The 60,948-nt window shown below is 32.3% G+C and overlaps 2 protein-coding genes and 1 long non-coding RNA gene across 13 annotated transcripts; all 3 read left to right on the forward strand.

Annotated features, from left to right (window-relative positions):
• The first annotated feature begins 12,620 nt into the window (after positions 1-12,620).
• On the forward strand, positions 12,621-18,823 carry LOC107953180 (signal peptide peptidase). The gene is made up of 12 exons (XM_016888417.2): positions 12,621-12,909; positions 13,008-13,118; positions 13,922-14,037; positions 14,125-14,276; positions 14,381-14,466; positions 15,289-15,416; positions 15,793-15,843; positions 16,279-16,365; positions 16,496-16,565; positions 18,068-18,204; positions 18,318-18,395; positions 18,580-18,823. The coding sequence occupies exons 2-12, from the start codon at positions 13,079-13,081 to the stop codon at positions 18,652-18,654; spliced, it is 1,020 nt and encodes a 339-aa protein (XP_016743906.2). The 5' UTR covers positions 12,621-12,909; positions 13,008-13,078; the 3' UTR covers positions 18,655-18,823.
• A 17,951-nt stretch (positions 18,824-36,774) lies between these two features.
• Positions 36,775-45,028, forward strand: LOC107953181 (uncharacterized). Of its 3 annotated transcripts, none has more exons than XM_041117811.1 (8): positions 36,775-37,138; positions 39,175-39,254; positions 39,335-40,004; positions 42,069-42,148; positions 42,846-43,301; positions 43,413-43,493; positions 43,577-43,671; positions 44,578-45,028. In XM_041117811.1, exons 1-8 carry the CDS (start codon positions 37,120-37,122, stop codon positions 44,663-44,665), a joined length of 1,569 nt encoding a protein of 522 aa, XP_040973745.1. In that variant the 5' UTR covers positions 36,775-37,119; the 3' UTR covers positions 44,666-45,028. The 3 variants fall into 3 exon arrangements, with proteins under 3 accessions (XP_040973745.1, XP_016743907.2, XP_016743908.2); XM_016888418.2 differs by having other exon boundaries at positions 36,781-37,138; positions 39,175-39,282; positions 39,354-40,004; XM_016888419.2 differs by having other exon boundaries at positions 36,785-37,138; positions 39,175-39,282; positions 39,354-40,004; positions 42,882-43,301.
• Positions 45,029-45,704: 676 nt separating this feature from the next.
• Positions 45,705-53,514, forward strand: LOC107953182 (uncharacterized). 9 transcript variants are annotated; one of them, XR_005930531.1, is made up of 6 exons: positions 45,875-46,102; positions 46,364-46,487; positions 46,635-46,705; positions 46,793-47,149; positions 47,250-47,374; positions 51,216-53,492. It is a non-coding gene; the product is annotated as an uncharacterized lncRNA (long non-coding RNA). The 9 variants fall into 9 exon arrangements; XR_001699115.2 differs by having other exon boundaries at positions 47,250-47,364; positions 51,216-53,490; XR_005930529.1 differs by having other exon boundaries at positions 45,705-46,487; positions 46,788-47,149; positions 51,216-53,514.
• The last annotated feature ends 7,434 nt before the right edge of the window (positions 53,515-60,948 follow it).

The following is a 60,948-nucleotide window of genomic DNA, read 5'->3' on the forward strand; positions in this document are numbered from 1 at the left end:
TTCTTCTAGATGCCTCATGTGGTCTAACCAACGCTATCTAGTCCTGATCAAACATTTTTCCTATTTGTAAATTCTTGATACATTCTATTAATCTGACCATCCGAGCGATCATTATCCCCGGGTGAACCTCGGTGGACTTACTTGTATCTGGCTACCCTTTTTCACCCACAAATCTTTAGATTTAGGTTTCGCTTGGGCATCTCATTATCACATCAATTATGGTTTATTAGCCAAAAATCTACGAACTTATCTAGTAGACATTTCATAACTCTATGTAGCTTTTCCCTCTTAGTTCCTTATCAATGTTAAAGATAGCATAATCCTATTTTTGTTTCTTAACAATTTGGCGGGTTCTTAACAATGCCGCTCACCCGTGATCCTAGATGCGCCATATTCATCCAATCATACTACTCTCTATGTGAGTCATACAACATTCTTCCTTTCTTTGTCCTGTCAGCTTCCTGGTTCACTGTCATGTGGACATTTATCTATTACCATAGTGAAGCCATGGTCTTACCCACGTAACCCCCATGTTTACTGTCCTAGCGGACTCCACCTGCTACCATAGTCGAGTTATTATCTTACATATATAAACCACATGTTTAATGTCTTAGTTAACTACCCATTTTTGCTGTCCCAGCAGACTCTTTTGGTTGCCTTAGCCGAGCTAAGATCTTACACCTCGTAACCCTATGTTTAACGTCCTAATAGAATTTATTGGTTGCTATAGTCGAGCTATAGTCTTACACTTGTAAACCTTTTCTAAGGTGCCACCCCAAATGACCTTATAACCATTACCATGGTGTCGCCCCGGAGGACTTTATTGTCATCGTGGGGTCACTCCATAGAGTTGAGGGACAATTACAGTGTCACTCTAGCGAGCCGGTCAATAATTTTCATTGCGATGTTGCTTCATAAAGTCAATAGACTGTTGTCACGGTGTCCCTCTAGCGAGCCAGTCGATAACATTCCACATTTGCTACCCAAGCTCCCTTGGATTCCCATTTCGATCCGTTTATTCTTCTAATGCACCAATTAATCCTATATTCATCTACCTCATCAAGGTAAATACCTCCGCACCTTGCATACATTAAAACATGTATTCCATGCAATTCATTATGGTAGCTAATTCAACATACAATTTGCCATCCTTCTATTCATCCAGACATAACTAAGCAATATTTAATAAACAAATTTGCAAGAGTGTTTGCACTTACAGTATCATGCATACAAAGCTTACTTATCTTCCATGCTCATACACTATCGTGATTTTAGGCACAACTCAGAGCAGGCACGGACGTAATTGAAGTAAACAACATTACATCATCAGTCACCCAAAAACAAAGTACATAAACTCACCTTAAATCCTTCCTCTTTGTCAACTTAGCTTGTCCCAACGTCAGAGCCTCCTTCGTCCTGGCAGCTAAGCATGACAACCATTTATGTTGGTTAAATTGAGATCATTTAAACCTTAAAACCCAAAACCCAGTTTACAAAAACCTATTAGGAGTTATAGCCCTGTTTCTTTTCTCAAAATCTCAAGCACAGAAAGGTCAAAAAGCTTATCAGTTCCTCGATTTCTCTATATCCAGACTTCACTTCTCACAACATCAGCTCCATGCAGAGCTCTCTTGATCCTTCTCTTCTTCGGAGCAATTGAAGAAGCCATTGTTGGTGATAAGGAGATTACCGGCTAAATTTTGGAGAATTCTGTAATACCCCTACCCGTATTCATTGCCGGAATAGGGTACGAGGCATTACCGGAGTTTACGAATTAAATTTTTTTTATTCAATATAGCCCTTTTATAAATATCTAACCTTCCCTATAATATTAAATCGAGACCAATCCACATCAACCAAATCAATTCAACATATTTTCATGATAGATTCATGCATTTATATAAGATAACGTCATCACATATCTATAACCAGGTTTGTTAACCATACTAATGGATAACTTTACATTCATTTCACGTTAACATTTACTTTGTTAGCTTATACATGCCATTGATTTCCAAAATAAAGTTTCTTTATATACCGAAATCCTGAGGTTGACAGTGTGATGTGTCTCCGACCAAATCCGACCTCCGAGCTCTTAACACTACAAAACAGGGAAAAAGGAAACGGGGTAAGCACTTCGTGCTTAGTAAGCTCATGTAACAAGAATTATACTTACCTAATATTTTCAATACAATACAATAAACATCCATATATCCATTCAATGCATTATTACCCTAATATGCACAAACTCAACATTCAAGTTAGTACAATAATTTCTATGTACCAATAATATATACCATGATTGATGTACTCATCAATACCATGATTTTCATTCCCTTATTATTTTCCATATTTATCCCGTTGAATTTATCGGAATTTCGATGAATTTTCAGAGGTACACTTTTAGTGTACAATTCCGGGTCCGTCAATTCATATTCATGTGCGCACATTTCCATTTCAGATATCACACTCCCGCGAACCTCAACCTTGCAGCGGGATTACCAGTCCAGGCTAAATCCCCTGCAATATAAACTTATAGAGTATTGTCGGGATTACCAGTCCAGGCTAAATCCCCTGCAACGACAATTACTCTAATGAGCTTGGATCTGAATTACTAGTCCAGGCTAAATTCAGACCCTAATTCGGATTACCCATCCGGGCTAAATCCATTTTACACATACTCTTCGGGAGGGCTATATCAAGATAGGATCACCCATCCGGGCTAGATCCTTTTTACCGTCAATTCCTTTTCAGAGATCCATCGACTTTTCCTTTCATTCAACCGGGATTTCTTCCCATTTTATCAAATATATTAATGTTTCATTAATTTTCATACAATGAACACTCAAATCATATTCACATCAATAACATACAATCTCAAGCATTTAAGAATATAATTCAAGTTACACGAACTTACTTTGATACTTGTTTGTAAACAATAAAAATCTACTAATCCCGAACTTTTTCCTTTCCTCGATCTAGCTTCGTATTTGAATCTTCCGGATCTAAATAAATAAATTTAATTATCAATTTAATACATTTCATGTTCATATGCAACATTCTCTATAATTCAACTATTATTTATAGTTCATTCAAAGCTGTCTACTTAAGTCATAGTCACTAAATTATTTATAACTTGAGCTACGGAACTCAAAATTAAGATCCATTAATTTTACCTGAAACTAGACTCATATATATTTTTACCATAAAATTTTCAGAATTTTTGATTTATCCAATAAGTATAGTTTATTCTTTAAAGTCACCCCTGTTCTGCTGTCGACAGTTCTGACCCTTCTTCACTAAAAATTAATTATCTCTTCATACAGAATTCAAATAATGTTCTCGTTTGTTTCTCTTAAAAATATACTCATTAAGGATTCTAGACATATAAATTTAAGTCCATAATTGTTTTTATTCAATTTTTTATGATTTTTCAAAGTCAGAACAGGGGAACCCGAATTCATTCTGACCTTGTCTCACAAAATTCATTATATCTCAAAATTTACAAATCCATTGCTTACACTATTTCTTCTATGAGAAACTAGACTCAATAAGCTTTAATTCCATATTTTGTTCATCTTCTAATTCGATTCCTACAATTTTGGTGATTTTTCAAAGTTAGTCAACTGCTGCTGTCCAAACTGTTTTAGTGCAAGTTGTTTATTACCATTTTTCTCCTAAGCTTTTAATAAATGATAATTTCGTCCCTACTCAATTAGCCTCTCAATTGAGCTGATTTTTCTCAATAAACATTTTATTCTATCACCTTAAACTAGTTTACAACCTTTAGGAATCAGAATTTCAGCAATAGACTTTAATTCCAAGCATTTTCACAATTAGGTCCTAAAAATCAATTTCCATTGAAATTGCCTAATAAAATCATCTCATAAACAAATTAAAGCTTTAATTTCATTCTATTTCATCATAAACTTACAACACTCAACGATGGTGACTTTCAATTTCATCCATGAAATCAAAAACTAATGAATTTTATAGTAGGACCTAGTTGTAAAAGTCTTAGAAACACAAAAATTACAAGAAAAAGGCAATGATTAACTCTCTTGGTGCAAAAATTATGAAATACCAGCTTAGAGAACCCTCCTATGGCGTTTTTAGCTACTGGAATTGAAGAGAAATGAAGAGAAATCTAGATATTTCCTATTTAGTCCTAGTTTTATTTAGTTAATTTTGCAATATTCCAATTTTACCCTTAATTTATCAATTTTTCTGCTGATTTCATACCCTTGCCGTCCAGCCCAAATAACTTTTGGGTATAATTACCTTTTAAATCCTTTCTCATTAAACTCTTAAGCTATTTAATCACTCTAGCAACTTTTACACCTATTACAATTTAGTCATTTTCATTTAATTAACTACCCAAACATTAAAATTTCCTAACGAACTTTTAATACCACATTAATAACATTTCATAAATATTTATAAAATTATTTTTGACTCGATTTTACGAGATAGAGGTCTCGATACCTTGTTTTTACCCAATTTCTTCAATAATTTCTTTTTCTATCTAATCACTAAATCAGTAAAATTTTTCTATCAATATTTTCATACGATTTTCCTATCATATCAATTTTCATGCAAAAATATTGAAATAAATTTCTCTTTAAATTGGATTTGTGGTTACGAAACCACTGTTCCGATAATTTTGAATTTAGGCCATTACAAATTCTCTCATTTCTACCCACATAGATATATATATCTCCAAGGTTACATGGTCTCCTAGTCCATTTTTGCCTATTACTGCTAATCATTTTATCTCCCACTATGGAACTAGTCGGTTCCATCCTAACCAAACTAGAATTGAGACCTAATTAATCACAACTTAGCCACTAAAATATTTGGATTTCCTTATGGAGCCTAACACTTCGTCAATTAATTCAATTTAATCCTAATTTTCCTTAAATTCATGTCAATAATGATAATCGGATGTTACAGAAGAATTAGGTTCTCTTACATTTTTGTTCATAGTAATTTAAACAGAACAAAAATAAATTCACAATTATTTACAATCTCATTTAATTAAAATATTGTTTAATTACATTTATTATAATTAATTTAAAATTCAAATAATCTTTCTTTTAAAGTTTCAAACCAAAACCTAAACTAAACCCAAAAATTTCCAAATTCCACTATCAGTGGCCACTGACAGCCACCATACTTGACTATCGGTCATTGCTCACTAGTAGTCATTTGAGTCCAAATTTCATCACTCTCTTATTTTTTATCCTCTCCTTTCATTTCTCACATTTATTTTTTTTAAACAACACTAGATTTTTGTAGATCTACAAATAAATCTTAAAACTTAAACACCAAAACTAGGTGTTTTTCACTATTGGATTGTCTTCAAATTTCAGTATATTCTTTCTGTAACACCTCGTTACTCGACCCAATCACCGGGTCCAAGCTACAAGGTGTCACATTCATTTTCGAAGCAACTACTATCAATTTACATTCGATTAAAAATAATTAAACATTCAATATAAGTAAAACATGTTTATAAAACGATAAATAATCATTTTGGGGTCTTATACGAGCTTACGAAAGCTCTTTTTCAAACCCAAGGTAGAAATAGGACCAAATTGTAAAGATTTCAAAGTTCTGGTTTGACACCGCGACTTTAAGGGTTCCTTGTTGTGACTCAACTCTCTGGCATAGGCTTGTCGTGATCTCGACTATACATCATTGCGATGTGACTCACTGTTTTCAAAAAGACCAATTTGAAGCAAGTTGGAAAGATTTGAAATAGCACTTAACATCTCAATTACAACTAAATCAATAATATACCAATTGTATTCAAGCCAAAATATGCTAAATGGTACTTCAAAATAACATTAAACAACGAAGTTCTAAATTTAACCATTTATGATACAAAATCGACTTAAACCCTAAGTATATGCCATAAACAATCAAAAGATTACTTTACAAACTTTGTTGAGTTGGTGAATCCCTTCTTGGATACTGGAACTACTTCTCGATTTCTCAAAGATCACCTACACCTATGTACGGAGAAAATAAAGCGTACGCTGAGCAATAGGGCTTAATGATACTTTTATGATCCAAATAGTATAACATTAACATAGGTAATATATTTCAAGATTACATATGTGAATATGCACTCAATATCTAACCAATTATGTCTCAAAATGTCAACCATTCTCATCAACTTACAATGCATGAAAATATACTTATAATCACACTTAAATAACTTATTCAACATCACTATGAGCGTAACCAATTTCATGTGTTTGTCAATTATCAATCTTTAACCATATACTCATTTAACATCATTCGTGAATAAAATGCAAACATTTGTTTACCTTTATTAGCATGTTATCTAATGCCATTAACATCATTTACCTATTTGACTATATTTCAATCTCTTTCCTAGAGTCATTTGACTCATTCTCAATTGTTTTGGCCCTCAGGGCTTGTTTCCAACTGATTTGCAAATAAGGTCACTTATTTTTTCTATCACAAATCACTTATGCACACAATTCATCTCATATCATTGTAACATCTTATTTACATGTCATTTACCAAGTTTACCAATTATATATCCCCATTAACGTGACTCGGACTAAGACGAATACACTAATCATCCAACTAACACACCAAACTGGAATCGAAGTGCATCGTTGGATAGATCGAAGTAGAGTAACCTGGTACGTAAAGTGCGTACTAGCGTTCAAAGCGCATCACTGGCGCACAAAGCGAATGCTAGCACACGAAGCGCATGCTGGCACACAAGGTGCATCTTGGTGCATAAGTGCATAATTCTGTCCACAATCAAATCCTATGGCATGCCAACTATATCCGACTTGGCCCAACTAGTTAATAGGGTACCAGTGTTCAATTATATTATACAACATGATACATATACCATTTCTCATTCATATGCATAATCATAAGTCAATTTCATCATCAAGCACAAATACTTCATATCATATGACATACATTATTTCAATTCTCATTTTACATATCATAATTCAAGTATTTCATGTCATTTTCCAAAATAAATAAAAACCAATCACAACATCATCATGTACTTACCTTGACGTATATTTATCTAATTAACACATATAGGCTAATTAACACATATAGGCAAGCACTTAATCTATCTCGAATCATAAAAGTATAAATTATGGTCTCACGTCACTCGTCAATAACTTTTGCTTTTCCTTTCCCTCTCGAAGGTTTCGCGCCGATGTTCGCTATGATTCATCATAAAAAATAACATACTATCAATTTACAGAAAATTCATAAACAAATATCAATTTACACATATTTTACAATTTATTCAATTCAGTCCCTAAAACCGAGACAAACATAACTTTCAATCTAGAGCTTTAGATTAAAATCCAATTTCACATATATACATTAGGGACCCTATACTTCCTACTCATATAGGAATTTCATGACACTTTTTTATTTTATTCAATTTGGCCCCTAATGTGCAAAACTAACAATTAAACTTTACAATTTAGTCCTTATCTCAATTTAAACTTAATTTCTAACAATTTCACACCTAAATTATTCAATTCTCAACAATGGAAACTTACCAAAATTTCACCAATTAATCTATGGGTTAGCTTAATCAAGCTCCATGATGAAAAATATATAAAACAATCAAAGAAAAATGGTTAGGGACTTACTTGGAATCAATGCCAAAAGCTCAAGGACTCAAAAATGGCATCCTCTCTTAGGTTTTCTTACTTTGGCCGGTTGGAGAAGATGAATTATCATCTCTCCTTCCACTAATTTCCTTTTATACCAAGATTAAGTATTAGTTAATTTTAATTAATCATTTTCCTATGTTTTTAATTATAATTAATTAGTTAAATTACAAACCATCATTACATTCCACTATCAGCTCTCTAAAATGGTTTATTTGCTATATTAATCCTTTGGATGATTGTTATCTAATCCTTAGGCCTTTTTCTAATTAAAAATCTATAGCGATTAAACTTTTACAATTTAGTCATTGAAACTTAATTAACCACATTTTCGACTAAATTGCTTAACCAAAATTTAATTCATCAATATAATAACTTCATAAATATCTCTATTTAATATTTACAGACTTGATTTACGGAAACAAGGTCTTGAAACTGCATTTTTTGATACCACTAGAAACTGGTTCGTTACACTTGCCCTCTTTATAAGCTTCTCTTTTACCGTTTAGATCAACCAAATAATAATAATAATCCATTCTTGCTTTGGTCGAAATTTTAGTTGATGATTTTTTAGACCTTTCTTTTCTTCTTTTTATTCTTTTTTTTTTAAAAAATTATTTTTGGTGTATAGTGATGATAATTATGATATGAATATGCATTTTTAGTAATGGATAGGAAAATTTTAGCCATAATTGTTTATATTGGGAAGAAAGATGAAGTGAATAATAAGATAAAATAGTGGGGAAGAAAATGAAGGAGGAGAGAGAGAATGTGAGAAACAATTGAATTAAAAAATATATTTTATAAATTAAATTAAAATTTAATAAATATATATTTTCAAGTAAAAAAATAATTTAAGTAATAATTTTTTTATGAAAATATAAAGACCACTATATGGAATTCTCTAATTGGTTGAATATTTTTTAACTCCAGTTAACTTTTTGAATTAAAAACCATAAAAGAGGGATATTGTACAACCCCGAACCCGTATCTGTTGCCAGACTAGGTTTAAAAGGCATTACCGGACATATCGGAACATTTCGCATTCATATCACAAACATCATAGCATCATAGTCAAATATCAACATAAAGTCCATTTCTTAGGTCAACAAGACCTTAAACATGCTTTAGAAAGTGGTCAGGACTAAACCGAGCATATACAAAATTTTTTAAAACTTAAACATTTTTCTAAGTTATAAAGGTCACACGCCCGTGTGAATAGGCCGTGTGCCTCACATGGCATTAGACACGCTCGTGTGTCTCCGTGGAAAAACATGGCATACATACTAACTTGTCCACACGACCACAAGACACGCCCATGTGCCAGGCCGTGTGAAAATTAGGGAGGCTACTAACTTGGGTCACACGGCCAGTCATACGCCCGTACTCGAAACTGATTTGGCTACACGGCCTAGCACACGCCTGTATATGTACAACTGTATGGTTTGCTTAGGCTCATTTCGAAATTTCCCTCAAGCAACATGGCTGAGTCACATGCCCGTGTCCTTGCCCGTGTGGGCAAAAATAGGCCATTTACAATGCCAACATGCCACCCATTAAGGGTCCTCCCTACAAGCAAGAAATAGGTAACAATTGCATCACAAATTCAACCAATTTCAATCACATAACATACATTCTTCATGTCATATAATCACCAATCAATTTCACGTTTATAACCATACCAAATCATACCAATTCATAAGCCAAAAACTATACTAAAACATATGTTTCATAACTACAATTCATTTCATTCATTCTCATACCAAAACCTTACCAAAATAGGCACATACCAAAAACTTACCAAATTGACCAATTCTCTTGGCCATCCATGAACATATCATAACATACCATTTCTTAACACAACTTAATCTAGCCATATCACATATCATGATATATACATCACAAAACATATCAAAATAGTCCTAGCTTATACATGCCATACTTTGATATATACATTTTTAAAAGGGTACCAAAATAGTTCGATAGTGTGGTGATTATCGTCGACGATCCCCAAGCTCCCGATAGCTTTGATATCTAAAAACAATTAAATACACACACAAAGTAAGCTTTCAAAAGCTTAGTAAGCCATATACAAATAAACTTATCACATAACATAATTTAAATTCAATTCAATCATATAGATCATGGCAAAGCATAATCACATATCTATAAATCTCATATAGTTCATACATATTTCATATGTCCACATATGTTCAAATACTTACCTTTTATTCCTAATCATGATATACATTTCAAACGTACCTGAGTTGATACACAACTCCATATTTACTCGTTTCTCGGAATGCCCGTTGAACCGTACGGAATCAAATAGGATACGCGGATAGCTCGAAAAACTCGTACAATGCCAACGTCCCAGACGTGGTCTTACATGTAATCAAATATCGATGCCACTGTCCCAGACAGGATCTTACATAAAATCAAATACGATGCCGATGTCCTAGATATGGTCTTACACGTAAATATCAAATCGATGCCAACGTCCCAGACGTGGTCTTACATGAAATCACATATTGGAAATCCTATGTCATGACATATGTATCCTAACTATTCCTATGGTTCATACGGGACTTTTCAGACATCGTCGCATTATCAGAACTTTCTCAGATTTCACATATTTCACTCTCAAATCCATTCATCACAATTCAAATATCATATAAGCAATTAATAAATCAATTCAATACATTTATTTGTATATTGACTTACCTCGTACGGATTCGAACGAACGGAATCGACTACTCAACGACTTTCGACTTTCCTCGATTTAAATTCGTTTTCTTTGGTTCTTGATCTAAATAAATTCAAATTTAACTTATTCAATCTCACATTCATTCAAATCAATTCATATACACATATTTAGGGAATTTTATAAATTAGCCCTCATATTTTCACATTTTAACACTTTAGTCCCTAATTCATAAAATCACAAAATATGCATAATTTCTTTATAGACATACTTAGCCGAATTATCATGTAGTTCAAATAAGTCCATATATTCCATTTATTTCACATTTTAGTCACTTAATTTCTCATTTTCACAATTTAACCCAAAATACTCAAATTCATTAAAAATCCCAATACAAAACATAGTAACCTAACACATATCTTTCATATTTCATCAGCTAACATTACAAAACTCACAAAATCAACAATGACATAACTCAAAATCATCATCAAAATCAGAAATTTAGGCATGGGCTTGATAGAACACAAAGAAACAATCACAAAAACGTAGAAATTATGAAAAACGAAACAAAAACGAACCTTTAATTGAATTTAAGCATGGCCGAACCCAAGAAATCTTTTCTTTTCCTTTTTCTTCTTCAATTTTCGGCAATATGAACATAAAATGCGTAATTTCATGCCTTTGTTTTATTTTATTTCATAATATTTCATCATTTACTAAATTGCCCTTTATAATTAAACACATAATTCATGTTAATTAAGGCCATTGATGTCCACTCAAACTTAAAATGGTCTATTCACAACATAATGACCTCTCCTTTAATAAGACATAACAAATAAGAACACTTAACATATAGCATGCAACTTTTTCATTTTACGTTGTTAGGTCTTTTTTAACAATTCGACACACAAACGATAAATTTTCATACGAAACTTTCACAGATATCAATTCACATATCATAAGCACAAAAAATAATATTAAAATATTTTTCTAACTCGGATTTGTGGTCCCGAAACTACTATTCCGACTAGGGTCTAAACCGGGCAGTTGCAGATACTTTAGATACCCAAATTAGGACAATAAAGTTAGGTACCGAAGTGTGAAAAATGATATATTTCAAGAGTCAAATCGTGAATTAAGCCTTTAGTTTATTGTTTTGGAAAAAGGAAAATAATTACTCTGTAGTCTTTTCTCCTAGGATAAAAACCAGGGTAAACTACATAGTTGGTCACCTAATTTCGGTAAGTTTTCATTTTAGGGCATAAAAAATAAACAATTTTCTTCAAGGATAACAAACATTTTCATTTTAGTCACTCAACTTTAATAATTTTTCATTTTGGTCACACCCATTAATTCAATATTATTGTACTCATTTTAGTCACCCAACTTTAATAAATTTTTATTTTGATCATTCATTTATTTTTTCCCTAAAAATCAGAGTTTTTTTTATAAAAATTGAATTATTCAGCTGTGAAAATGAAACCTGAATTTTTCTCTATAACTCAATTATTTGTAAAACCCCAAAATTTTTCTATAAAAACTCAGGGTTTTTCTTGAGGAAACCTAGGATTTTCCTTTTTACTAGAAAAAAATTAAAATTAATTCTAAAAAAAAGAAAATAATAAAGTATTAAATAAATAAAATAGGTTTTACACAAGTAATTTTCTGTAAAATCCCAAAATTTTCCATTTATTATAAAAAAACTAAAATTAAATCTAAAAAATAAAAACATAAAGAAATTTAAATTAGTTTTTCCTATAAAAATTCAGATAATTTCTAGTAAAATCTCATGTTTTTTCTTTTTACTGGAAAAACTAAAATTAATTAAAATTAAAAAATAAAGAAAATAAAAAAGATAAAATAATTTTTCTTATAAAAATTGAGGTAATTTCTATAAAATCTTAATTTTTTTTCCTTTTATAAGAAAACAACTGAAATTAATTATAAAAAATTAATTTTTAGAAAGATAAAATGAGTAACTAAAATAAAAATTTATTAAAGTTATAATTAAAATGAAAATAATCGTCACTGATAATGCCTATCTTGAAATTTTTTTTATTTTGAGTGCTAAAAATCAAAACTTACAAAAGGACAGATATTTTTGTACGATGACGTGGCAGAATCTTATTGGAATTGGCACCTCATCGGACTGTATAATCCTCATACCAATTACAAAACCTCACCCAGTAACAGTCGCATACAAACCACACCAAGAAAGCCCAATAATATAACGCCACGCGTCAAAATTAGTTCCCTTCGCAAAAATTTCCAACCAAAATATCCCTTTTCTATTGGCAGTTACAATATTCAAAATGACAGCACCTTCAATTATGGCAACAAAATTGACTCCAGATTTTGTTTCCTTTAAAGAAAAAAAAATCTAAGATTTTCGTTTCAATCTGCGAGAAAGATTTTTACATTTTTTTCTCACTCTTTCTCTTTTGTTTTTCTTTCATTTTTGGCATCTCCGATCTGTAAAGCTACACCCACTGTTAAGAGAGACAAAAATTAAAGGTTTTAATCCCTAACTTTACTTGGAAGTTCATTACATTCTTGGTTTTGTTTTTTCTTTTTCCTTTATTAATAAGTTAATTTGTTTCCATCTATTGTAGTTTCTTTTTTGCTTTAGGTGACAGGAGGTTTCGAGTTTTATTCGCTGTTTTATTAGAAATAAACGACGACAATGAAGAACGCTGAAAGACTCGCCAATTTGGCTTTAGCAGGTTTACCTCTTTTTGATCTATTCTTCAGCGTTTTCTTAGTTTATTATATACATTTTTAGTTTGTTTTTGAAATGGTTGATTTTTTTTGGGATAAATTTTTTTTAAATATTATTATTCAGTTGTTGAATTTAGTTTAGTAGAAGCAGAGTGGATTTAGTTAGTTAAAGTGTCTTTCTGTTCGAGTCGCAAACAAAGGAAGATAAATGATAGGAAATAGATAGTCTGAGATCGAATTTGACTCTTTTTTTTCTTTCAGTCTTGGGGATGTATATCTTATGTAGAAATGAGGTAGCTTTGTTATTTCTGGTATAATGATCTTTGTTTTATTTATGAAACTATGTTATTTTAGCTTTAGAAAATCTTAAAGGAATAGAAATTTTAGGCTCTTTTTGGTTGTTGCTTTGGACATAAAAGATAATATTTTGAAGGATTTAGAAGTAATAGGATGCATGCAATTAGCCATCTCAAGCAATTCGATTTTATCATTTGCATGTTTTAGTTAAATATGATTTTGTTGTCTACTCTTTCTTCTACATTTTAAATTTGTGAACCAAAATTATTTATCATAATCAATGACCAGATGGATGCACTTCGTATCTCATATCCCCACTTTTTTCATTCTAAATGCATTATTATTGTACATTTCAAAGTATTAGAGTTCGTACCTCATGAATCTTTCTGAATATAATAGATGTATGCCTCATTGCTAAACCTTTTATAGAGTAAATGTAACATAAATCAGTGTCAGATATGAGATCTCTATGGAAGCTTTTAACGTGATATCCATGATTTGCTAAACGCAGGGTTGACAATGGCACCACTAGTTGTGAAGGTAGACCCCAACTTGAATGTTGTTTTGACTGCATGCCTAACAGTATATGTGGGTTGCTATAGGTCTGTCAAGCCTACTCCACCATCGGTGAGTAAATTGATTCTGTTACTTTCTTATTTTGTCATCAAGGACCATAGATAAGAATTATCTAATAATGTCATGTCTATCATACAGGAGACAATGTCTAATGAGCATGCTATGCGTTTTCCATTTGTTGGGAGTGCGATGCTGTTATCACTTTTCTTACTGTTCAAGTTCTTATCAAAAGACTTGGTTAATGCAGTTTTGACATGCTATTTCTTTGTGCTTGGGATCATTGCTCTTTCGTATGCTCTTTCCATATAAATTTGCTACTATTTTTTTTAACTTTTTATACATTCAGTTCACCTGATGCCCTTATCTCATTTATTCTTTCTGCCATCATTCTCAGGGCAACAATACTGCCAACCATAAAATGCTTCTTGCCAAAGCATTGGAACGAAGACCTTATCATTTGGCATTTTCCATTTTTCCGCTGTAAGCCCTTCTTTTTATTATTCTTGTGGAGTATATTTTGAGTTTTATCTATAAGAGGATTTGATTAGTTTTTGAATGGGAAATAACCTTTTTCTTCTCTAATATATACTGAATTATTACTATTGCTTCAGCCTTTTGTGTTTATGATGTATTCTTCATTTTTCTTTTTTGGCATTTTGAATCTTTTGTTCGAGGCAAGCATCATCTATATTTGATTTGAAAATCCTGAATGTACTTTGATCTTGTTTGTTTCTTCCTGATTTTTCCTTTTATGTTATTTGCCATTATTTCCTCTGAAAATTACTTTGGATGAGTTTCTTGTGTGGGAAGGAAGTTATGTGGAGATGGGAGAAACTTTCTTTTTTTCTTTTTCGGTTGTAGAAGGATACTAGCATACCAGCTGCATTAAAGTTTTCTGGCTTTTCTATAATTTGGTATTTTCTTCGAATCTTCTGCTCAACTTTGTTTCTAGGATTTGCTCTTAGAATTTTGTAAATCCAAAATGGAGTAAATTCTTTGATTCTCTTGATGCCTTTTAGAATGGTATATTTTTGTCAATTTATGAGCATTCTGGTTCTTGTGCCATATAAAGTTGCCAGGTCTTCCCGCTGGAATAGTTTAAATGCATAATTCTGTTGTTGATTTGAGTTTTAGGTGCCAATTTCTTGCTGCAGTGATATAACCTTTTCCTGTTTAAAGTTGAGTACATCTATATTTGGTTGTGTTCATCGTTGATTCCTTAGAATTCTTACTTGATCTGGTTAACATTACCTTGCTTGCATTATGCAGAATGATTTTTTTCCTTACACCTTTCTTAAACAGCTTTTGAGATTGAGTTCACAAGATCTCAGATCATAGCTGCAATCCCTGGAACTTTTTTCTGTTCATGGTATGCTTTGCAAAAGCATTGGCTGGCTAATAATATTCTGGGTCTCGCTTTCTGCATTCAGGTATGGCTTAAATCCTGTCTAATTGATCTTGTCACTTTCTAATGTAGAGGGATTCCTGATTAATGAGTTATTTGGTGCTTGGTATCTACTACTTTTTCTTTGATTTTGCAATGAGATTAGAATAATCAATAATATTGGGATATTCTTGTTAGTATTCAATCTTGTAATATGGAAGTTTGTATGTCTGTCAAATTTTTTATTAGGGTTTAATTAACCAGTTGAATGATAATTAAAGTAGTATTTTCCTTTATCTTTTAATAATTTTATGAAGGTGCTTATTTGTTTGTCTTTTCCTTTAAATGAGTTTTGTGTTCCTTTTTTTTTTCTACCACATATTAACTTGATGTTTGACAGTTTCCATTGTTGGTTTTTGTAGGGAATTGAAATGCTTTCTCTTGGATCTTTTAAGACTGGTGCCATTCTATTGGTAAGTATATTAGTGAGTTTTTTTTTTTTTGTGTTTATTATTCCCTGTTACTGAGACAACTTCCTAGTCTGATTTTTTTTATTTTTTATGTAGCAATGTTTTGCATGAGTTTAGCTGGTCAAGATATGAATCAAACAACTTTCCTATGGTTGCTTATTCTTGAGATTTTTATCCATAGACCCTGTTTCCTTTATGTGCTATCTGCTTTGACAAGAATTGATCCTTGTGGCTTCTATCTTACATTTTGCTCTGTTTTTTTTGAGCTTATTATTCGTTTGCTCTGTTTAGCCAAATTTCAAAGGTTTTTTTTCCTTGCTGATTAGACAAATTACTTTTTTGTTAGGCTGCTGTTTGTCCACTTAATTCACTTGTTTTCTCATTTTCAACTATGTTTCCTTTTGTATGAATTTCCTTTTCCATCGTTATACATTGCAGGCTGGGCTTTTTGTATATGATATTTTCTGGGTCTTTTTCACTCCTGTGATGGTTAGTGTCGCGAAGTCTTTCGATGCTCCTATAAAGGTCAGTTCCTTGTTTTTCTTCATTTGAAATACTTAACCTGGTTGGTTCTTGTTTTGATGTATATTTATGTTTTGCTTGTAATTAAATTTGTTACCCATGGTGATCTAATTGCTTTAATACTTATCTGCAGCTTTTGTTCCCTACAGCTGACTCTACCCGACCATTTTCCATGCTTGGACTTGGTGACATTGTAATTCCTGGTATGTTTGAAATTTGTTTTTTAGTTGGATGGTCTAATGCATGCTTCTGTTATGATGTGAGCTGTTATTTAGGGTTTCTTGTTTTATTATGTAGTCATTCTAACTAAAAGAGAAGTATCCTAAAATTTTGAATGTTGAAACAGGGGAAAGTGAGATCACTTTTTCCCTTCCTAACTGTATTCTGTATCTAGAGTTCCCTCGTATTTTTCTTGACAACTGTTTTACTTATATTCATTGAGAATTGAGACCTAACGCTTCATGATAATTCAAGCTTACACAGAGCATGTTAAATGGCTTTAAAAATTTGTAAGCTCATGCTTGTATGTAGACCTGGCCCGGACAAGGTGTTTTTAAATTTGGAATTTTTTTAATAATAAAATTAATATTTTTATTTCAATTTACTTATAAAAATATATACAAATTAGTAAAAATGTTACTTTTGAATAGTAAAGTGAGTAATTTAGGTTGGTCCGGGCCCATCCCAAATTGGCTTGGGTAAAGGATTTGAATTTTTTTCTGGTTGCTGCTTGGCATGTTCCATGACACCCCTACTTGCATGCTTCTATTTGATTATATGGTAAACTACATCCAAGGTTACTAAACTATTAGTAAGTTTACGTTTTGGTTATTTAACTTCAAAAAGTTACAAAATTGTCACTGAACTATTTGAAAGTTTTCATTTAAGTTTTTTTCATGAAATATCTTTGAATGTCATGAATTTGTGAATCAAAATCCAAACAGTTCTCTTCTTTGATTTTTGACACTGAGCGTCAGACTGAGTTGGATCTAAAGTATGTTCTACTCGTTGATGGGTACTGATTCACTATACCGATTGTTGAATTATCACTTGGAGCTTGCTAGTTAGACTTTCTTTAAAAAAAAAAATTTATAGCGTTGTGACTTAAATAAAAACTTTCGAATAATTCAATGACTTGAATAAAAAACTTTTTAATAGTTTATAGTTTAGTGACCATTTTGTAACTTTTTTGAAGTTAAGTGACCAAAACATAAACTTACTAATAGTTTAGCAACCTTGGGTGTAATTTACCCTTGATTCTATGAGTTTGTTGCTGGACCATGATCTTATTTACTGCTGTAGCTCATTTGACTTGTGTTGTTTGATTCTGGAGATGTTCATTCAATTTTTTCTTTTCTTTTTTAACTAATGCCCTGTATCATCTCTGTTGCCAAGATAGGCAACACAGCTTCCTGCGCAGTAATACTCTCATCTGCTGGTGTTTTCCTAATGTCATTTGTTACCAAGTGCAATATGAACCTTTTGCTTTAGGGCTTTGATTTTAAGTTATTGATTTACACTGTTGTGGAGATTAATTTATGTTTACTTGGTTTAACAAAAATTGTTTCTCTGTCTAATTTCCATTTCGTTTGTCTGTTATTCCTTTGACAAGTTACTTGTCACAAAGATAGATGCGTGTCTACCTGAAACAGAATATAGGATCAACATTTTCTGTTTTTATATTGGTTTATTTCTCCCTTGGTAGGTATTTTTGTAGCACTAGCATTAAGATATGACGTATCTAGGGGGAAAGAGAGGCAGTATTTTAAGAGCGCATTTTTGGGGTACACGGTGGGGTTGGTCCTTACAATTGTTGTCATGAACTGGTTTCAAGCTGCACAGGTGAACTCTTAATGACCTCTGTTTTTATGTTATACGCCTTGTTAAAACATTATCCAGTAGATGTGCAGTGATTCTGTATCATGTCAAAACTTGTATGCTCATTTTGCTTTCAGCCTGCACTTTTGTATATTGTACCGGCTGTTATTGGATTCTTGGCTGCTCACTGTATATGGAACGGAGAAGTTGGACCGGTTTGTTCCCAGCCCTTCTCTCTCACATTATGTTCTTGGTCTGGGCATTTTTATTCGATTTCCTTTTTGCTGTAATATAGCAATCTCCTAGTTATCTGATGTGGGAGTGAGTGAAGAGTAGTTTAAGAAAAATGAAGAGTTTGGGTAACATAAATGATCTTGTATGCTCGGATTATGATTGCAGTTATTGGAGTTTGACGAATCAAAGATGGCGGTTGTAGAAGGCAGTGAAGACAAACCTAGCAAGAAAGTGGAATGAGGTATAGAAGGCAAGGCAGACAGTGAAACTACTTTTAGCTTGAGAAGGAATTAGTGTTTACGTTAAAAGGTCAATCTCTTGGCTAACTTGTTTTACTGCAATGCCTTTGTAACAGATTTTGGAATTAAGCAAGAAATAATATTTAGCTTCTTAAGCAGAGATTTTTTTATTCTTTCTTTTTTACACAATTCCAATTTTCATGGATATTCACCATGTTTTCTGAAAATTATTCTTCATTTTCATGAATTTTCTTTTAAATGTTAAAAAGAAGAGATTAAAGAATTTGGAAGTATTTTTCTTAGGGTAAATTATACAGATGGTCACTTACATTTTAATCTCCCAAAATATAAAAAAAAAATTGCAAATTGGTCGCTCTTGTTAACAGCTGTTTTTATTTTAGATCTTTAATTTTAGTAAGTTTTTTATTTTGAATTAATGGGTGACCAAAATCATAACAACTGTGCCTTTGTAAATTTTTTATTTTCGGTACAAACTGTATAAAAATCATAACAGAGTTGGAGTCCGAATGTCATCTGGATAGGGTCACAAAATGTTCAATATTTTGATTCTAGCATGGTCCAAACTGTGGCCTTTTACAGGGAAGGCCATGTTTAACCACCAAAACTAATGTTCAACTTTTATTATGATACACACTAATTACTAAATGATGTATACAAGATAATAAAAATATTTTTTAAAATTAAAAATAACAATTAATTTTAAATATGTACAACTTTTTCATCAAAAAAATGTTCACTTGAATCTCTTTTTTTATCCTTAAATTTAACTAAACAATAATATAAAAATAAAAAATTCTAAATTTGTGATTACTCCTTTTATTATTGGATCAACTCAATTAATTAAATTATTTTAATTTGAAAATTAATTAATATTTATATAATTAAAATCAATTTTATAAGTTGAAATTATTTTATAATGTGAGATACTTATATTATAAAAAATAGTATATATAACATAAAAGTCTAAGGATATAAAATACATCAACTGCTATATAAATTAATTATTATACCATTATGATATTACAGTGTACATTCTTTTATTAATGATATGCGACGTAAACCTTAAAACATGTCACTATGACTGAGAAGAAAACCAAAAGCCGATCCAAACTAAGGTATTTAGACAGTTTATGGAATGCAAGTTTAAAATTCACAGGTACCCGAAACCGAACATTATTCTATTTTTTTAATTCATATATAATTAATTTTAATTTTTTATTATATAAAATTAAATATTTATATTTTAAAAAGTGAAAAATAATTTAAAAGTTCTTAAAAATATTATTTTTTTTGAAATATTTATGAAGAAAATTTGAAATTTTGTCAAATAATATTAAAAAACCATAGAACAAAGCTCATTTCATCAAAAAAGTCTAAAAATTCAAAGTATATATAGAAAAATCAATAACCAAACTGAGTTGAACTAATTTATGACGACGATTCAAAAAAGGTCCTAAAAACCCAATTGAAATAAATTGATATCAATATCACGTATAACTAACTTTATGGTAGATTGTAGCATATACAATCAACATTATATAATTAAGGTAAATTAGTAATGATGTGTAACCCTATATAGTATATACAACTATGTTATTATAATGTATATTTTTATATTAATGATACTTAACTTTAAACCGTAGATCTTAAACATGCAACTAACAATATGGTATATCATAATATATATATACATATATGTAACCCTATATACAATTAACTATTGGATCTGGTATCTTAAGTGTAGTATTTTCGTTTATGTACACTCATATTTTTTTTAAACAAATTAGTTTAATAAAATTATCTATAAATTACATTAATACACGTTGTATACTGTCTTCAATGGTCTTTGCATGCAAAGAAAAATGAAAGCAAATATTGGCTCACTGAGTATTACATGGTTGGATCGTAATACGAAAAGACATCTTGTATTAGTAGATAAACCTAAACATGTCTTTAATCTAATTGGAGATGGGTAAATCGGTTGAAAGACTAATATGTTGTCTATTAAGTCCATTTAGGGAGATGCTTTGTCTTGAACATCGGAACAGATGACTCTTAAAAGATAGAGACATATATGTGATTGACTAGATTGATAGTACATCGGCAAGACCCATGTAACAACCCGTTTTTCAGTAGTTTTGGAGCTACAAATCCGATGAGTGAATTCGTAAATATTATTATTTAATATTTACGAGTCAAATACAATATTATAATAAATTTTGATTTGATAAATTATGTTATTTGAATGAGTAATTAGGTTCAAGTGGTAAATCCATAAAGTCAAGTGGTTTTAGAAAATGAGGTATAATGAGTAATTAGGTTTAAGTGGTAAATCTTTAAAGTTAAGCGATTTTAGAAAATGAGGTATCGAGACCTCGTTTTTATAAACCGAGCCCGTAAATATTTCTATTAAATATTTACAGAAGGTTATCAGGGTGATATTAATATTTAGTTAAGAAATTTTAATATTTAAATAGTTAATTAAGTAAAAAGGACTAAATTGAAAAAGGTACAAAAGTTAAAATCTAATAGTTAAAGGGGTTAAATTGTTAAATTACTAAAGTTGTAAGCTTTTATGTGGCTATTATTCCATAATTTCATGTTAGGTACTGTTGGTACCTTAATTTAATTTATATGTTAAAATAAATAAAAGTAAAGTAAAGTGATATATTAAGAAACAAAAAGGTAAAATCTTTTTTTTTTTGTTTATGTTCATCTTCTTGGTGCCCAAAAACCACTATTTTTTAGGGTGTGAGGTTCGGCCAAGGTCTCTTTTGTGCATGGTTATATTTTTTAGATCAAGAAATGACTCAAACGAACACTAATTGCGAGAAAACCGAAACGATGGATTAGTCGTTGGAGCACGTTAGGGCATCATTTTGATACAGGTAAGTTCATATAGAGTTAAATTATTTTATTATTTTTATATGATGTTTTAAATGAGTTACTATAAATAATTATGTAAATTAAAATCTTGATTTGTAAGGTTAGTTTATTTAAAGCTTGTAATTGAGAAATGTGTAAATCGTGATAATATACGGAAATGTTATAATGTAATGGAAGTAAAGGATTTAAGACGTAAAAGTCCCATTTGAACCTTAAGAATTTTAGGATACAAATGACATGTCATTAGGGTTTATACGGTTTTGGGCGCTAGTCTTGAATATCCTACCGATGGCTAATATCTTGCATTTGTTGTTGATTCTCCACAGCTCGTGTGAGCAACATCGTGTAGCTAACATTCCGACCCACAGTTCGTGTGAGCAAGCCCATTTACAACTCGTGTGAAAACTATTGAAAAGGAAAGATTATGATTACATGAAAAGACATACTATATGCGAACACTCCTGAGTATCTGATGAAATTCTAGATGGTTCAATGGGTAAGTAAAGGCTAATGAAAAGATATGTATAAAAACTTAATATACTAATATTCATATGAAATGGAAAGATGGATATGCACATATGCAATGAAAAGAATGAGAATTTATCATGTGACGGATGAAATAAGCATGAAATTTATTTCTTAATATATTTTATGTTTACTTATAATCTACCAACTATGTGGACTCAAATATGTAGAATGTGAAGTGGATATATATATGTGTGATGGATGATATATAAAACCTAAATGCTTATTAGGTATATGTCATGATTTACTATGCTATATTATGTATGATATATGAAATTTGAGGTGTGAAAGGTAATGGAAATGAAAGTACATAGCATATGATGAAAGTGATTGATGATTTAAAAAGCTTGAGATGTTATATGCCTTATTTGGTTAAATTTATATGTGCATTGCTTCACCTACTAATCTTGTGAGGTGTTGTGTATAGGAAAAGGAAATTTGGACTATGGCTAAATTGAATAATTTATAGTTGTTTAATTATTGCACTTGATAAGTTTAAGTTCCGTTATATGAACTTACTAAGCATTAGTTGCTTACCTAGTTGATTTCTTTGTTTCTATAACACCCCTAAACCCTTATCCGTCGCCAGAATAAGGTTACGAAATATTACTAGTCATTTCAATTCAAATATAAACATTACGCAATTAAATAACATACATTTCATAAATTAATCAATCTAATGACCTAACCTATTTATTTATATAAATACTTTAACCATAATATCCAAATTAATTCAAAAACCACCATTTGAACCAAATATAAGATTATATAATTTCAACCAAAATATACCATTTAATAACTATAACCCAAAACATATTTATGTAAGTACTAATATTAACTTATACTTCATTTACAAACATTATTTAAAATGACAAGTATAACATCCTAGGTACATGCCATTTACCAAAAGGAAATGTAATCACCACTTTGAGTTCGGGATCGACTTTGGATGCTGATTCAATGATTTGACTTTACCTAACCTGCGCACGGAAACAAACCATACGCTGAGTATAAATTCAGTGGTATTTCTATAATCCAAATACGTATTAAGCAAAAATTTATATTGTTTATATATATATTCACACAAACATAATCATTCAAACAACTAATCAGTTTCTTATACATATCATTCATAACACTTTCAATTATCATCTCTTCTATATCAATCTCATAATTGCTATTCAATAACTTTTCTTAATAAGATACTCAATTCAATTTCAATATCAATATCCTTTTCATGAATCCATGATTCATGCAATTTCATACATTTCAATTGCATATTTCATTTTATTGTTCATTCCAATCCATATTCAATATCATTCAATACCATTCAATAATAATCAATTGTTCAATACAGTTGGACACCCCTATTAACATGACTCGGACTCAAACGGATATGTGGATCCAACCAAAACACATCAGTACGACACTCAGTGCCTCATCGGCCATGCTAAAGTGAATTGGTACCTAGTACCTCATCGGATTTAATCCGAAGCAATCATACAACACATAGTGTCTCATCGGAATTATCCGAAGCAATATTACTACACATATAGTGCCTCATCGACTCGAGGTCGAAGTATTCTTGAACACTTCCAATCTTATGGCATGCCAACTATATCCGACTCAGCTTGATACAGTTAATAGAGTATTCAATTCATTTCTCACTTCATAGTAATTATACATTTCAATATCAATTTCACAATAGTCACAAATCATTGTAATCTCAATTCAATATTAATATAATAACAAATAATACTCAATTCAATTCCATTTTATTCAATTCAACACCACAATTATCCAATATTCAAATATCATATTAATCACCTTAATATCTTTTCATACAGATAGAATCAAAATTCAACAATTAATAATTAAATTCAAATTATAGAAATACAAACCGTATTTTTTCAAGTCACTTGTTGTTGACTTTCTCTTTTCTCTTTTCAGCCGATGTCTCTGGTTCAACGTTAGCTATGGAAATTTAAAACAATTAAAATTTATCAATACAACAAAATTCACATCAATTATTTCAATTTCTATTCAACTTTTGAATAAATTCTAATTTAATCCCTAACCAAAACTAATTTAATTTTCTTTACAATTTATTCTCTATTTTTCATTCAACTATCACTTAAAACCAATTTCAACTCTCTAATTTCACCATAAATCCCTAATTTAGAATTTTCTTTCAATTTTGTCCCTACTACATAAAACTTATGATTTGTTTTACAATTCAATCCTTTTCTCAATTCTAACTTGAAATTCTATCAATTTAACCCCTAATTCTTCAATTATTTCAACATGAACAATATCTAAAAATCAACTAACTTTCAAAATTTCAACATAAATCAAGTAGTATTTTGTTATAAGATTCTAAAAACATCAAAATTACAAGAAAAATGGACTAAATTGACTTACCAATCAAGCTTTAAACCTTGAAATCCCTATTTCCCCTTTCTTTCTTTCTTTTCTTTCTTCTCCCCTGTTTTTCGCTTGGCTATTTTGTTTCTTTTCTAACTTTGTTTCTTTATTTCTTTATTTAATTTATGTTTTATTATATTATATTAGATTAACTTAATAATTATTTCTTAAATTATAAGTAAATACATGTATTTATTGCAAATGTATGTATATTATTTAATACACATGTATTTTATTTTTACCACACACTTGGCACCTATTGCTTAATTGCTAATTTAGTCCCTCATCTTTTTTTTATTCTACAATTAAACTTTCACACTTTATTCAATTTAATCCTGACACTAAATTAACCATAATTCAAGCTAATTCGCCTAGCCAAAACTTAATTAACCTCACAATTAACTTTGTAAATATTTTTAATAAATATTTACGAACCCCTTTTACGATAATAATGACCCGAAAATGCACTTTTCCAATAAACCATAAATTTCGGGTCGTTACATTTCTCCCCCCTTAATAAATTTCTTCCTCGAAATTTACTTGAAAAGAGGTGGGGGCACTGAGATATGATAGTTTCTTCTTATTCTCAAGTCGATTCTTCAACACTATAACTTCGCCATAACACTTTCATTAATGGAACCCATTTATTACGTAACTCTTTTACTTCTTGAGCTAATATCTTAACTGGTTCTTCTTCATACGATAAATCAGGTTGAATTTTTATATCCTCTGTCGAAACAACATGAGAAGGATCCGATCTATATCTTCTAAGCATAGAAACATGAAAAACATCATGAATCTTTTGTAGTTATGGAGGCAAAGCCAAATGGTAGGCAACTGGCCCAACTCTTTCTATAATCTCATACGGCCCAGTACAACAAGGACTCAATTTTCCCTTTCGACCAAATCTCAATATTTTCTTCTAAGGCGAAACTTTAAGAAATACTTTATCTCCAACTGAGTACTCAATATCCCGTCGTTTTAAGTCTGCATATGATTTCTGTCTGTCGAAAGCCGCCTTAAGTCTATCTCGAATCTTCTTGACAGTGTCTTCAGTTTTCTAAATCAACTCCGGCCCAATCATTTTTCTTTTACTCAATTCCATCCAACATGTAGGTGATCTACATCTCCGACTATATAAAACTTCATACGGAGCCATCTGAATACTCGATTAGAAACTATTATTATACACAAATTCAACTAATGGTAAGTAACGTTCCCAACCTAATTCAAAGTCAATGACACAAACTCGAAGCATATCTTCTAAAACCTGAATAACCCATTCAGATTGCCCGTCAGTCTATGGATGAAAAGCTGTACTAAAGCTGAGTCGAGTACCAAGAGATTCATGCAACTGTCTCCAAAATCTCGATGTCAACCGTGGATCCCGATCAAAGATTATCGATACAGGAATACCATGCAATCTCACAATTTCTCGAATGTAAACTTCAGCAAGTTTCTGAAGTGACTAATCAGTCCTGACTGCTATAAAATGAGCTGATTTTGTAAGCCGATCAACAATCACCCAAATAACATTTTTCTTACCTGCTGACAGTGGCAATCCATTAAAAAATCTATCGTAATACAATCCCATTTCCACTCAGGAATGTTAATAGGCTGAAGTAGTCCGGTAGGAACCTGATGCTCTGCTTTTACTCTCTGGCAAGCCAAACATTTAGCTACATATTCAACTATATCCCTTTTCATACCTGGCCACCACTAAGATTTCCGTAAATTACGGTATATTTTAGTTCCTTCCAGATGTATTGCAGAAGGACTATCATGTGCTTATCGAAGTATCAACTCTTTCAATTCTGAAACGGCTGGAATACAAATCCAGTTACGAAATCTCAAGCAATTATGATCATCAACACTGAAATTCTCTACCATGCTGTTATGATCCATTTCTCATTTCTTCATTAACTTGCCATCTTCTAACTGTGCTGATCTGATTTGATCAAACATTACTGGTTTAACTCTCAATTCAGCCAATAAACTTCCATCATCACTGATATTGGGTTGTGCAAACATTGTTTGTAATTCAATTGCTGCTTTTCTACTTAACGCATCAGCTACAACATTTGCTTTTCTCGGATGATAATCAATAACACAATCATAATCCTTTAGAAGCTCTATCCATCAACGTTGTCCCAAATTTAACTTCTTTTGAGATAAAAGATACTTGAGACTTTTATGGTCAGTATAAATATAGCATTTCTCACCATACAAATAATGTCTCCAAATTTTCAGTGCAAAAATCATAGTAGCTAATTCTAGGTTGTGTGTCGGATAATTACGTTCATGTGGTTTCAACTGCCAAGATGCATAAGCTATTACTTTTTCATCTTGCATCAAAACACATCTGACATCATTTAAAGAGGCATCACTATATACAATAAAATCTTTTCCCAGTTCTGGTAAAGTTAAAACCAGCGCTTCAGTCAACATTTCCTTTAGCCTTTCAAAACTTTCTTAACACTAATTATTCCAGACAAATGGCACATTCTTTTGCAACAGTTTCATCGTCGGTAAAGCTATCTTCGAAAATTTATTTACAAATCTTCGATAATAACCAGCTAATCCCAGAAAACTACGTACCTTAGATACATTTCTCGGTGTTTTCCACTAAGCAATAGCTTCAGTCTTCTTTGGATCAACTCTGATTCTATTTGCTGATATTATATATCCCAGAAATACAACTTCTGATAACCAAAATTCACATTTGTTAAGCTTTCCATACAATCATTTTTTTCTTGTAGCATTTGCAAAACAATTCGGAGATGCTGTTCATGTTCGATTTCAGATTTTGAATAAACCAAGATATCATCAATGAAAACCACCAAAAATTGATCCAGGTATAGTTGAAAAATATAATTCATAAGATCCATAAAAGTAGCTTGGGCATTAGTCAATTCGAAAGGCATAACTAAAAATTCATAATGTCCATATCGTATTTGAAATGCTGTCTTTGGTACATCATTTTCTTTTACCTTTAGTTGGTAATAGCCCGATCTTAGATTAATCTTTGAAAACACAGAAGCTCCTTTCAACTAATCAAATAGATCATCAATACGAGGTAACAGATATCTATTATTAATTGTCACATTATTTAGTTGCCGATAATCAATACACAGCCGCATTGAACCATCTTTCTTTTTAACAAACAATACTGGGGCTTTCCAAGGTGAAGTAATCGGACGAATAAATCCTCGATCCAACAAGTCTTGCAATTGCACTTTCAATTATTTTAACTCCGAAGACGATATATGGTATGGAGGTATTGATATCGGAGCTGTACCAGGGTACACTTCAATTCCAAATTCAGCCTCTCTATCAGGTGGTAATCCTAGTAGTTCTTCAGGAAATACATCAGGAAATTCAGATACAGTCTGGATTTTATTGCGCTAACTTTCAACAGAGTCTGAATTAATAACATATGCCAGAAAAGCTCTACAACCCTGATGAAGAAGTTTATCTGCCTGAATTGCTGAAATAATACGAGCTGACCCGATGGTTCGAATACCATTAACTTCAATCTTATCTCCATTTTCACTCTAAACAGTAAATTTCTTTTTACAACAATCTAAAATCACCACGTGTTCAGATAGCCAATCCATTCCCAGAATTATATCAAAATCACCTAATGACATTATTAACAAGTCCCAGAATTATATTAAAAGTTACAACAATCTAAAATCACCAGTTTTGTATTAACATATGAATGTGAAAATCCCGAATTAATTAAAACATAAATAGGTTCTGAATGCAATAAAAATATATCTGTCACCACATCATGAGCATCACCCTCTTCATGAGTCCTTACAACTTATGCTCGAGCTGGTGTTCTAGCTTCTGATTACTGGGTGACAAAATCACTTCCACTTCTATCTCCTCCTCGGATAACTGAACCACTTCGACCAGATCCTCAGCTTCTAGAAGTAGATTCAGATCTCTGGATGTAACTGGTGCATTATTTCTATTTTTTCGGTAATCTTTTACCAAATACTCGGCAGACCCACAACGAAAGCAACCTTGTGTCAGTCTCCAATATTCACCTCGATGTTTATTCCCGTAATGTTCACATTCGGAAATTTCAGTATTATGTGATGGACCTTGTACACTACCGAAGCAATAATACGACACGTAGTTTCTTATCGGAAACACATATAGTGCCTCATCGACTCGAGGTCGAAGTATCCCTAAACACTTCTAATCCTATGGCATGCCAACTATATCCGACTCAGCTCGATACAGTTAATAGGGTATTCAATTCATTTCTCAATTCACAGTAATTATACATTTCAATATCAATTTCACAATAGTCACAAATCATCATAATCTCAAGTCAATATCAATATAATAACAAATAATACTCAATTCAATTCTATTTTATTCAATTCAACACCACAATTATCCAATATTCAAATATCATATTAATAAAAAATTCACATACATTCAATTCAATATTAAAACACTAATACTTACTTTAATATCGTTTCATACACATATAATCAAAATTCAATAATTAAAAATTAAATTCGGACTATAGAAATACAAACTATATTTTTCCGAGTCACTCGTCGTTGACTTTCTCTTTCCCCTTTTTAGCCGATGTCTCCGGTTCAATGTTAGCTGTGGAAATTTAAAACAATTAAAATTTATCAATACAATACAATTCACATCAATTATTTCAATTTCTATTCAAATTTTGAATAAATTCTAATTTAATCCCTAACCAAAACTAATTTAATTTTCTTTACAATTTATTCTCTATTTTTCATTCAACTATCAATTAAAACCAATTTCAACTTTCTAATTTCACCATAAATCCCTAATTTAGAATTTTCTTTCAATTTTGTCCCTACTACATAAAACTTATGATTTGTTTTACAATTCAATCCTTTTCTCAATTCTAACTTGAAATTCTATCAATTTAACCCCTAATTCTTCAATTATTTCAACATGAACAATATCTAAAAATCAACTAACTTTCAAAATTTCAACATAAATCAAGTAGTATTTTGTTATAGGATTCCAAAAACATCAAAATTACAAGAAAATGGACTAAATTGACTTACCAATCAAGCTTTAAACCTTGAAATCCCTATTTTCCCTTTCTTTCTTTCTTTTCTTTCTTCTCCCCTGTTTTTCGCTTGGCTATTTTGTTTCTTTTCTAACTTTGTTTCTTTATTTCTTTATTTAATTTATGTTTTATTATATTATATTATATTAACTTAATAATTATTTCTTAAATTATAAGTAAATACATGTATTTATTACAAATGTATGTATATTATTTAATACACATGTATTTTATTTTTAGCACACACTTGGCACCTATTGCTTAATTGCTAATTTAGTCCCTCATCTTTTCTTTATTCTACAATTAAACTTTCACACTTTATTCAATTTAATCCTGACACTAAATTAACCATAATTCAAGCTAATTCGCCTAGCCAAAACTTAATTAACCTCACAATTAACTTTGTAAATATTTTTAATAAATATTTACGAACCCTTTTTACGAGAATAATGACCCGAAAATGTACTTTTCTAATAAACCATAAATTTCGGTTCGTTACAATTTATGTATGTCATTGGAAAAGTCGATCGGTTGGAATCTTCGTCGGAGCACAACACACTATCCATTGACTATTTTGGTAGCTTTTGATTAAGTTGGACTAATGGTTATAAATGACATGTATAAGGTTGTATGCTAGTTTGTTATGTTTCGAGCCTATGCCTAACATACTTGCGTATATATATGTGTTTTATAATAAGTTGGTATATACTTATGTTAATAGGTGAGTTTGGTCTCTTATGAGTGTCTTGTGAAGGAATGTGACTAAATGGTATAATTTAAGAATGAAGTAACTAGTGAGTGTGTGATGTGTGTTTGGCATGCATAAGGCTTGAATACATATGCAAGTTTACTACTTGGTAAGTTTATATATTTTGGTTGGTGCCAAACTTGTGTATGCATTTATTTTTAGCCTTGTAAAATGCTTCAGTTAATATGTGTATTTAGTCATTTGAAGGTCAGGTAAATAGAGGACATATTTATAGCATTGAAGCATGTCAATTGTGTGTTTGTATGGTATATGTTCAAGGTATGAAAATGGCTTGAAATGTGTTGAATCAATGTTTGAGTTGTGGTGCTTATGAATGACACATTGGTTAGAATAATTAGGATGATTGAATGACATGTTTTGTAGGTGTTTAAGGCGTGTTTTTTGTCACATGTATGTGTGGGAAGAAGCTATCTTGGAATGCAATCATAGGCCTTGAGTTGTCTTGTTTTAGGGGTTAATTTTGAAGCATATGGCCCAGGACACGGACTGTCACACAGCCATATAACACATACGGTCACCATACACGGCCATGTGTTATTTTATTTTCAAGTGCAGGTTTCACACGGCCTCACGCACAGCCTGTGACACAGCCGTGTGAAACCTGCACCTGAAAATAAATAACACATGACCATATATGGTGACAGTGTGTGGTACACAACTGTGTGAACTAAGTTAGTGAGTTACACGATTTGGCACATGGGCTGAGACACGACCATGTATCCCATAGTTCGAATGTCCACATGGCCGGATAACCCCTGTTTCCCAATTTTTCATATTTTCCCAAAAGTTTTTAATTTGTTCCAAATTAGTCCTTGATTATTCCCTAAACTATTTTTAGGGTCTCTTAGGCTAGATTTAAGGCCGTAAAAGTATTTTTTTCTATAAATAAATTATGTTATCTAATGTTAATATCTAATTGTATGTTAGTTTATATTTCGATAATAAATGTTTTGAATTGTACAGTAATGCTCTATAACCCTAATGCGGCAACGGAGACGAGTTAGGGGTGTTACAACCCAAGTAGAAATAGATCCTGAATTCATATATGGATTTATTCACTTGTGATGTTCATAGTGCGACATACCTTAATCTTAAGCGAATGATGAATATGTATGCGTGACTCGTGTACTTTGAAGTAAGCAAAAGCTTGAGTTCAAATAGGTAAGGAACCAAAAGTTGGTGCATTAGGTATACGACTTCTGCAATATGTAGCATCATTCACAATAGTTTAATTCATAGCCTAAGACATGGATAAATGATATCCTCTCATTGGCATTACATGATAGATGAAAAGTAAATGTGGTCACGGGTCTATTGTTTTTATGATACATGACTTAATTATTACTTGATAGTAATTGACTTTTCATAAATAAAGATGTAATAGTTACCATGAGATAAAATATGATCATATTGGAAAACAGATTTATCCCAAAGATATTAAGGATATCCTATAAGGGTAACACACTTATGACAAGATAATTGGACGAGCAATGATTGTGTAGCTTTCATAATGGTATGTAATTGAGGAGAGCTTAGTCACTATACTATAGTGGAACGACTTCGTGACTAAATGGGTTTATAATTAATAGATGAAAAGTTAGAACTTAATTATAAATCATTTGAACTTTAATTAGAACTTAATTATAAATCATTTGAACTTTAATTACATATGTCTAATTGATCTCTCCTCTAGCTCATTGAAACAAAAAATGAATTGTATATATAATCAAATGAACAGAAATTGATAAAAATGATAAAGTTAGAGTTACATTTCGAAATAAATGTGGTTTCTCACTAGGTATATAAATCACCTGAGAATTAATTAAGTTTTACAAATTAATTAAATAATTTTTATTTAAATTAATTAAATTAATTAAGTATATAAATTGTTATTTAATTAAATAATTGAAGTTCGAAAATAGAATTAAATTAATTAGCCATTGTAAATTCCGTTGAATGTAGAAATTAAATATATTTTCTTATAGATTCTTTTATGGTAAATTGAATGGAAAATGTAGTTTCTTATAGATTCTTTTACGAAATTAGAATTGAGTTTAAAAAATTATTTAATTAGAAAATTAATTTAATAAATAATATTTATTTTGGAAAATAAAAAAACATGTATTGGGTTAAATTAAATTTTAAAGTGTTGGATTAAAAGTTTAGAAAACACATAAATTGGACTTGGTATAGGAGAGGCACAAAACCCCTAAGTGTGTGGGGCGACAACCCTACTATTATTAACTAGAGTTAGTTGCCATTCTCTCCTAATTCAACTAGGGATTGGTTTTTGTAACGCCCCTTACCCATATCCGTCACCGGAACAGGGTACGAGGTATTAACAAATCATAGTACATACTATTTAATAAAACCGAGACAAAAATATGGCGTGCAATTAGATCATGAATCATTATAACATATGCCTTTAACAATACTAGCCAATTTCAAAGGCTTCGTACAAAATAATCGGTTAGATACTATAATTAATATTTTAAACCTAGACAATTATGACACGTAACAAAATAACTAAGTCTACTATACATGCCATAATTCAAAATGTTCAGTTCAAATACCCAAAAGTATTGATAGTGTAGGCAGATCTTCAACGATCCTTGACTCCTGTGCAAGCTGGACGACATTATAAGACAAAAGAGAGAAAAGAAAGTAAGCTTATAGCTTAGTAAGCAAGTATATAAATAATGAATAAAGAATTTAATATGTTTACACAATAACTCAAGTGTATCTACTTTTTAATTTTATTATTTACTCCACTTTGGTCAAGCTGTCTCTCCTGCGTCATATTCACTAAATAAATCATAACTCGAGTTACAAAACTCGAAATTCAAATCCGTAAAATTTTCCTAAACTAGACTCATATTACTTCTTACTAAAATTTTTCTAGAATTTTTGGTCTATCCAATTAGTACAGTTTATTAGTTAAAGTTTCCCCTGTTATATAGCTCGACTGATCTGACCTCTGTCCACTACGAATTGAATTTCTCCCAGTACACAATTCAAATATCCATGAAATCTGTTTCATTTAAAACTATACTCAATAAGGAATCTAGAAATATAAACTATATTTCTTAATTTGTTTTGTACAATTTTTACTGATTTTTCAAAGTTAGAACAGGGGATCACATAGTCATTCTGAGCGAGTCACACACAAATATAAATATCTCAAAATATAGAATTCTTTTACTTGCTCTGTTTCTTTTACATGGGAATAGACTCATTAAGCTTTAATTTCATATCTCATTCAGCCTCTAATTAAATTCCTACTATTTTTGGTGATTTTTCAAATTCACATCACTGTGATTGTCCAAAACAGTATTATTGCTAATTCACTCTTTCACTCTTTCACACTTTCTTTGTATTAACCTCATTTTAACATACATATCACAATTCATTTTCACCAGATTTCATACATCACAAGTATAGGTCCATGATTACAATGTCACCTTAAAACCATCCCGTTGAACAATTCGGATCAATCCTCGATACTTGATGGTTTCAGCATACAGCCCCACCATCATATTTCATATAATTCGGCTCTCTTGTGCACATGGTGAACACTTAGTACCACCCATGTGACCTAGCCAATTTATCTCATAGCTCTCTTGTCTACATGGTGTCCTTCACTTGGAATCACACATGCGATCTAGCTACATTTATCTCTCCCGTAGCTCTCTTGTCTACATGAGATACATCCCGTATCACACATGTGACCTAGCTACTACATAGTATCTCGTAGCTCTCTTGTACACATGATGTGCACTCAGCACCATACATGTGACCTAGCTACGCTCCAGCTATATTATTCAATCTTTCCGAATGTTCAACCGGGATTTTTCTCTCTATTACTTATTTCCGTTCTTCCAATAGTCGATTTATGCTTCAAAATCAGCTAAAATATATATAATAGGCTGAAATATAAAAATGTAAATGAAGTTAATGTATTATTTACATACAAACTTACCTCGGTGCAAAATATGAAAATTTTGCAATTTAGTCCAAAACCTTTTCCTTCCCCCTTTTGAGGTCGATTCCACGCTTTTCTTGATCTATAACAACACATTTAGCTCATTTAATACTCATACTATTTATTTCAATCCAAAAATCACATTATGGAAAAATTACATTTTTGCCCCCTAACTTTTACAAAATTATGATTTTTCCCCTAGGCTCGAAAATTTAATTTCAGCCCTTATTCTTATGTTTTATGACATGCTGATCATTTTTCTCTTCTATGACAACATCAAATTCTCACTCTAACATGCACTTATGAGCAGTAGGTATTTTTACCAATTATACCGTTTTGCTCGTTTTCGCTAAAAATCGCTTAGAAAAGATCGTTCTCCTAACCTCAAACATTCATATTCTACCATCAAACATCAAAATACATGCATATCATTCATGGGTAAATTTTTAAACATAAACCCTAACTCGAAATAATGGTAGAAATAGGTAAACCGAGCTACGAGGATTTCAAAAATGTGAAGAACATTAAAAACGGGGCTTGAATGCACTTACTATTGAGCTTGAAAGCTTGAAACAAACCCTAGCTATGGAGAACATGCAAGTTTCGGCCAAGCTAAATGAAGATGAACACATTTTTGTGTTATTTTTCCCATTTTATTTCATTTATTTTGCAAATGACCAAAATGCCCTTACTATTAAACTTTCTAAAAATTCCATTCATGTCCAAATTTTTGTCCATATAAAGTATAATGGTCTAATTTCCATTTAAGGAACTCTACTTAAAACCCCCATTTCAATCAAGTACTTTATGAACATGGACACACATATTTTTCACCTATTTCAATTTAGTCCTAAACGTCAAATTAAACACCCAATCGATAAAATTTCGCAACGAAATTTTCACACGATTATGCAAACATAATATAAACACTAAAACTTAATCAAAATAATTTTTTTTTCAACCTCGAATTCGTGGTTTCGAAACCACTGTTCTGCTTTGGCCCTAAATCGGACTGTTGCAGTTTTTCTATTAAATAAGTATTATTTGTATTTCTATTAATTCAACTAGAGTTTCTCTATCGCTCCTTGTAACACACAATTTTGAGATATTGTTATTTTGCTCGAAATAGTTAACATTTATTTCTAAGTATAAATTCTATTTTCTGGGAATAACAATTCTATCGGTTTTTATAAGAGAGAGATTTACTTCCCTACTGAAAGTAAGAAAATTATTTCTGATTTTATGTTTGATTCGAAATTATTCGAACCCATACTCGAAGCGATTAGTAGTACAAGAATAGCGGAAAATACCATTCGGTTGAAAGTTGGGAAAGTCAATGATCTGTCTCGCTCAAAGCACAAACACTTTTTAAAAAAAAGCTCATTGTTATAAATATCACAAACTGACTCTTTTTTTAATTTTTATTTTTCCGTAGTGTAATAAAATTATTTTCAAACCAAATTTTTTCCAACACTAACTTCTAAGTTATATTTATGATCTTAAACCCTAAGTTCAAATCTTGTCAAAGTATTATGTTACTAAGAAACATGAAAAGACCAAAACACTCTTACATTAATATTTGTGTTCAGTTGACTCATTACCAACTCAATCAAGAGTTTAATATAAAATTATAAGTATAGATATTAAATAGTGGACCCGTTGACAATAATTTAATAAATAAAATTTATTTTAAAATTTAAAATTTAAAATCTAATTAATGAATAGTTTTAAATATTAAAATTTAAATACTATAAAAATAAATATTATTATACTTTATATAATTTTTAATGAAAAAAAAATTCTTTAGAGCTAGAACCATAAGAGAGCTTCGATGGATTCCCAACCCCTCAACTCCCAATTTCCAAAGTCCAAAATTAAAAATTTCCCCAGTAAAAGACCTCCAGCCCTCGATTCTCAAATTGTCTAGCCCACCGTCGACCCAAAGATTTGGCTGCATAATTTTTTTTGGAATACAATATTAAGTATTATTTATTAAGATATTAAGTTTTTTGGAATTGCTATTTAAGTTTTAATTTGTTTGAAAATTTTATGTTTAAATATTTAAATTTTTGTGAAATTGTTATATTTAGTTTGTTTGGATTAAACTTTAGTTATGAATAAATTTTTATTTATTTTATAAAATTTAATTCTAGAGAATTTAGATTTAAATATGGGGCATATAGTGATATTTAATTTGAATTTGGATTACAAATAATTTATGGTTTGAGATTTGAAGACATATTTGCGGATTTAATTGAAGAGGAAAAGATCCGAAACAAATTGCAAATAAAATAAGAGACTGATTTGATTTTGCTTTCATTTTACAACTGGTTATGACAACTATATTTGATTTTTCCGGGAAAAAAACTAGAGATAACTTTAAAAAACAAAAGAAAAGAAAACCCCAAAACTGGGTTTTAATTCAAACAAAACCCCCCAAACATTAAATCCTACTCTAATTGAATCACATAAGCAATATGGAAAGTGACACCAAAAATAAAACAGAAAGTTGCACCCAAAAGCAATCTCTTTGTTTTCTCATTCTTCTACCAGAATTTCCCTTTCCCTTTCTCTCTCTCATTACAAACTTAATTAAAACGTAAACTTCAATGTAACAATTAAAAGGAATAAAAATCTTGGAATCGTAAAAGCTTCTGCATTTGAAAACCCAGATTTTGCTTTGCGATAATGGAGGTTTCTTTTTTAAGGTCGAATCAAAGGACAAAACGTTGAAGAAAAGCAAAGGGTTCCCAGACCAGAATATATATATATATATATGTCAGAAACAATGGGAGGTAGATGCTTTCGTTTCTCAATCTTAGATCAACCATTTAAGATTTGGGTTTTTAGTTTTCTATTCATGGATGCTTTCAATTTTGAGATTTTTTGGGTTGTTCACAAGTTTGGCTTCTTAAGTGTGGGTTTACAGTAATATGTCAGATAGTTGCATGCTTAGAGGGATTTCTGGCCAATAAACGTGTCATTGGGGCTGTTTGGTTTTTGAGAAAATGGAGGAAGAATTATAATATTCTAGACTTGATTTTTTTCCCAACAGAAATGAAAAAAAGAAAGTATTAGCTATCTTTTTACTAAAAAAAAAAAAAGTCTCCAGTGCTTGCATTTTTTTCTTTCAATGATTTAATATTGTTTTGGGACATAGAGAGAAATTCAAACTGAGGGAGGCAAGATCCTAACCTTTTACCTAACTCATTCTGACTGCTGCTTTTGTGAGGATTTAGTTTTGTTCTATCACTTGAAAATATACAAAATTTTCAATGGCTTTGCTTATGCTATAAGTTACTTGATCCATGAATATTCCAGTCCTTGTTTCTAATGGTTGCATGTTTTCTTTTGGAATGTTCTTATAACTGCGGATTGAAAGCACCTTTCTATAATGGACCTTGGAATATTTTTTTATTGGTAGGGATGTATCAATGTGTAACATCTTCTGTGAATCATGCTGTTGGTGTTAACAGTCATCTGTATAAGCTGATTTCTTTTGTTCCATAGTTGGAGAAATTGTCTGTCAAATGAGAAATTATGCTTCAATAAACCTGCAAATGATCCATGAATATGAACATTTTGTTCACTTCAAGATGTTCCTAAAGGACTTTTAAAGGTTATTTCTCTAGAACATGGGTTGAGATGTGCTAGAGCTTTGTTGGTAAAGCAAAAGTTTCCCAGTGGAAGTAGATACTAGGTAACATCAATTTCAAGAAACTTCATAAGTTAATGGCTTAGGAAGGCAATGTTGTTGTAAGACCATGTAGTTGGTCGGAGGTTGAATTGTATTATTATCTGTATGTTAAATTGAAGCTTACCATGAGTTACGTTAGGAGGCTGAATTTTCAGATGAACTTATGTTCCTTGGTTCTTTTCATATGTTACTGTGGCCATAAAATCCATTCTTTTTTAGGATATTTCCTCCATTCTTTTCTAATTTTTATGGGGTTATATTGTTGTTTTTCTGTACTCTAAACCCTATCCTACCAAAATGGCTGAACTTGAAAGTTACTAATGTTGGTGCTACAATAATGATTTGGAAAATCTTGAAAATGGAGACATGTACTTTTTATTGTTTGGACCTAGAAAGCAAAGTGAGAAGGAAAAAAATTAAAAATTGACTGATGTTTCTTTGGAAGGAAAAAAAGCAAGATCCCTGAGGTATGGACTATCAGTGCCTGTTCTTAAGTGCTATTTTTTCTGTTGGTTATTTATTATGAATGTTGGAGATGAGTTGGAGGAGGTAAGATTTGATGGGTTGTAACAAGAAAATTAACCTATTCTGTTATACCACCCTTAAATGTGCTTCCTTTTCTAGTGTAATGGTTTTTACTGGTCTTCAATGATATCTAGAAATGGTTTTTAGAGCTAGCTGATGTGGGCAGTTATTTTACTTAAGATTTTCTTAAGGTGTTGTAACTTGAGGACCTTATGAAAATGATAGAGATATCAAGAGGATCATTGCATGTAAAAGTGAGATTGTGGAGAATATAATCTGACAAATGTGAAGCTGTACAAATGGTTGAAGGAGTATAGTAAAATTGTTCATCAGACTCAGTTATTTGGATGAGATTTTAGTTCAGCAGAGTTTCCCTCTTCATTGTTTTACAATATTTTATGCCTCTTCATTGTTTTACAATATTTTATATATTTGGTTAGGACCCATTATGCTTCTTCTCATTGATAGAAAATAATCCATTATAAATATCTGTGACAACTCTGATTTCTATTATTAAGCATAGCAGCATGTTAACTAATCTTTTTCACTTTTATACTTAATTTTATCATATCTAATACTTTTGTTTCTATTTCTTTGTTATCGTTTTAGATTCAGGTCAGGTGCAGATTGAAGAGGATAAAGTTTCTCTGGATGTGAATAAGAAAAGAGCAGTGAAAACACCAGTCCAGGTTATAGTTCTTGAGAACTTCTATAAAGGTAATAATTCTTGTCTTCTAATTGAAATGTTTTGTTTTTTCTGTTTCCAAAGGTTTTTGGTTCTTTTACAGAGGAAAGATTTCCTTCAGATGAAATGAAAGCAAAACTGGCTGTTCAATTAGGGTTGACACAAAAGCAGATATCTAGTTGGTTTTGTCACAGAAGGTTAAAAGACAAAAGGAGAGATGACTGCTACGCTAATGGGCAACATGATTATTCTAGTGGTGTTATCCAGGATCATGTTAGCGGGCTCAGGCAAGATTCTTGTGGCAGTATTAAGCAGGGAGATTACAGATATGTTGATCTGAGGGAGGTAGAAAGTCGAATAATTCATGACCAAGGGTTTCCAGCTGCTGACCTCACATACGAGCGTAGAAGTCATCAATATCCATATGGCGTTCAGATGGAGGATCCATCTTCTGAAAGTAGTCTGTCTTTGCACGATCAGCTTTTCTTGAAAGTTGGGAATCGTTATGACATGCACATTTCAGCTAAACCTACACAAAATGGAGCAATTGTGCAGACAAACTCGAGTTCTAAAAGCATAGGTTATAAGCCATCTGGATATTTGAAGGTTAAGGGTCAAAGTGAGAATCCTGTTATTACTGCTGTCAAGAGGCAGATGGGAAGGCATTATCGAGAAGATGGTCCAGTGCTCGGAATTCAATTTGATCCACTTCCTCCTGGTGCATTTGAGTTCCCAAGTAGCCATCCAGTCAATGGTAAGCCTAATACCCAGATCTGTTTGATATATTGACAATTTTCATAGAATCATGAAAGAATTCTGGCAGACAAGTTGCTTAAATTTCTTTGTTTTTATTGCTTGTTGCATTGTTTTTCTGTCTGCTAAACATTTATTAGCTTCTGAATTTAGAAAATAATTGTTAGATTGAACTTCTTTCTACTGCCTTTAGGCATTTGCTGTGCTGATCATGGTGATGTCAGAAGCAAATGCATAAGAGAAATCTCTTTAGTCTTTGAGAGAGAGGCTAAGCCCTAAGGCATTGGGGCATTGTCCTTTTGTGGACAAGTTTTTTTTTAATGTTTAGATAATGATTTTTACAATTTTATAGCAGTTTATAAATAACAAAACAAATTGTTCTACAAAAAAAAAAAAGTTATCGCTCCCCGCTAAGAAGCCTAGACCTTAATTCAAGTAATATCAATGATAATTTAAACCATCATGACTATCCCATTAAATAATTTTAGTCCAGATGCTTAGAATTATTTATTCTCTATTTTCTTCTCTGTTTGCACATATGTATACTTTTGTATCTTATCTTTTAATCCTTTCCATCTCCTTCCTTGAATGTTTACTTTCTTATTCCATGTACTTTGTTCCTTGATGTTTCTTTATTACTAAGTAGCTAATTTCCCATATGGTTTCAATCTCCCATTCACTTTCTTTTTCTTTTTTATTTTTTCTGCTCTGATCTCTCTATCTCCGTTTGTTTTGTTTACCCTCATATCTACCTCCTTCCTTTCTCCGTTGGTCTTTCTTTTGTTTCCATGGATTTCTCCTTTTAATTTCAAAAGCATCTTTCTTTCTTGTTTTATTGTCTTTATTACAAGTTATTTAATGATGAGAGTTAAAACTGCAGAGGAATAATGTTTCAATGGCATATGCATTCCCTGTCTGTGGAAAAAAGGTGTAAGCCCTGCGGCGAAGTTTATGATTGTCAGAAAGGCATATTCCTATGAGGTGTATATTTGACATCTTGCTGCAATTTTCAAAGGCTTAACTTGTGGCACACCTCATTGTGCATTTCAAATGCATTTAAAAACACTGTTGATAAACTTACGTACAAAAAGCGAAGTCTGAGAAAGTATAATTGAAATGAAAATTGCTTTTGGGAGTATGGGATGCATTAATCCTGAAAGTCATCTGTTGCAGCTGTTTACCATTTATTTTGTTATACTTTGAGAAAGCTTTTTGTAATTGCAAAGTCATATAAGTGACCAAAGCAAAGAAACAATGTTTAAAAGTGAAACCAATCTGGTAACTGAATTGTGGTAAGTGGAAAGTTTAAGAGTCGAGAGGTTCAATCGGAGTTTGATGTCAGAAATGCATCAATCAATGGTTAATTAAAAATGATTTGCAAATAGAATAATCATAACAGTCCTAGGTTTGTGGCTCAGAAATGAGAATGAAAAAGAATGGATAAATTTGAGTCTAAATCAGAAGTGTCTGCTTTAGTAGAACAAGCTTCTTCAAAGAATGAAATATTCACAAAAAGGTGTAAAAGCATGAAATATTCATAAAAAGGTGCAGTAGTGAGAGATAGCTGCTTTGGCACAGCTCTGCACTACCCTCTCCTAGGTTGCATGTGAGTCCCTTTGGCTCCTTACCTCCACACCTGTTGTCCTGGTTCTATCAACAGAGGGTAGACCTGTCAAATGGGCCGGTTGGGTTGGTTTTGTGTCGGGTCAATCTAGATCAGGTCAATTTCCAACTTAGTTTGGGATTTAAAATTTCCAGATCATTCTGGGTTCAAATCAATTGCGGGTTCAGGGCACTTAAGTTTAGGTTTCTCAGGTCAAATCATTACGAGTTTGGATCATTTTGGGCTCAGATCAATTGGGGGTTGGGATGACTTTTATGATTAAATCAGGTTTGAGTCCGGATTGGATGGGTCAAGTTATCGAGTTTGGGTCAGAATTGACAAGTCTAACAGAGAGCACACTCTTGCTAATATGCTTCCCTTGTAGTCTTGAAGCTTAACTTTGATTATCCTCAACCTTGAAATATTTGAACTCATCTATATCTTCCATTGATTGCATGGCAGAGCCAATCAATATTAGAGATTCCCGACAGCCCCATTGTTTAGATATCTCTGGAGTGATGAAGCAGTCGAAGCCTAAGATTGTAAGTGGATTCTTGATGCATTTTTCAAAGTTTTAGCATACATAATGGACACCCAAACTATATTTATATTATATTCTGTAATTCTAAGACCCTGTTAAACAGTGGTCACAATAACTGAGAGTTAATTTGTACTAGTTCAATCAGTATTTGAGCTAAATATTATGTTAAGCTATTTCTTCCTAAGGTGCCATTTGCAATCCTGTTGAAAGAGAACTAAATTTGGGGTATTGTCTTTGATAATGGAGGCTGTGTGTATTATTCATGGACTATATGTCTCAGAGGCTGCTAGTGTTTATAGCAGTTAAGGTAGAGAAAAAGTGGTACAAGCTTTTCAGTTTTAAGCAACTTTCTCTGGCCCCACTATTTGTTGTTGTGAAATAAAGTAGAAATTGTCCTAAAATTACTTTGGAAGGTAGAGAAATTCTCTACACTTGTCAAGATTTCTTTAAGATACACATGTATATGGATCTTTTAGTTGAACAGCAATATAATGGATTATAGATGTAGCTTTCAATTATTTGTACTTTGTACTTGGACCATGAAAGTCACTCTAGTTCTCTCAATTAGGAGCTATTTTGACATTACTTATGATGGGAAGTCACATTTAACAAAGTGAATATCATCTCTTTTTTTATGGATATGTTATTCAAAAGTGATTTTTTTAAGATCCATCTTTTTCTGTTTACTTCCATTGTAGATAAATAAAGTACATAATACCATGTTGAGTTTTCAGGACTCATACATGGAGGGTGCAAACTTTAACACTGTGCATGGGTCCAAAAGCCAGGACTGGAGATGTCATCATCAACCGAAATATAAGCCTTCTTTTTCTTGTTCGAACCCTTTTCCCTACAAGGACTTTCCTTTAGATATCTACAAAGGTTATGCTGACAAACCTGCTATCAGTGATTGCAAACGAAGTTGGATGAGCTCTAAGCTTGTGGTTGAAAGGATGGTGCCGGATTCTTGTTCTAACCATCCTGGTCCCTATGGTAGGAAAATTACTAATGAACAAAAAATTCCTGGGTTACATGATGCTCATCATATCCACATGGACCCCAAAGCCAAAAACCTGCCTAAAACTTCAAGTTTCATACGCGCGTGCAATGAGTCCTTGGGTAATGAGAGAGGGCCATTTGCAAGGATGGAAAAGGTGTCATTATTGACTTTATAGTTTCTGCTTACATGTTTTGTCATTTACCAGTTTTCATGGTGAATGTTTTGGCTTCAAATTTTTCCTTTTTCATTTTTTGCTTATGTGCAGGTGGAGAACGTTGTTGGAGAATGGAAGCTGAGAAAGGATTACCCTGTCAGAGTAAAAATTGATGCAACAAATGAATTGAGCGTAAGTTTAAGCTTTAGTTGACTTTTGCTCAAGTATGCATATCACATAGTTTTTTCTTGTGACACCCTCTTTCATATTTGAAGGTTGCTAAACGGGTTGATCTTGAATTTCCTCAAAAAGATTTTGTGGCAAATGCATCACATGCCAGATTGCATCTGTTGACAAATCCAAGTAAAGGGTCAGTATAATATGTAATTTTACCTTCTTAATCTATCTATTCATTGGCATATGCACATGCCAATGGGTTTTTGCTTGTTCTTTATTGTGATCTTGCATGTCCATATACTAGCATTTCTTTTTAAGTAATCTTGCATGTTCCTCTTTATTCTTTATTGTGTTTTCTTTTTCCGTATGCTTGCGGCTATTTGTTGTGCATAATAATTCTTTTTTTTTTTTGATATTTTCTTTTGATGGTGCTTTGCTTCAGTTATTACTTTATGGGATTAACTTTAGAAATCATTGGTAGTAAATCAAGCATTTTGGTAGTTGAGGAAAAGCAAGGAAGGTCCATAATATAGCTCTATGTAAGGTTCTGAACATATCAAACTACAAATTTAGACCTAAAACAAACTAATGTGGGTTAATATTTATACTTGCAAATAACAGGTTTATCGTGTGGAACATAAATAAGGTCAATTCAATTGAAGTGTTCCATTTAGTTTGTATTTAATCATCGGACATAGTATTATCCATTTTGTGAAATGAGCAGTACTGACATAGTAACTCTTGTTCCTTTGGCCAAACTGATTATGTATTTCCATTCTCACAGTGATTTTGTGCCATTATAAGTGTGCATGCCTTCGTATTTCTTATTTATTTTGCATGTCCGGTGGTCTTTGGGGGAGGGGGGGGGATGTTTGTGGTATGTGGTCTTGTAAAGTGGAGAAAAAGAAGCATTTAATAACTTCTACAGTTCTACTGCCAACCATCCGAGACATCATAAACTTGGAATGCCTGGAAATTCTGGATGGTTTCTTCCTTTCCCTCATCTTGGGACTTAAATTTAGGAGTTTGGTTGTTCTATATGCTTCTGAAATGCATTTGCAGTTTCATAATCTTTTTTGTTGCATTTGATGTGATGTAGACCTTCCATGGATGTACCGAGTTGCTTCAGTGGGGATGAAACTGCAGAAACTAGTTTATCCTCTCGGATTGAGGATGCATATGGTTGAGAAGATTGCTTTTGTACTGCTGGAAAAAGAGCGAAGGTCTTCAAGCTTACTAACTAGAAAAGCAGTGGTAGGAAGAACATGGGGGTAGGACAGTGTTTTTGTTCATTGTATTTTGTGTTTAGATAGATAGTGGTCAGCTGTTAATATATGTGTAAACTCTTTTTGATTTTGTAGTTAATTAAATGCTTTGTGATTGTGAAGGATAGTAGTGATGAATTTTTCTGGTGAATCCACCAAGGGCGAAAGAATGTGACTCTATCCCCTTGGTGTCAATATTACAATGTCTAAGTACAATACCTATTCAACTTAGACAAAGATGTTAATTTGAGTTTAATCCAAGCTGTAGAATTTTTTTAATTAAAATTTATGGTTGGTTAAAGTTAGAAACAAGTTTCTTAGAGTACGACTTCGAAGTTGGTTCTATCATTGATGCTTCCGGGCATCGGTTGTAGTACCACTTATCCGAGATCATTGTCAGTCTAAGTAAGGAATGTTCCAATACATCATCTAAGTGAGTTGTTAAGAGCATAGAAGTAATGATAAAATAAATTAAAAAAAAAACATTAATGGTTGGAGGTTAAAATTTTCTTCCGACCTTTTATTTAAATTTACATTATATTATATTTATTAATCATGTTTGTTTTTTTTTTTTACCTATAAAATATTTTGAGATATCTAATATTGTTTATAGATATCTAACATGCCTTTGATTTTAGAAATTAGGCTAAAATACTAAATAAGTCCTTCGAAAACAATTAAAAAATCAATTAAGCTCCTTATCTAAAGGTGCACCCAATTAAGCCTTTTGAATTCATTTTTTCGTTCAAGCCTTTGACAGGCCGTTAAGTGTTAAATGGTAAGTTGATGTAACAGATGATGTAGAAAAATGATGATGTGGTAGTTGACATGGCAAGATGATATTAAAAAATGATGATATGGAAGGCTTAATTGATTTTATTTTTTTATTTTTTGAGGGTTTGATAATTAATTTTTTTTATATTAAAATGACCGGGTATTTTTTGAAAGGAAAGAAGAAAAAGAATTTGAGATCCAAGAGATCTTTAGACCCAAGCTCATTACAGCAATAAAACTAAAGAAAACAAAAAACCGGCCTCACTATCTGATTTGATAATGCAACCAGCAATAAAATGTAACCTAATGGATAATCAGAAAGGTAATGAAATCAAAATTAAAATGAAAAAAGGAAACCTAAAAAAACCACCCTAGTCAATGTGAAACGGTTGGATACCGTTAATGCTCCTGAGCTGTCATTTCCAAAGTCCAATTCGTTCTTGTCACTAGCAGATTCCAAAAAGATAAGCTATACCTGCTACTCTCTATTGATAATCGGTTTCCTCAAAAACCTCTTCAGTCTGGGTTCCTTGACTAGTACCTCTCTGAAGCAAAGTCATGCCGATTCAGTTTTTCTCCCATCAGGTAAGTAGGCTCCCTTCCAGCAAGAGCTTGTGTGTTCCTCGATCTGTAAATATGCTGAAAAATAATCTCTTGAAAACACCCTTTTTTGTTTTGGATGTCGTTGATAATGGCTTCAATCACAGATTTATTCGGTGAAGTCGTTTGGCATTTCTTAATAACTATTTTAGAGTCTCCATGATTTTTACCGATTGTAAACCTAGTGAGATCCCTAATTTTATACCCTCTAAACATATATATGCTTTTGCTGCAAATGGGGAGGAGATACTACTGTGGGTGATGGATTTTAAGGCCATGAGGCTCCCCGTCAGATCCCGAATCACTATACCTGTCGCAGATGTAGAATTGCTACTATCGAACGCTGCATCGAAATAGATCGTCGTTCTCGGTATGTCTACTTGGGCTCTTAAGTGTCTATTCATATTTAAAGGTCTCTTCATTTCTCTTACCACTTCATATTCAGCCAGAGACCTCTATATGTTTTGCGCTAACTCACTACTTGTGTTTTTCCTTTCATGTACGAACTGATTTCTAGAGAACCATATGAGCCATAAAGCATAATAGAAAAGTCTGCATTGGATGTCGTTACCTCTCTTGAAAACCCAGGTTAGCCACTCCTATATACTTTGGTTCATATTATTAACCACCCAAGATAAGTGTACTATTCCCCAAACCTCTATTGTTGTAGGGCAGTCACGGAAGATATGGAAGCTGTCTTCTACCCAGGAACAGCCTCGGGGGCATCTATCATTAGAAATTACTCTTCTATACCGGAGATTAGCAAAATTTGAAATAAAATCCCAGAAGATTCTCTAAATAGTGATTACAATTTTAGGAGGTAGCTGTAGGCTCCATAGCTTCCTGTAAAATTCTTTCATTTCGGTCTGTAATAAATAATTCCTAGGATCCGAGCTAGCATTATGTAATAGTTTATAGGCATTGCGTACCGAGAACTTACCAGATAACTCTCATTTCCAAACTTGCGTGTCCTCATGGTCGGTCTCTACAAGAGGGATCTGCAAAATTTTCTGAGCAACTTCCTCTTGGAAGGTACGATTAATCAAATCTGTTGTCCACTTCCTATTTGCGCTATCAATAAGCTCTGAAACTAACTGTAAATCCCCATTGTTATGACTGCTATGTTTATCAGCTGTATCAATCCCCGAAATCCAGCTATCTTCTCATATAGAGATTTTATCTCCTCTGCCCACTCTCCAGCCCAGCCCTTTTTGGAGAAGCCCCTTGCTGTCTAAATACTCTTCCAGGTAAGGGAAGGTAAATTGCCCAACTCTGCATTTTGAAAATTTGAGTTCGAAAAGTATTTAGCTTTTAAAACTCGTGCTAATAAATAATTTGGATACTGAATAATGTGCCAACCCTGTTTTGCTAGCAACGTAATATTAAATTGACCAAAATTTCTAAAAACTAAACCATAGTTTTCTTTTAAATCACAAAGGTTTTTCCAAGTACACCAATGGATACCCCTTTTTCCACGGCTCTTCTGCCACCAGAATTGTGCAACAATACTTTCAAACTCATCACATAGGGTCTTAGGCAATAAAAAATAAGTCATCGCGTAAATAGGTATTGCCTGTAGAATGGCCTTCACAAATACTTCCTTTCCCCCTTGAGATAAAAACTGATTACTCCAATTATCAATACATTTTAGAAAATGGTCCTTCAAATTTTGAAAAGATTCATTTTTTCCTCCTACCCACCATACTCAGCAACCCAAGGTAACGCTCTGGTTCGTTCGAACTGTGGACCCCCAGTAAATTACTAACCAATCCCCTGATTTCTTCCGAGGTATTCTTATTGAAAAAAATTGCTGATTTGTTGAAATTAACAGATTGACCCGAACAAAATTTATACTCTCGCAGAATGTCATTGAATAAAGTTGCATCCTTGCTTGTTGCCTCCCCAAATAAAATACAATCATCAACAAACAAAAGATGTGATACCTGTGGCTCGCTTCTACTAACCCTAACACCCTTGAGGAGCTCGCTATTCATTGCTAGTCTCAGTAGACTTGATAGGCCCTCCCCACATAAGTGAAATAAAAACGTGCTTAACGGATCACCTTGTTTAAGGTCTCTGGTTGGGAAAAGTTTGTCCCTAATATGCCCATTTATAACTATTGAATAAAAGACCGTTAATACACATTACATAATAGCATCAACCAATTCGTATCAAACTCCATCTGTAGCATAATTTCCTTTATAAAAATCCATTCAGCTTTATCGTATGCCTTGCTCATGTCCAGCATAACGGCTATATACCCTTTTCTTTCTTGATCTCTTCGTATTTAACTTATGCAATACTTCATATGCCAATAACACGTTATCTGATATTAATCGTCCTGGCACAAAAGCACTTTGCGCGTCATCAATACATTTTCCAATGACTCCTCGTAAACGATTAGCTATGACCTTGGCCAAAATTTTATAGAGCACATTACACAAACTAATTGGCCAAAATTGTGTCATGTCTGAGGGGCTGGTAACTTTAGGAATAAGTATTATATTAGTAGAGTTCACAGTACTAACCTCCATATCCCCATTAAGAATTTGTAAGCAAAAAGATGTGACATCTTCTCCAACAATATGCTAGCATTCCTGATAAAAAAGAGCTAGAAAATCATACTCCCCCAGTGCTTTTGTGGGCCCCATGTCGAATACTGCTGCTGTAATCTCCTCTTTGGTATATGTTGCTGTAAGCTTCTGATTATCTTCATTGAATATACAAACTAAATCCCGGATAACAAATGGTCGTAATTTCTCCTACTTCCTGCCGAAAATAAACCTTGAATATCTAGCAACGCCTTCTATTTCTTGTAGTACCACCATTTCTCGTCCATCTTCATTCTGTAATCTATGAATAAAATTCAACTTTCACCGCTGTGATGCATGACTATGAAAAAATGCTGTATTTTTATCGCCGAATTTTAACCAATTAAGACGAGCCCTTTGTTCCCAATAACATTCATCTTTGTCAATCTCCAAGTTTAAATTAATCTTCGTATAAATCAGCTCAGCTAAATTCACATCATCTCTCTTAGCTTCAGACAATTGTGCTAATTTCTCCGTAAGGATTTATTTTTTCTTTCTCCTATTCATATGAATTTTCCCTGCCCACTGTTTCAAACCTTTTTTTAAATTTTCCAGCTTCTGTAACAATTCCCCTGAAGACTCCTCCCACAAACGTTTGACTTCATTAATAAAAGATTCCTCTAAAGACCACCAGGCCTCAAATTTGAAGCCATTTTCCTTCAAGCATTCTTCATTCATTCTTGTATTAATAAGAATGAGACAATAATCAGAAAAAGAGTGCACTAAATGTTGGACTTTCACCTCCGGGAACATATCAATCCATTCTGTGTTGGCAACCCCTCTGTCTAATCATTCTTGAATATTCGTCTCCGGTAAATTACTTCTCTCCCTAGTGAACCAATTCCCACAAAAACCCACGTCATGAAGTTGACATTCCTCCAGTGTTCTTCGAAATAGTTCCATCCGTCTTTCATCTCTAGGCAATCCTTTTTTTTCTCAAAACCATACATAATCTCGTTGAAATCTCCACAAACGAACCAAGGAATATCTACTTCAATAGCCAGCCTTTTCAGAACAGCCTATGAGTCAACCTTATCTGGCGCATAAGGAGATCCATAGAATCCTGTAAATCGCCAATTATTCCTGTCTTCCTTATCCGCAACTATCACATCAATATGCCTCTTGGAAAAAGTACAGAGTTATATTTACATCTAGCCGCTAGGCTAAACACAATCCTCCTCGTGTACCATCTGAGTCAACTTCAATACCATTCACAAAACCACAACTTCTACGATCTCGCTCCATCTGCCACTTACTAAGCTTTGTCTCCATAAAGAAGACTATTTGGGGATTATATATCTTCAGCGAATGCCGAAGTCTTCTAATTGTTCGTGGTCTCCCCAAACCACGAACATTCTAGCTTAAGATTTTTATTGTGTTCGGTCGGCTTGCCTCTTGGCAACCACCGATGACAAAATATTAAATTCCACCGTTCACTTACTCCTTGTCATTGCATTGCCACTCTCTTCTTTCCCAGTTGGATCTCCCGTTTCCCCCATTGTTCATTTTTTCCACTCATCTCCTACTAAGATTCCATCTTCTAAATCATGTTCCATGGCCATTTGCATCTAATCAGAGCAAGAATTCTCCTGCCTGTGATATAAAGGTGACGTTCCTCCTTCAATATTGAATCCCAAAATTGGATCAATAAGTTTCCCACATTTGCCTTTAGTATCCCCATCCCAAAATCTGAGCCCCAAAGATCGATTGTCCCCCCAAATTTCTTTTCGTTTCCCTTTCCCTTCATCCCGAAGCCATATACTATTCATAGATAAGGCTCTTCGGGATTGTGCTCGCAATGATGAATCCCAACCCACTTCAGCAGTATCTACCCCTAACATCATTTTTTCCTCACAAAATGAGTCACTATGCCCCAATCGGCCACAATAGAAACAAAAAAGTGATAAATATTCATACTGAAATTTAACATACGAGCATCTCCCGCACCACATAACCTTCTTCCTTTTTTTTAAAGGCCTTCTAATGTCAATCTGTACCCTTACTCTCATGTAATTACGATTTTCCTTCCGAAGATTTGAACCATCATACTTTAAGAAAGTTCCAACAAAATTCCCTAATTGCATTGCTAAACTTTCAGAAAAGAGCCCTATTGGGACGTCGTGAATTTGGACCCAAAAAGGGGAAAAAAATTAAAGGTACTCTTAATGGGTCTTCCTCCCTTTTCAATTTATAAAGTATCAATAAGTGATTATTAAAAGTCTAAGGAGAACTTTTCAAAACCCTCTCCATATCCATATCGTGAAAAAATTGAAAAATATACCTTTTTTCTCCCAGATCTCGAATTTGAACCCCACGAACAGGATGTCACAAATTGGCCATAGTACTTTTCATGGCTGGAAAGTGGATTATACTGACAGTTAAAAAATATCCCACAAGCTGAAATTCTCTCACTCCTCTTACCGTGCTTGGATCTACCTAGATCTGCAGTATTTCTTCCTCTTCCTCATTTAATGATAACTGTGCTAATTCAGTCTCCATGGACGCAGGTTTGATGGCCAGAAACACAGACGACAGACTCCACTTGCAGAAATAAAAGCGACAAAAAAACTCTTAGTTTGAACTAAAAAAACAAAAACTGGGACAAAAAACCTAATAACAAGTCAAATGAATAAACCTAATAAAAGATATTTCAATTAATCAACCTAGGGTTAGACGTTGTTAGTCTCGAGAGAGATAATAATATAAATTAGGGATTTCTACGGATCAAGTCAAATGAATAAATCGTCTAATTTAGAGTCAAATAACAAGTGAAGTCTAGGTGGATTTTTCTCTTGGGTATTGTCTAAATCAATCAGTTTTCCCAAAAGTATTTCCCCAATTTACTTTCTGTGCATTCTTAGTTTAGTTAATTAGTTTAGATAAAATAAATCCCCTTATTTTTAGGCTAGATAATAAAAAGAAGGTTAATATTAGTACTTTTAGTTCCTGTGGGTTCGACATTCCGGTCTTGTTATAAACTATACTACTGTTCGATAGATGTGATTGCCTTTATCGTGATAATAGTTAGTTTTCAAGTACGATCAATCATAATTTTAAAAACTTATCACAAGACGATCATGTCAATCATTTCAAAAAATATAGTTTAAGTTTGACCCCAAAAATCTTTGGATTTTCCTTGAATTAAAACCTACAAATTTTAGCAACATATAAGCAGTCAAATTCCCTATACGCAAGATTTGTAAGAAAGTGATAAAGTCAAACTTAGAAGCTTCTTTTTTAATGTTGTAATTTAATATTTGTGAAAAATTAAATTTATTTAAAGAAATCGTGAATAATATCAATAATTGTTGGGTATAATTGTAAAATATATTACACTTTTAAAAGAAGGATTTAGGTTCAAATTTTAGAAATAATATTATTGAGAGTGACAATAATAGTCATAAATCTCGAAAAGATCAATATTTATGAATCGTAAAATGAACATAAACAATACATTGTTTCCGGAAAAGAAAATAAATATTGAGTAATGATCGTAATTAGATAAATAATAATATAATTTTAATCTTTTTAAAATTACTAAAAAATATATATAGATAAGATAAACAAACAAAATTAACGAGTAATAATTTAAATTTGGAAGAACAATTTAAAATCATTTAATATTTATCCTAAGAAATTTTCTAAAAATTATTAATCACATTTATCCAAAACTTTGAAATCATATTATTATTTAATAATATTCTTCTATATATATATATAGACAAACTCACACACGTAAGACTCTCATTCGTCTTTGTCGTTTGCCCTTTTTTTTAAAGCATCTGAATAATCCCTTAATTTTTTAGGTTGATTAATTATTTTATGAAATTATAAAATAAAATATTAAATATTAAAATATGCTTTTAAGTTTATATACATTTCGTATATTTAGAATTTAATTCTCTACTTTCTGAATTTAAAAATTTAGGTACAGTAGTCACCACTATTAAAATTATTCTACTAAATTCACTATTATGATATTTTAAATAAAAAATCGTATAATAATAAAAATAATATTGAATCAAATTAAATTAAAAAAGTATAAATTAAATATTAAGTTTTAGCATTATATAAGGGTTGTCTTATAACTTAAAAAAAAAAAAGAAATACCTACAAAAAAATGTGTCAAGTGGACTAATTAATAACATTAAAAATTATAAGGATCAAATTATGTTAAAAATTAAAATATATAAATTAAAATTAAAATTTAGACATATTAAAAGGATTAAAACTAAAATTTAATTTTTTTATGAAATGCAAAAAGAGAAGAGAGGGAGAAAGGGAACAATTGGATGTGTGCCATGTGACAAATGGAAGGTGAAAAAACCGTTGCTTTTTTAATTTATATTTAAAGAAAGTGTTTGTTTAAATATAAATAATAATAATAATTGTAAAGCCCAATTTTAGCCCGGGACCAACCAAAAAACCAAAATAAAAATAATATGGTCCAGAGTTCATTTACAAGAAATTTTATATCCAAACAGCCCAAAACAGAACCCTAGCTCAAATTTAAGGGCCCAAAAGGCCCAAAACCCTAAAATTTTCAGAAAACCTAGTGCCACCCCTAACCCTACCCTAGGCCTGCTGCACCGTCACTGTCACACCACCCCTGCCACTGCCACCACCTACTTCACCGCCCATTTGCACTTGCAAAAAGAAACGAGAAAAGCGGCAAAAACAGTACAATGCAAGTTGTATTTTGGCTATAAAAGCCATAAGAAAATCCATGTAAAAAGTTTTTTTTTAACAATCAATAAAAAAGGAAGAGAGTTCAAAAAAAAGAAGCAAAACGTAGAGAAGAAAACATACAAAGGTTCTTTTTTTTTCTTTTACGAATCTTTTTTTTCTTTTATATGTATATAAAGAAAAAAGAGGGGGCTAACCTTTTTTTTTATAGCCGAAAAAAAGAAAATTTTGCTATTTTTCGGCCATCGTGGACAGCGGTCAGCACGGCGGCTGATGGCCGGAGAAGGGGCTGAGAGAGAAAGAGGGGAGAAAGCATTTTTCTAATTTTTTTTAAGTGGAGGTGAAAATGATTTTTTTTAAATTTTTTTTAAAGTGGAGAGAGAACGGGCGTGTCCCTGCCGAGTCCAAGTATAACCCTAGTCGAAAAAGGCCAATTTTGGGGGCTCTTAGGCATTCTAAAGCCTATTTAAACACCTGAGGAGGCACTTAGAAGGGGACGCAAAGTAGGAAACAAGGAATTACTTAAGGGAGGTATCTAGATATCAATGATATGAGCGACGTTACTACTAACTCAGAATCTCCACTTGAGCAAGATATGTGTTTAGAGGAACCGTAGGACTTTGAAGATGACAGAGATTGTAACTTATCTTCTGATTTGTTAAGGATGGTAGAATAAGAGGAGAAGCAGATTCTACCTCACAAAGAGTCAGTAGAGATCATGATCTTGGAAGAAGGAAAAAAAAAAGTGAAAATTGGAGCTTGCATTGCCGCAGAGACAAAGCAAGACCTCATTGAGTTACTCCAAGAATTCAAAGATGTCTTCGCATGGTCGTATCAAGATATGCCTACACTAAGTACCGATATCGTGGTACACTGGCTCCCTATAAAAGTAGAGTATAAACTAGTTCAGCAAAAGCTCTGAAGGATGAGGCCTGATGTTTTGCTAAAAATAAAAGAAGATGTCAAGAAGTAATTCAATGCTGGTTTCTTACAAGTGGTCAAATACTTAGAATGGGTAGTCAATATCATCCCCGTCCCTAAAAAAGATAGAAAAGTACGAATGTGAGTAGATTACAGGGACCTGAGCAAAGCCAGCCTGAAGGACAATTTCCTATTGCCCCATATCGATACCTTAGCGGGCGACACGGCAGGTTACTCATTATTCTCCTTCATGAATGGCTTCTCAAGATACAACCAAATAAAGATACATCCTGAAGACATGGATAGACCACTTTTGTAACTATGTGGGGAACATTTTGCTATAAAGTGATTCCATTTGGACTGAAAAACGCAGGAGCTACATATCAGAGAGCTATGGTAACCCTGTTCCATGATATGATGCACAAAGAAATTGAAGTTTATGTTGACGATATAATCACCAAATCCTGAACAAAAAAGGAGCATGTGCAAGTCTTGAGAAAAATATTCTTGAGGTTGAAGAAATTCCAGCAAAAACTCAATCCAGCAAAATGTACCTTCGGGGCCAAGTCAGGAAAACTGCTAGGATTCGTAGTCAGCGAAAAGGGGATTGAGATTGACCCGGATAAAGTCAAGGCTATACAGGAGTTGCGTCAGTTACGCACTGAAAAAGAAGTTCGAGGATTCCTAGGAAGACTAAATTACATCGCCCGATTCATTTCACAACTAACTATTAAAATGAGACCCCATATTCCGTCTCTTTAAGAAACACAATCCAGGTGTTTGGGATGAGGAGTGCCAGAAGACTTTTGACAAGATCAAACAATACATGTTCAATGCCCCGGTGCTAACGCCACCTAGTCTAGATAAGCCACTAATACTGTATTTGGCAGTATTTGAGAATTCTATGGGATGTGTGCTAGGCCAATACGATGAGTTAGGAAGGAAAGAAAGGGTGATATACTACCTCAGTAAGAAGTTCATTGAGTGTGAGACAAGATACTCACCAATTGAGAAGTTGTGTTGCGCCTTAATATGGACAACTTGAAGATTAAGATAGTATATGTTCTACCACAAAACTTAGCTCATCTCAAAACTCGATCCTTTAAAGTACATGATGGAGTCGACTATTTTGAATGGAAGGATGGCCCGATGGCAAATCCTGCTTTCTGAATTTGATATAGTCCATGTGAATCAAAAAGTTATAAAAGGAAGTGTAATAGCAGAATTTCTAGCTAGTAGAGCTCTAGAGGATTACGAGCCTTTGAACTTTGATTTTTCAAACGAAGATCTAATGTATGTTTCCACCACTGAAGAAGACTCTCAATAAGGCCATCCTTGGAAACTAAACTTTAACGGAGCATCAAACGCTGTGGGTAAATGAATCGGGGCAGTCTTGGTGTTCCTAAATGGAAATCATCCCTTTACTAGTAAATTGGATTTTGATTGCACAAATAATATAGCAGAATACGAAGCATGTATGATGGGTATCCGTGCAGCCATAAAATGCAAAATCAATGTGCTAGAGGTATATGGGGATTCTGCGCTGGTGATTTATCAAATCAAAGGTGAATGAGAGACGAGAGATCCCAAGTTGATCGATTATCGAAGGTTGGTCCTTAAATTAATTAAAGAGTTTGATGATATCACCTTCTGCTACCTCCCGCGAGAAAACAATCAGATGGTTGACGCCCTAGCAACTTTAGCTTCCATGGTCAATGTGAACAAACAAGAGGATGTGAAACTTATCCAGATGAGTGTTTATAAGACTTCGGCTCATTGTTACAACATCGAAGAAGAAGAAGAAAAGGATGATCATCCTTGGTACCACGATATACTGTGATATGTGAAGAATCGTGAATACCCTGACCAAGCTACTGAGAATGATAAAAGGACGTTGAGAAGACTGGCCAATAACTATGTCTTGGATGGGGAGATCCTATATAAAAGAAGAAAGGATCAAGTGCTACTAAGATGTGTAGACGCTGTCGAGGCTAAGAAAATCTTGGAAGAAGTCCACGAGGGTGTCTGCAGAACACATGCTAATGGTTTCACAATGGCCAGGCAAATTATGAGATTCGAGTATTATTGATCCACCATGGAAGGAGACTGTAGCAATTATGCCAAGAAATGCCATAACTTCCAAATTTATGGAGATAAAATTCATGTACATCCTTCGCCTCTACATGTTATGACTTCTCCATGGCCTTTCTCTATGTGGGGCATGGATGTCATTAGGTCGATTTCGCCAAAAGCCTCAAATGGGCATCGATTCATCTTTGTGGTCATCGATTACTTTACCAAGTGAGTAGTGGTCGCTTCATACGCCAATGTTACAAAGTCAGTAGTTAGCAAATTCTTGAAGAAGGAAATCATTTGTCGATATAGAATGTTAGAAAGGATCATATCTGACAATACATTGAATTTGCACAACAGCACGATATCAGAAGTCTGCAGTCAGGTCAAGATTAGACACCACAACTCGTCACCGTATCTCCTAAAAATGAACAGTGCAGTCGAGGTAGCCAATAAAAATATTAAGAAGATCGTGGATAAAATGACTGAGACTTATAAAGATTGGCATGAGAAGTTACCATTTGCTCTCTATGTTTACCAAACATCTGTCAGGACCTTCACCGGGGCAACGCTTTTCTCATTGGTTTATGGAATGGAGGCGGTTTTGCCCATTAAAGTTGAGATTCTTTCTCTCCAGGTTTTGTCAGAATTGAAGTTGGATGAAGCAGAATGGATCCAATCCTGCTATGATCAGCTAAACTTGATTGAAGAGAAAAGTTGAAAGCCATCCGTCATGGTTAGATGTACCAAAAATGAATGATGCGAGAATACAACAAAAAGGTTCGGCCGAGAGAATTCCACGAGGGAGACCTAGGATTGAAAAAGATCCTCCCTATACAAAAGAAACTTCAGAGGAAAGTAGATGCCAAACTGAGAAGGACCTTATGTGGTAAAGAAGACCTTTTCTAGAGGAGCGTTGATATTGACCGTGATGGATGGCAAGAACCAACCTAATCCAATGAATTCAGATTTGGTCAAGAAATACTTTGCCTAAAAAAAAGGGGAGAGGCCAAGGCGAAAACCCGCAAAGGGCACCTTGAGACCAAAGGGATTTGTGTTGAAAACTTGGAAAGAGGCAGCTCAAATATGGATTGAAATTTTAACATGTGATGGTCAGGTCTCCTCAGAAAGAAGAACATTACATCTTGGGGCATCGACAGAGTACTCTAGATCCCCTAAACACATAATTGAGCTCAAAATGGTCCTCAAGAAGTTTGTGCAGAGAAGCTCATGATGCGATATCTGAGGCACCAACTTTCATCTTATCTGCTTTGTATTTTTAGCAAAACTTTCTATTTTGATTAATCCCATTCATTTCGAGCTTTTCTTCTGTTAAATTTCAATCTTGTCTATTGTTACAATTTTTTTCAAGCACTTCTTATTGAAATGACGATTAATGGACTCCTAATATTCACGTAAAAAGAGTTTTGCATATTTCTCTAAAAGGCTTCTAAATAGTACAGGGACCTAAAATAAGACCACTAGTTAGAACTAACCCAAACCTAAAGGTTGGAAACATTTGAGAAAGAATAGTCTAAATTGTGACTATTTCTTCAAATTTTTTGCCAAAGATACCAGCTGAACAAGAATGCTTGGTAACACATCAGTGCCAGAACCTCGATGAGCAACAAGCGATGACAACCTAAGCACTATAAAGAGATCATTCTCGAAAAATGACATTCTGCATTCATGCAAATATCATTCATGCACATCAAGTTAGGAGCATTTGATTCATTTTTGATCATAACATCTTTATCACTTGGCATAAATAGGCCCATGAAATGGATTCTACAGGTCATGTTCCCCAGATAATGGTTGACAGATCAGACGAATCACAAATCCTACACCTCTGAAGTTGCAGTGGGAGGGATTGAAGTTATTATTGCAAATCTTATCGCTCTGAAGTTGCAGTAGAGCAGATTAAAGCTATAAACCTTATCCCTCTGAAGTTGCAGTAGAGCAGGTTAAAATTAGTCTTATCTCCTTGAAGTTGCAGTGGAGCAGACTGAAGATAGTGAATCTTATTTCCTTGAAGTTGTAGTGGAACAAAATAAAGCTACAAATTACAAATCTTATCTCTCTGAAGTTGCAGTGGAATAGATCAAGTTACAAGTCATAAATCCTATACCTTTGAAGTTACAGTAGGATGGATCAAATCTACCATGGCGAATCTTATCTCCCTGAAGTTGCAGAGGAGCAGATTGAAATCACTAATCTTTTCTCCTTGAAGTTGCAGTGGAGTGGATTGAAGATAGCAAATTTTACCTCTCTGAAGTTGCATTAGAGCAGATTAAAGCTATAAACCTTATCTCCCTAAAGTTGCAGTGGAGCAGGTTAAAGTTACAAGTCTTATCTCCCTGAAGTTGCAGTGGAGTGGATCGACTATTTTCTATTTTTAGAAATTTCGCCCCTTAATTTTATGCCGTTTTCAGTTTAGTCCTCGGCTTGCTGGAAGGACGCATGTCCCAAAGATTTGGATATTTTCTCATTCAGTCCTTGCATGTTTTCGCGCTTGTCATTTTAGTCCTTATTTGTTTTTTTTTATTTTAATTTATTACGATTTTTGCCTCTAATTTTATTCTGATTTCAATATAATCCTTTGATTAATTCATTTTATTACTTATTCATTAATTTGTCCATTATTCTTCATTTTTAATTACCTAAGTTTTTATTTTATATCCATTTTTTTAATACCTAAATTTTATTTTTTACTAATTTATTTATTTTTTATTCTTTTACTTTTAGAATACTTAACTTTAGTATATGTATATGTGTTTTATTTATCTACTTATTTATTATTATTATTACTATTATTATTATCATTTTTTAATTGTTTTATTTAATATTTCTTTATTCTTTTATTTATTTGCTTATTTTCAATTTTTTATTTTATTTGTTTATTTACTTATTTTTTAACTTGTTTGTTTTATTTTTATTTCTTTTATTATTTATCTTATTTTTATTTTTTGCTCTTATTATTGTTGTTTATATTATCACATTCATTAATATTCTGTTATACATATCAATACTATTTTTTTATCAACATATTATGCCATTATCACTACAAATTCGTGTTACATTAATCCTTACCTGATACATACAATTTTGTTTTTTCAAATAAGCAATCTTTCGTATTTTGGAATTCGAAAAGTCGTTTCCTAACTTATAGGGTTTTAATTTTCTCAATGAATCCGAATAAACGAACGTTTTTAAAGCACGAATTTTAAATATTCTCGGGAATTAAGAAAAGATCATGTTCTAACTTACGGAACATGATTTCTTTCTAAAACCGAGATAATCGAACATCTTTTAAAATAAATAAAATTTTCGGGGTTAATTCTCGTTTTGAGAATTTAAGGCATTGTATCCTAACTTACGAGACGTAATTCTTTTTCTCGATTAAAGTAAAATACCCCCTTTTCTCAGAAAATTTTTCAATAAAGCAATATTTTAGCGGATGATCGTATTTTAAATCTCTTCAAAGTTTTCAATTATCGGCAATAAAAACACGAAGTAATCAACTGGGTACCAAATTTGGGCGTTACAAGGGTGCTAATCATTCTTTGTGCGTAATCGACTCCCAAACCCATCTTTCTGAATTTCGTGGACCAAATCGTTGTTTTAATAAATCAAACCATTTATTAAAAACAACCATTTTTCGAGGTGACCCAATCCCACCTCATCAAAAAAGCATTGGTGGCGACTCCCATGTTCGTTTTCATTTTCAAAATCAAAGTTGACGACTTTTTCAAAAAAAAAAGGTTTCGACAAATAATAATAATAATAATAATAATAATAATAATAATAATAATAATAACAACTTGTTTTAGTATTGTTTTAATACTTTAACTTTTAAATATCTAATTTTTTTTTCATTTTAGCCTTTTCTATGTACAATAGCAACCTTAAATTTGGAGTAAAAAAAGGTTAAACTCTTAAAAAGGATAAAGTTGTTTTTTTTTTATCATTTTAAATTCGAGATCTTATTACCATTCAAATTATATTGGTAATTTAAATCGGATTGATTCATGATTTGACTGTTAAAGTATTTTTAGTTTCACACTTTGGTACTTAAATATTTGTGTATCAATTTGGTATCTAAAGAATCAATCACTTCCTAATTTGGAATCTAAAGTATGCATCCATTATATTTTTTACAACTTTTTTTAATAGATGTTAAAAAAATATGATAGCCAATCACAAAGCACCACGTAGTGGCTTTATATAAAAATAATGTATATACACATTAAAAAATTTGAAAAATAGAAATAAATATATAAAAATTCAAAAAATATACATAAAATCTAGAAAAAGAAAATATAAATTTTAAAAATAATTTTTTTAAAAAATAAATAAAATAGTTGAAAATAAAAATATTATTACAAAAATGTAAAAAATATTTAAATAAGTTTTAAAATATTTTTTATAAAAGTCTAAAAATGTATTTAAATTGCAAGTTTTTTTGCAATTCCTTGAAATTTAAATACTTTTTAAAATTTTATAACAATTTTTATATATTATTTTGACTTTTTAAAATTTAAAATTATATATTTTATAATT

This window comes from Gossypium hirsutum, chromosome A07, assembly GCF_007990345.1.
Source record: "Gossypium hirsutum isolate 1008001.06 chromosome A07, Gossypium_hirsutum_v2.1, whole genome shotgun sequence".
NCBI lineage: Eukaryota > Viridiplantae > Streptophyta > Magnoliopsida > Malvales > Malvaceae > Gossypium > Gossypium hirsutum.

Coding starts and splice junctions, on each gene's coding strand:
- LOC107953180 (XM_016888417.2), top strand. CDS start 13,079: ATGAAGAACGCTGAAAGACTCGCCAATTTGGCTTTAGCAG. Junction 15,417..15,792: donor GTCTCGCTTTCTGCATTCAG/GTATGGCTTAAA, acceptor TGGTTTTTGTAG/GGAATTGAAATGCTTTCTCT. Junction 16,566..18,067: donor TGGTGACATTGTAATTCCTG/GTATGTTTGAAA, acceptor CTCCCTTGGTAG/GTATTTTTGTAGCACTAGCA.
- LOC107953181 (XM_016888418.2), top strand. Junction 43,494..43,576: donor ATGCAACAAATGAATTGAGC/GTAAGTTTAAGC, acceptor TCATATTTGAAG/GTTGCTAAACGGGTTGATCT. Junction 43,672..44,577: donor TTGACAAATCCAAGTAAAGG/GTCAGTATAATA, acceptor GATGTGATGTAG/ACCTTCCATGGATGTACCGA.